Source organism: Chenopodium quinoa, unplaced genomic scaffold (genome assembly GCF_001683475.1).
Source record: "Chenopodium quinoa cultivar QQ74 unplaced genomic scaffold, ASM168347v1, whole genome shotgun sequence".
Classification (NCBI taxonomy): domain Eukaryota; kingdom Viridiplantae; phylum Streptophyta; class Magnoliopsida; order Caryophyllales; family Amaranthaceae; genus Chenopodium; species Chenopodium quinoa.
In genome coordinates, this window is record NW_018742410.1 from 551,499 (window position 1) to 612,500 (window position 61,002).

Sequence of the window (61,002 nt, forward strand, 5' to 3'; positions counted from 1 at the left end):
AAAATCAGAACATCTTTTACCCCTTTTCCTTTCTTCCTCTTCTTTCATACCTTCTTCTTTCTAGCACCTTCCCTCTCTAAAATACCCAATCCCTAACCCTAACTCCAGAAATTTCTGCCCAAATTCATCGGATTTTACTGCCGGAATTTAGCCGGTTTTTTGCCTGCAAAGTCACCGGGATCTGGGTGCGAATTCAACGGACTTTGAGCAGCAAAACTCGTCGAATTCCAGCCTAAAATTGCCGAATCTTCATCTACAAAAATAGCCAGATCTTTACCCTCGAATTGCGTGTTTCTTGGCCTTCGAATTGCTAGTTCCAGGCCTTCGAATTGCTAGTTTTTCGCTGTTTAATTCGCCGGGCATTGCTGAAAACTGACTGAGAGAGAAAGAGATTAGAGAGAATGAAGGAGAAAGAGAGGAGAGAGAAAGAGATCAGAGAGAATGTCGTGTGAAAGTTGGAGGAAAAACAAAATCGTGGGACCCACCTCACTTTTCCGTCACACTTTCCGTTAAATGGTGGTAATTTCAAAGTTTTAATTTTTTATCTGGTAAATAAAACTTTTCTTTTTGGGGGTGTTAAAAACCATTTTCATGCTTTTGTCTGGTGTTAAAAACCTTAAAAATATCCTTATTATTATTGTTACTGTTAAAATTGTTAATGTGTTAATTTTGGTATTACCAAACATAAACAACCCATCATCCTCTAGGAAAGCCCAATTTGTCTGTGGCAATAGTTCTAGGGAATCACCTAATCCAATGACCCCCCCAATTTTGAGTTTGACCAATGACCCCGGAACCGCCCCCCTAGGTTTTGAGCAATTTAGGCATGATTGTACTTCCGGTTTTCAACCCTATAACATGAATATGCCCGGATTTCCACAAACCCAATTTCCACAAAACCAATTTCCACCACAAAACCAATTTCCACAATTCGGTCAATTCCCACCTAATTTCTTTGACCCACAAAATTTTTATACTAGCCAAGGTAACGAACAAGATAGCCCTTTTGCCTCCGATTCTACTACTAACCAACCAACCCCCGAATCTACAAACACCTAAATTCTAAACACACAAGAGCAATGGTTAACCAAACAAGACATGGTAAATATTAAAGCCGCAAAAGTGATGTATGGAATTATTTTTTGCTAAATAAAGAACAAACAAGAGCAAAATGTAAAACATGTGGTAAAATATACTCGACCACATCCAAGGCCGGGACGGGACACTTAAGTAGACACTTTAAAAATTGTGCACAACCATCTAGTGATCCAACCCAGCCAAAAATTTCCTAATTCCATCCACACAGCTTTACCTACAATTATGAGAGGGATAGGGATGAACTAGGGAAAATAATAGTACACGCCGAACAATCTTTTCTTTACTCCAAAAGTGACCCATTTAACACTTACATTAATAAAGCATTACAACTCCAACATAAAAGAATCTCTAGGAAAACCGTTCGTTCCGCCGCCATGAAAAAACTTCCTAGAGTACAAAATGCAGTTACAAGACGAATTGAGTAAACTTAATTGTAGAGTGTCGCCGATTCTTGGGATAGTGGTTATAAATATCACTATTTATGTGTGACTTTCCATTGGGTAGATGATCAATGGTTGTTACAAAAACGAATAATCCATTTCAAAATGCTAGAATACCCCCACACCGGTATTATTGTATTAACATTTCTCACCATTTAACGGAAGCTATAAATGAATACAACCTTAGAGAAAAAATCATGTCAATGACATTTGACAATGCAACCTCAATGACATATACTGCTAATTTAGTGAAACAAAAATTAACCGATGTAATATTATATGGTGGCGCACTTCATACTAGATGTGTTTGCCATGTTCTTAACTTATGTGTACAAGATGGAATTAAAGCAATTGGTCCATACTATAACAAAAATTAGAGAAGCTATAATGTCTATTAATAGCTCAAACATGAGATACCAAGAATGGAAAGGTTTTCTAAGACAACAAAAGATAAGAGCAATAAAAATCAAAACCGATTGTCCAACTAGGTGGAATTCCACCTATGACATGTTAACCAAGACAATTGAATATAAAAACCCTTTAACAATTTTTTACAACGGAAAATTTCCAAACAATGCTTTATATGAGGATGATTGGGATGAATGTGAAAGATGTATACAACTTTTACAATTATTATATAACATGAAATTTTGTTTTTCTTCTGTTTATAATCCTTGTGCTCAAAACTTTCTTTCAAATGCATGTTTACTCGCCTAGCTTTTCTCTGATTATCACAACCAAAGTGATTATGATCAATATCTTCCAGCAATGTAAACAAAGTGGCGTAAATATTATACTGAAATTCCTTTATATTTTTGCTTCCATATTAGATCCTAGGCAAAAGTATGAAAATACATTTATGTTAGTTGACATTTATTTTCAATGCATGCTTATTGACAATAATGTAGAAACCTATAAGAGTAATGTGAAGGATCAATTTTTTGCTTTATATAGAGTTTATGAAACCAAATATGGCAGCGTTCCTCGCTCTAGCCCTTCCCAACCATCCAAAAACGTAAGTAAAAAGGCCAATCATTTATTTTCACAACCTACTAACTTGATTTCAAGGTTTTCAGGTGATTCATCAATAAGGAGAACCCAAAGCGATGTCTCGGAGTTGCAAATGTACCTGAGTTACGACTTCACCAAGGGCATGGACGACGATGAGATAAACAGCCTCGACCTCCTTGCATGGTGGAAACAACACTCGAAGCATCCAACTTTGGTGGCAATGGCACGAGACATTCTTGGTATCTAAGTCTCCTCCGTTGCCTCCGAACGAGCTTTCAGCGCATCCGGGAGGGTTTTAGACGATAGAAGAACAAGTCTAAAACCCGAAACACTTGAAATGTGCGTGTGTTTCAAAGATTGGTTGGATGCTGAAAATCGCTCACAAGACCGTACTTACGCTGACAACGACAACGATGAAGGACGGAACCTCCGCTTCCGACCGTTCGGGTTCGGCTAGTTCCCAATCTATTCAACTAGCCGATAACCTTGAACGCGAAGACGAAGAAGAAGAAGAATATGAAGAAGAATAGATGAAGAACTATAAATAGATTACATACTTCTAATTATAGACAATTTTTGTATAATATCCTTGTACAAAATCATTATCATTGTACGATTTTTATCATTATTACTTATTAGAATTAGTGTCCTTTCGGATCATGCCAGCTTCTGCAGTTGTGCCTTGTTCATCAGTTGAGACAGCTGGAAAAATAAAATAGCAAATTAAATCATCAACTGCGGAGTATTAACTGAGACCGCAGATGTGTAACATATTCTCTAATCAAACAGATTTTGAGCTTTAAGGCTGTAATTTCGACGATATATACTTTACCATAGATGGAGAATAAGACTGTAGATTCTTTTAGACCAAACATGACATTCTTAGCTTGTAGTAATATTCGATAACGATGTTCAGTCCATCACTCTAGCTAAACTGAAGTTCTAAGTAAAATCTGGCATATAAAGTACAATCTAGTATGCAAAAAGATTTGCTAGTAAAAGAAAATGTGAAGATAGTTGAAAAGGATTACAGTACATACATGAGTAGACAAGCTTCTGTAGAGGTCCTAATTTAGTTCCACTTCTGAAGGCTGTTGGACTGCACGCAAGCATTTGAAGAGCAGTCATTTGATGACTATCTTTTTCATCATATAGTTCTGGATATCTCTTTTCTATATCAAGCGCAACATCTGCAAATTACAATTTACAAGTTTAAAACCTCGGAAATTGTTAATATTATTTGAACAAAACATAAAGACAAGGAAGCATAAAAAGGATGAAACTCACCAAATTTTCTTGTGAGGATAGCCATGTGAAGAATGGTCATGTTATCTTCGCGTTTTAAGAATAGAAGGCGTTCATTCGTTGTTAAACCTTTTGATTCACAATACTTCTCGACTTCATTGACAAGAAAATTGTACATATGTTTCCTGCCATAGCGGATAGCCTCAAGGAGAGGAGACTCGCCCCAATGATTAAGTACCATTAGCAGATCAGGTACTCTGTTCAACAGCTTCGTAACAAATGGAATTCCTTTGTTGGAGGTGGCTGCATCGTGGAGTATGGTGGATCCCCAATCATTTTTTGGTGTAGATAAGTTTTTAAAGAGCTCAAAATCGTTATCAAAAACTATATCCAAGAGTTTATCTGCTAACTCAAATTTTTTAAGGAAACAGGCCAGATGAAGCACAGTTGATTTGTGTAAGGTCAAATTTTTTAAGGAAACAGGCCAGATGAAGCACAGTTGATTTGTGTAAGCATAGATGAAACAGGCCAGATGGACCATTTTCAATCTCATTGCAAAGCTTTATATATCCATTTGTTATGAAGGGCCTTCTTACCTATGGGTAACTCAGTTAGTTCCCATGTCTGGTTTGAAATCAGGGATTGCATTTCATCTTTCATTGCAAGCCCCCACTTGCTAGCATCTCTGGTCTGGGATGCTTCATAATAATCTTCTGGTTCCCCATCATCAGTTAATAACAAATAATTCATATATTTTCTATTAGGCACATGTGGTCGAGTACTCCTTCTTAGTGTAGGAGTTGGACAAGAAGGTTGTTGTATGTCATTTGATTGCGATGTACTGCCCTGTACAGTCTGTTCTTCTTGTTGCGGAGTACTTATGATAGTGTACTCTTGCATTGTACTGTCTGGGACATAATCTTCATCAATGAATGTAGATTCTTTTTTTATTTGTTTCATAACTCTCAATTTTATGCCTATCTTTGTACATGACTCTCTCATTGAAAATTACATCTCTTGAACGAATAATCTTTTTGCTTTCATCATCCCAAATGCGGTATCCGAACTCATCTTCGCCATAACCGATAAAAGTGCAAACTTTTGATTTAGGATCAAGCTTATTTCTGCCTTGATCACTAATGTGCACATAAGCTACACAACCAAATACCTTTAGGTGCGACAATTTGATCTCTTTGCCGCTCCATACCTCCTCTGGTAATTTGTACTCCAATGGGGTTGATGGTCCTCGATTGATCAAGTAAGCTGATGTATTGACTGCTTCTGCCCAGAATTGTTTTGGTAGACCTGACTGTATACGAATGCTTCTGGCTCTTTATGTCAATGTTCGGTTCATCCGCTCAGCTATGCCATTATGCTGAGGCGTACCTGGCACAATTCTTTCCATCTTAATACCATGCTCGTAGCAAAACTTCTTGAGTTTGGTGTCCTCATATTCTCCGCCATTGTCGGACCTGAATCTTTTGATCTTCAGACCTGTTTCATTTTCAACCCTAGCTTTCCATATCCTGAAAACTTCAAACACTTCGGACTTGTATTTTAGAAAGTACACCAATACTTTCCTAGAGTGATCATCAATAAAAGTCACAAAGTACTGTTTTCCACCTATAGACTGGGTGGTTGTTGGTCCCCACACATCAGAATGAACAGGCTCCAATTTTTCTTTCATTGGAGTTCTTGCATATGTCTGAAAGCTTACCCTCTTCTGTTTTCCAAGTATGCATTCTTCACACATGTCTAAATTCACAGATTTTAGACTAGGGAGTTTTCCAATTGAATGCATGATCTTCATTCCTTTCTCACTCATGTGACCAAGTCTTTGGTGCCATAACTTGGAATTTTCATTCTCTGTTGCAACTGCAATCGAATAACACGCTCCAGCTGTCAAATAGAGAGTACCATTCTTTTTACCATGAGAAACTATCATTGCTCCCTTTGAAATCTTCCAATTATCACCTTGAAAGATTATAGTGTAACCTTCACGAGCCAACTGCCCAACTGAGATCAAGTTCTTTCTTAGGTCGGGAACATGTTTGACATCCTTCAGCTCCCAACTGACCCATTTAACTTAATTTTGACATTACCTTGACCAATAATATCACAAGGTTGGTCATCACCAAGGTATACCTGTCCAAGGTTTCTATGGACATACTTCTCAAAAAAGTTTTTATTAGAAGTAGCATGGAACGATGCTCCAGAGTCTAATACCCAAGACTCTTCTTTGCTCTCCAATGAGCATATCAACGCATCATCACCTTCTCCGGTAGAAGTGACATTTGCCTCTGCCTTCACTTCTTTGCCTTTTGGTGTTCCCTTGCACTGATTTTTATAGTGCCCAATCTTTCCACAATTCCAACACTCCACAGTCTTTGAGTTTTGGAAATTATTTGGATTCCTGGATTTTGACCTCCTATCTCTGGATTGTCCTCGATAGTTTGATCTTCTGCGTTCATTCCTTCTGATTAAATTTCTTCCTCTTGACTCTGTATGCAATACTAAAGAGGATGAAGATTCACCTGATTCTCTTCTTCGAATCTCCTCACTAAGAACCAAATCACGAACGTCATCAAACTTCAACTTGTTATTTCCCGATGAGCTACTCACAGCTGTGATTGTAGCATTCCAACTATCTGGCAGGGAAGATAAAAGTATTAACGCTAATACTTCATCATCAAATTTGATTTCAACATAACTCAATTGGGTTGTGACAGAATTGAGTTCATTAAGGTGTTGAGCTACCGATCCACCTTCCGACATCCTCAAACTAAACAACCGCCTCATCAAATGAACTTTATTGGAGGCTGATGGCTTCTCATACATATTAGAGAGAGCTTTCATGAGACCTGCCGTTGTGGTTTCCTTTGCAATGTTAAACGCCACATTGCGTGATAACGTCAATCGAATAACTCCGAGTGCTTGTCTATCTAAAAGCTTCCATTCTGCTTCTTGTATGCCATTTGGCTTTTTCTCTTCCAGAGGCTGATAGAGTTTTTTCTGGTATAAATAATCTTCAATCTGCATTTTCCAAAATCCGAAATCTTTACCATCGAATTTTTCAAGTTTAACTTCTCCTTTGTCTGCAGCCATTTCTCCCACTCAAATTTGACTTTTTCTTTTAGGATCGTTTTTATTTTTATCGTAATGTGGACTAATTGTCAACCAAGCTCTTGATACCAATTGTTAAGAAAATAATGCAAATTTTCTATTTAATCAAATTTGAGGGAGAAATAAATTACATAAACAAAATGTCTATTTATACCAAAGTGCAAAAAACACAACCCCTCTTTTCTCTGAGTTATTTTTCTTCTCTCAGATTTTCTCTTGAAATTATTACATACAAATGAAGGAAATGCTATAGTTTTCCTAAAACAACCTAAGCCATTTAAAATTTAGCCTGCAATATTTATTACCATTAGTTATTTTTCCCTATATTTGGAAACACCTTTAATTTTCAATGGTAATGCATGGTTATTTAATAACCATTTTTTTTTTTTTTTTATGTTTCTTAATTATCTGCCAACACCAAGGAGATTGAAATTTGGGAGAGAGAAGGAAGGTAATGGGGCAACTGATGATCAAACCTCAAGCTATGGAATTTATTTATAGGCAACCAACTGTCCAACTTCACACTGAATAACACGTAGTAGCATTTTTTGTATGGCCAAAATAAAATCTTTACAAGTGCTAAGAATTATGGAAGGAATTTTACTTTTTTAAAAATATGTTTACATTTCCTTTTCCCTCTCTCAAAGTCTCGGTAAAAAATAGTCGTGTTCTTAAAGCTTTATTATATCCAAAACTTAACATCATATTCTATCCAAAGATAAGACTTCGTACAGTTATTATTGGTTTCATTTTAGTTTGTGTATTCATGAAAATGGATGCGAAGAGCAACGTAATTTCTCATTTTTTAAGAATAGTTTACAATCTTGGAATTTATTGGTTTCTTTTTAGTTTGCGTATTCATGAGAATGGATGCCAACAGCAATGTAATTTCTCATTTCTTAAGAGTAGTTTACAATCTTGGAATTTATTGGTTTCTTTTTAGTTTGCATATTCATGAAAATGGATGCCAAGAGCAATGTAATTTCTCTTTTCTTAAGAGTAAGTTTACAATCTTGGAATTTATTGGTTTCTTTTTAGTTTGCGTATTCATGAAAATGGATGCCAAGAGCAATGTAATATCTCATTTACATGTTATGCTTCATTTATTTAACGATCTTGGAACTACATAAGGTTGTCTTAAGAGTAGCAAATCATGTAAGCTAAATCTCGTTAATTATTATCGATCCTCTTTAATTACAGGTTTATAGAATAGATGTTTATCTTACTAGCTAATTTAAGGAAGACTATTTAATTGATGTCATCATCCACATGAATTTGTGAAAGATATTAATCATAGTCTTGGTATATATTCCTCATGTCTTATTAACTTCTCAATAATAATAATAATAATAATAATAATAATAATAATAATAATAATAAAAGATATGGAAAATATGTGAATCACAAATATATATTTTTTTATTAGGAAAGTGAATCACAATCAAATAATTGATGAATATATATATATATATACAGTATATTTACAATAAAAAAATTAAAAAAAAAAGGAGAAAACACTTTTGGAGGAAAATACAGCACCAAGAAGTGACACGTGTCGTTCCTGGTGTCTGTTTTAGCATTATGTTATTGATTTAATTGGTTTTTAATTAAAGTTATTAATGATATAAGTTATATAGTAATAAATATAAAAATAGAAACGTATCAACTAAAAGTAATAAACGGAAGAAGTATAAAAGTGTACCATTCACTTGTCATAATTGATCAAAAGCTAGCGAATTCCCATATTGTAATTATTTGGCCTAAAAGAGATATTCCTACAAGTTGGAAGTTTTATTATTAGACGTTATCACTTATTTGTTTATTATCTTATGCTTCAAGATTTATTATTGCCTAGAAAAAAAGTACAAGTATATTATATATGCTCTATTAAGATCTTAATAGGGCAGTATAGAGCACCAAATTTGAGAATAAAATTGAAATAACAACATATGGTTGATCTAGGAATTGATTCCTCTAACCTCATCTATTGAGAAAGGGAAAAAATTCTCGTTGTGACCTCCTTCAACATAAGCCATAACAATCATAGGCCAGACAGCTAAGTAAGATACTATACAAATTACAAACATATAGCTATATAAAGGGGTAAATGTGTTACACGGTTTTTGTAAAACTTCATTTTCTACATTAACATAGACGGAATCATTAATGACTCACTTTTTTTTTTTTTTTTTGATGCATATGAGGGTCAAGCTCGGAACAAACTAACTAAAGACTCACATGAGGGATAATTCAAGTGGTTAGAGCTCCCATCCGATTTCAAGAGACCCTGGGATCGATTCTCACCCCCGCTCTTTGTGGCTCTCTAAACAACAACAACATATAAAGAGTTTAATTAGCTAAACTACTTTTTTTTTTTCAAGAATTAGCTAAACTACTTAACATCTATATCTTACACATTAAATTACAATAAAGAGTTTTCTCATAAAGCTAAGAAACTTAGATACTCTCTCAGTTTTGTTTTTTTTTTTTTAAAAAAAAATCTTATAACTTTTTGTTTAATGTAATATTAGTATTCATACACTTGTGCTTTATTTTTCTACGGATCGGAGTAAGGGAAAATATATATATATATATATATATATATATATATATATATATATATATATATATATATATATATATATATTTTACTCTCCCTTATCATCATCACATTCATGCATTACTCTATAAGCAATCATGCAACTCCAATACCATTAACTTTATTAGCGATTTGTGGATGATCAACTAGCTTAGTTGGTTAAAGTGTTGAAGGGGGTGATACAGTATGAAATCAAATTATGTCTCCTCGTATATCATTTGCCCTTTCAGCTCTCTCTACAAATTTTTTTTTTTTTTAAAAAAAAAAAAAAAAAAAAAAAAAAAAAAAAACTAATATCGGTGATTTATATGGGTATTAGACAATTTTTTTTTATTTTTTTTTATTTTTTTAGATCTTCAATTCCATTGACTAAACCCACTTTTGGTTGGTCTCTTAATTATATATATAAAAAAAGAAAAAATCAGTCCAAGAGTTAGGCCGTCAATTGGAAGCAAACTGATTTAGACCACCAAAAATTGATTTTTGTGCATCCATTATTAACACAGTTTACAATGTTTTATAACATACTATTGGGCATGGATTATCACCCTAATTATTCTTTGCATTGATCATAGGTTATTCTTTAAGGTTATGTAAGCAAAATAACAAATGATTATGTATCAGAAATTCAGAGTAGTTATAGGACCAGAAGTAAAAGACAAATGTTTCCAAAAGAAAAAGAAAAAAAAAAATTAAAAAAAAAAAAAGAAGAAAATGACATATCAAAAATACCATTGACTTTTGCAAGAAATTGAACTCTCTATTATTGGACCCTGAATAAGCATTCTATTATTGGACTCTCTTTTTGGTTCCATAAGACTCCACTGGAAGACTTTGTGTGTATTACTCTCAAAATAAAGTTGAACTTAATAGCTGGATGATTGAGATGACACTAAGTTCCTTACTTCCTTTGTTTTGGCCACGAAAATTACATATTCCCTTTGTTTCAAAAAAAAAAAAAAAAAATCATATTCCCTATGTTTCTTTAATTTGGTTGGAATTATTCCTTCAATTTGTTGCAATTATTGCAATTATTGTGACAACATAAATTATAATAACAGTAGAGTAGAACGCATAACAAGTGAGACATGTATTGGTAAAAAAAAAAAAAAAAATAGAGAGAAAATTAATTTTGCTAGAAAATAAAAATGTACCATTGATCAATATAAATCGTAAACCTAGTACGTAATCTACGACAAATATTATCATGACTATAATATCTATCATTTACTTTTTGAAAAAAAAATAAATATTCCCTTTTCATTTTCTTTATAAATAATAGTCGTGTTTATAAAGCCATATTATAATAAAGTTTACGACATAAAGTTATTTTTTAAAAGACCTTTTATATCGGTATTTTTTCATTAGAAACTAACAAACCACAACTGTACTATTTTTTTTTTGGAAACGTGATAGCTTATTCCGAACATATATCCTATAGATAGACAGATGCTGAGATATGAGTGTGAAGGATCTATAGTTTGCTTCAATCATTGATTTCTTTAATTTCTAGTTGCCTTTTTTAGATTTCTTTGCACTAATAAAGTAATATTGTGCCTTTCACCTGGTTAAAATTACTAATTAAGGGAGTACAAAGTACAATATGTTTTCTTCAAAAAAAAATTTAAAATCAAACTGTCTTTGCCTCTTTGGATGGATAACAGAGGATGCATGCTAATGCTATACTTATCCAACAATCTTAGCTTGACACTACATATATAGGATTTTTGAGTAAAAAATCACGTAGGTCAATTCGTGTTAATTACTCTTGATCCTATTTACTAACTGGTTTATAGAATTGATATGATGTTTATCTCACTAATTGGCTACTTCCAATGTCATCCACATAAATTTTGAAGGTGTTTTTTTTTCATAGTCTTGGTATACATTCCTCTTGTCTTAACTTCTCAACAAAACTAAAGGCCCAGGTAAAAGTTCATGTTCACAATCTCTAATACGACTATAGGAGTACTAGTGTAACTTTATCATATCATATAGATAAGTGTGTTTGTTACTAAAATACTTTGTATCGCGCACTTAAAATGGACTTCATTTCACTTTAATGATACGGTCAATTTAAATTCATGGAATAACATGACTATAAAATTGTCACATGTGAACTGCATCGTAGATTCGTAGCATACATTGATGTAAAATTGAGTCAGGAGACCAAAAATTTCAGTAATAAGATTAAGTATATACTTCATTTATATGTAGCTGCAACGTTTCAACATATATACTCTTCACACACATCATGCTTTGATTATCTTTTTTATATTTAAATTAAACTGATTTGTTTCAGGAAATACTTGAGTTTAAATTTTATCATGTGAAGTCTTGTAAAATTCGTCTCAATATACATTTTCAAAATATCAATTTTTTTACAAATAATTTGAACTTATTAGTAGTTTAAGTTATCTATAGTATAAATCATGTATTGACAAGCGTGAAAATAACTATAAAAAAATAAATGAAAGAAGTATAAAAGTGTACCCGAGTCACTTATTCATTGATCAAAAGCAAAATTCCATTTTTTTTTATTAAGTTGGCCTAAAAGAGATACTCCGTCCTACAAGATAGTAGAAATAGAATCACAACTTGGCAGCTTTATTAGACATTATTAGTTTATTACCTTATGCTTCAAGATTAATTGCCAAGAAAATAGCTAGTACAAGTATATTATATATGCTCTATTAAGATCTTAGGGCATTATATATATTATTGGACGATGAATAAAGTCACTTAACACCAAATTTGTGAATGAAATTGAAATAACATAAGTATATATGATTGGTCTTGGAATAGATTCCTCTAAGGCCTGATCTTGTGAGAAAGGGAAGAAATTCTCGTTGTGACATCTTCCAACATAAGCCATAACAATCATAGGCCAGATATCTTGAGAAGAGTATAATTAAAGAGTAATTGTGTTACACGATTTTTTCCTTTTACTTTATTTCCTACATTAACAAGGAGGGAATCACAAAAGACCCACATATAGATTAGAATGGACTTTGGTCCTCGAGTATCATCCCTGATATATTAATCAACTAAACTACTTATCATATACTTGTATATCTTACACATTAAATTACAATAAGCCTTTTTTCATAAAACTAAGTTAAGATTTTTTTTTTTTTTTTACGGGAACTAATTTAAGAAACTTAATTAGATACTCCCTCGGTTCGTTTAGGTGTGATATTAGTATTCATGCGCGTGCTTTATTTTTCTACGGATCGCCGGATTGGAGTATGGAAAAAAAAAAAAAAAAGAAAAGAAATAAAGAAAGAAAGAAAATCTCTACTCTCCCATATTCATCAAATTGCAGTACTCTATAAGCGATCAAGCAATTTGGGTACTTGGCCAATACTAATAATACACATGAATAGTGAAACCGTTGACTCTATTAGACTTAAACAGATGCCCTGACAAAGAATTTCTATTATTGGACTCTCTATTTGGTTCCACAAGACTCTCCTGGAAAACTTTATGTGTTTAGTCAAAATAAAGTTGATGGAACTATTTGTTAAATGATTGAGAATTTGAGATGACACTAAGTTCCTTTGTTTTGGCCACGAAAATTACATATTCCCTTTATTTCTTCAATTTGGTTGCAATTATTGTGACATCGTAAACCAATAATAACAGTAGAACAGAGCGGGTAGCTAGTGAGACATGCATTGGTAAAAATAAAAAAGAAAAATAAATAAATATAAATAGGAGAAAATTGATGTTGCAAAAGACTTATATAGAGTGAAGTAGGAAATATGTTTGGGGTGAAATTGCGGATTCATTAGCATCTATGGGTGTAAGAAAATATAAGATATATGAGTAAAAGACAAATTGAAATTAGCAAGTGTTTCGAGTATTCATTTGTGGTTGGGAACCCTGTAAAGAGAGAAAATGTGAACCGCCCTCAGTGGTGGATTGAGGAACCCTTCAGATGGATTAAGCAGAGTCCTTTTTATAAATAGAATTTGGATTTAGAGAGATTGAATTTTAATTAAAAATCCAAGAAAAATCAGGTCAAAAAAACTATATGTTGATCACTTGATCTTGATCATAGGAATGCTAGTAGATCTTAAACTTGAAAAATAATTAGTACGTATTGTCACGACAACACATTTTTACACATTGCAACTCTTTATTACACATTTAATACAATATGATATACAATTTTAGTAAGAACCCAAGAGCCTTACATACAATAACTCTCTATAGATTGCTTACAGATCGATGATGAAAATCACGCCCTCCTGAAAGAAGTACGCCGAGCAGGCCTCGAAACGCAGGCGAACCTAGGAAGAGACTTACCAATCTTCTTAACCCAGTAATTCAGAGTTTTAACAAGTTTTATGTAAAGAGGAATATAAGATAACATAAAGATACATATAGGAAAAAAGGCAACAATATAAAGTGCAGTTTTAGTCCATCGTTCTTTTGTATTTACCATCAGAAGAATTGTTGCTGCGAATGCTACCATCATCATTGTCACAGATAGAAACAGTAGAGTAAAACCCAGCAGCAATTTCTGCGGGAGTGATCGTCGAAAGTCTTTTAACTGATAAGACGACGTCAGTATAGCCAGAAATACGATGACTGCTGTCAAGGCGAAACCAAGGGAGAGTACATCAGTTACGGTGAAGACTAAGAAGAATGGCAGTCCAATGAGTAGAGGGTAGCCTGTAGTTTGATTTGGACCGCCGGGTATTGCGTAAGCAGCAGCAAAGGCAACTGTCGCGATTAGAATGATAACCACGGTGTTGTGTTCTGCTGTACGCTTTAGCCAGTCCTTGGCCTCGATACGAAGTTTTTCATTGTTTAATGCGAATAATTCATCTGCGGTCATCATTTGATCGTTGCGGTGATTCACTAGGTAGCTTGGACAAGTATTTTCTAAGTACTGCATGTAATGTCACAGTAAAACAATAATAGTGAGACACGTAACAAGTCAGTTCAGTTAACTTATCAGTTTCAGCTTCTTTTCATAGTTAACTTCAATTACTTTAGTCAATAACGTTTATAGGACTAGTCGTTGCACTTGTATTAAATTGTTTAGGACATTAAATTGTTGCAACGACTAGTAGTCCTACAAACGTTATTGATTGAAATAATTGAAGTATCTTAGTATGATAAAAAAAAAAAAAAAATGAAGTATATATGAAAGGGTAGCTGATGTTGCATATGTACCTCTAGCAAGAGCAAGTCATCGGACAATTGTAGCACTGGACTTTTCATCTTCGTACCCGGAAGAACATCGCGGGGACATCCAACCATATGTAAGATGGAGTTGTTTTTGTTATCAACAGCTCCTAGTAAGCCTCTATGAGGTGAAACTTGTTGTTCAACTAGCTTAAAAATTGACATGTTTCGACTTTTAACAGCTACATGTAACACATTTTCTTGATTATGATTTATATAGTTCACTGCCTGTGGATACATGTCTAGTATCTCTTCGACGATCTCAATACAGCCTTTCCTAGCTGCCAAAAGCAATGGAGCTTCATCACTGTCCGAAACACCGCCTCTATAAATTGTTTCCCCTCTCTCTATGTCAAAGTACTGGTCATGTTGTTGGTCGTCTTCTCTAGACTCATCATCAATGATAGGAATAACACCCATGATAACGGGAGTAACCTCAGCTCGTGGCTCGTGCGTGTCCTTCCAAGATGTGTCGTGTTGAATTAAAATCTTGGCAAGATCTAGCGCATCCTTGTGCCCTCTTTTCACCTCTTTGATTTCTTCTATCATAGGTAATATCCAGCATGATTTACCTACATATATAGTCAAATAGTACAAGTTAGTATTAACAAGTAACAAATGACTCGATCAATATAACAAACTACTACCTTTGTTAATTTTTAGTTGCAACAAAAGAATTTTTTATGTCTCACAAATAATTAATAATACCCTTTTGTTACAACTAAAAATTAACAAATGTAGTAAATACTTTGTATTGTATTATCGATCATATCTTACTAACCGATGCTTAATGTGTATCCAAAGGCTTTTAGAATTATGTTCGCTTCTTCAATTGTGCTTTGTTCATCAATTGAGACACCTAAAAAAAAGGAAAAATTTTAAGTTTTAAAAAGCTATTAATGCTCCAAAAATCTCAAGTTGTAATATAAATCCAAATGTATAGGAAAAAGAGCTCAAAATACATACTAGAGTAAAGAAGTTCCTTTATGAGCCCAAATTCTGTTCCACTTTTGAATGCTGCTGGAGTACAAGCAAGAATTTGAAGAGCAGTCATATTTTGAGCTCGTATACCACAAAGATAGGGATATTTTCTTGCTATCATAAGCGCCATATCTGTTTGTTATATTAATAATTAGTCATATGACATCTACAATGCTAACATAGATATGTAAACCACGTATTTAGATATATTATTTATTGATAAAGCCAAAAAAAAAAAAAATATTTAACTCACCAAAGTTTCTTGTGAGGATAGCCATGTGAAGAATGGTAGTGCCGTCGTCTCTCTGGAAGAAGTATAGATGTGTAAATTCTTTGTTCAATTCACAGAACTTATCTACCTCCTCAGCAAGGTACTCAAAGATTTTCCTCCTTCCATAGCGAGTAGCTCGGAAGATACAAGACTCACCCCATTTGTTACGCGCTTGTATCAACTCAGGAACTTTGTGCAACATCTTCCTTACCAATTCAAGTCCTTGGTTAGATGTGGACGCGTCATGGAGTATGGTGTCTCCCCAAGCATTCGTTCGTTCAACAAGTACGTTGAGAGAATTCTTAGGCAAACCATCAAAAAGCTCATTAGCTAACTCAAACTTTTTGGAGTAACATGCTAAATGTAGCACCGTGGAATTGTTTATGGTGCAATAATGTAACGAATGATCAGGTGTCTTCTTGCAAAGCTCAATGACCTCATCTTTGTTGTGATTGTTGCAGAGGGCGCGGTATAATTTTGTTTGTAGCTCATCAACCGCCATGATCATAGACCGCGAAAATTCAAAAGAATGAAGGAAAAACGCAAACAAGCAAGAGTTGAGGCAATAAGAAGAAAAAAATGTTACAGTACCTTATTATATATGCTAAAATGAATCTACCTATTTAAAATGTATACCTTAGAAAGATGAACCCAATACTTTTCTTAAATTATGTCATTGTCCTTTGTTAAGAAAAGCATTTGAAAGGTACATTGGGCACAAAAACGCATACTTATGCTAGATGTAAATTAAAGATGCTACAATTGTCCAACAATCTTGGAATTATACTCAATTAAATTGTCTTGATTGGGAAAGTATATATGCCAAGTACAAATTATAAGCAACACGAAGTGCTCCGATCCATGCAAATCACCTTACGGAGTGGTTCTTGTTAAGATATATGTAAATATCTTTGTAGTTTGTTTAGTAAATATTCGTGTATAGTCTTTCCTATTTTATAGCCTTGGGTTATGCCTTGTATATTGTCATATATAATTGTTCAGCAGTCAATCGAAATCCCTTGAGGAAAATATAAGCTAAGTGTAAAATTAAAGCGATATGTTATTGTGTTTAGTTAATTAACTTAGGTCAACATGAGTTCACTAGTTGTGCCATTATGGCGCTCATACATCAAGGAGAACAAAGCCTTCCTTTGCCTTTTGTGTAGGACTTATATCCTGCAACAAAGTAAATATAGCACATGTACAAATTACAAAGTACATTAATGATAACCGGGTTTGGGTCGCACCTGCTACAAGTGTCCACTTTATACAACCAAGGAGATTCCACCTCAAAACCATATGGCAATGAGGGGAGTAGTCCCTTAGTCTTATAAAGTGGACACAACTTTCTTATTTCTTCAATGTGGGATACACTTCCCAACAATTTTATACTCTTTTAATGTGGGACAACACTTTCATTCACATGTGGGTTTGGTCATGGGCTCAACAATTAACGAGATTTCAAAAAAAAAACATAAAAATAAAATAAAAATAAAGAGTACATTAAAGATGCATCATACTATGTTTGGAAAATGATAAATTCATTCCTTAGAATTGCATAAAACATCAATTACACCGTTGAACAAATTTGAAAATTTAAATACTTTTTGTGATCTCATACTATTTTTTACCAACAAATTAATTATATCACAAAAGAAGATATTTTTTTTTATAACCCTAATAATTTCCTAAGACAAACGAATAACTACGTCAACGACTAACAACTCCGTCGTAGGGAGACTAATAAATCTACACTACTCGTGTAAATTGATTGAAATTAACAACGAAAATGTAAAACAAGACAAAGAGAATGGGTTGGAAATTAGACTATTTCGTTCCGGTGTGATGGCCAAAAAACATTAAACACTAGAGGAGAAGAAAAGAGAGAAAGAACGACTAGGGTTTAGTAAAATATTTTAGGGAAATTATCAATGATACACTCCAGGTTTTGACTTTTATCAATGATACACCCCATTAAACTTTCATTATCACCGGTACACCTAAACTTTTCCCTAATTAACTACAGTAACCTTAACGTTAACTAAACGTTAATTATGTTTGATCGTCACCATTCACACCAACGAAACCAACAAAACTCACCTCCCCTGCTAATCCCCTGTTCCACCATTCACACTCATATACCTCCCCTGCTCCTCTCAATTACCCACGCAGCACCACTTCACGCCCCCACAGCGCCACCACCATTTCAACCACCATCCACCAAACACAACCAACAGCTCGCCACCTCACCGTATCACCAGCTCCAACTCCCACACATTCCCACACTCAGACCACCTCCAATCACCACCGCAACAACTACAACAGCAGCAGCCACGCATCCCCTGCATCAACCTCAATTAATTACAGCACCGTCACTGCCTAGAACAGCACCTCTAGCTTCGCAATTCCTTACTGCAACCGCTACCACCATCTCCAACCACCCCCAACCAGCAACCCAACCCAAAACCAATACCGGATTAGACTCTACATATATATTTCGGATTTGAGCTAGCTAGGTTCGCTTTCAAATGAGGAGAAAGTTCGCTCAACCAATTTTTTCTATTTCATGGGTCAGTTTGTGATTTATGGTTAAGTTGAAACAAATTGCTTACCAACTAGTTCAAAATGTGGTGATGATTAATCAATATGATTAAAATTCATATTAGTTAAAGTAATATGATCAAAACGGATAATGTAAATTGTGCCAAAAGTCGGTATGGTAGAAGTAACAATATAGAAGATGATGATGTTTTTTTTTTTTTTTTTTTTTTGAAGAAATAAATTTCAGTTCTTTTCTTGTCTATTGTTGTTTCAGGTGGGGGAAGGAAGGAGAAGGTTGTCAAGGGGGTGGTTTCGCGTCGGGGTTAGTTTTTAGCAGCGGGGGTAAGGGGAAAGGAAAGGGGTCATCCGATGGTGGGTCTTGGTCGCTACGGGTGGGCGGTTCTAGGCGGTGGGTTAGATGGGGGAGAGGGTTACCGGCAGGGGAGGGGGATGGGGTGGCTGGCTGGTGGTGGGGTGGTTTTTGTTTTTTTATGTTGTTGGTTGGGCATGGAGGGAGTGTTAATGAGGGTGGGGGGCATTTTAGTCAAGCCAAGTCAGACCAAAAATGTTGTCAACTATACATAATAAACGTTTAACTGTAGTTAATTAGGGAAAAGTTTAGGTGTACCGGTGATAATGAAAATTTAATGAGGTGTATCATTGATAAAAGTCGAAACCTGGAGTATATCATTGATAATTTCCCAATATTTTATCATATGCTTATATCATTTACATATGAATGTACGATCAATATAATATATGAACTTAAGAAGTAATGAGATCTAAATTAGTGCTGGTTAATTTGTCAAAATCAAAAGAAACGTGCATCAAAGTTGACATGGTATATTGGGCTTTGTGGGTTGGGCTGCTTATGATGTGAAGAATATGTCACAAATTCTGGCCTTGCATGTTTTATAAAAACCCTAAAAAACATAAATCCTTTTTGTTGAGAGTGGGATTTGAACCCACGCCCTTTCGGACCAGAACCTTAATCTGGCGCCTTAGACCAACTCGGCCATCTCAACGTTGTGCTATGTGTTTGAGAAAAAAAATATTATAAATTATTCATATAATTGAGTAAAAATTTAGTTCTACTTCCAGAATATTATGTTTTATATTTTTAATTTTTAACGACTAAAAATCTTTAATCGACCAATTAAGACCTTGTTCTCTTCACCTTATTCTTGCTAAATTGAATTTTTTTTTACTAAAATGTCTTTATTGTAACTGGTTAAAATTTATTTTTATTAAAATGAGAATATATTTACTGAATACGAAGTATTTTTTTTAAGGTAAAGAGAATAGAGCCTAAAAAGATTGCTTTAAACATAGTTTAATGTAATTTAGTAGTCTTACTTCTAACCTATAATACGAAGTAATGTTTTTTATAGGAAAATTTGTGGACAAATAGTTGCATTTTATACTCTTTTTTTTTGGTAGGTAATTAAGATAAAGGGTACCAATATGTCAAAACTCTGGACACTTTGTGAGAGTGGAGAGAAAAGAAAGGGAATTTCCTCTCTCAAACTGTCTCACTTTAGTGGAGGTTGAACCTTTAATCGCATAGGTAGATGATAATCTCCTTCCACTAAGCTAAGCTTAGCTTAATATAATAGTTGCACATATCGAATATATGATTTCTCTCTTCATTGTTGAAAAAAATAAAATAAAAGGTTCATTTATGTTGTATGTGTGTAGTGGTGGTCGGATCTGGATTTTGAAATTTGATATCTTAAGTGTTTTAGTATTCAATACACTTTGACGAACACATGATACACTAATTATAGGTTAGTAGTATATACCATCTATAGTTTTGATATCAACTTTATTGTTAATTTATGTCGATATCAACATTAATGTTAGTTAATTTATTTTAATAGGAGTATAAGTTAATAAACTATAAAAATAATTCTATCAACTTTAGATCTTTTCCAATGTTGCATTTACATTTTCCAATTATTAACCTTACATCACTAGCATTAAGAAAACATAGCATTGTGTATCATGCCCAAATCTAGTTTGATTTATTTGAATGAGTTTTGTATAAATTCAATCAAAGTAAATGAAGCATAACTGAGTTAGTGCATCGTGTATAAACAAAGTTGGAAGTGTTTTCAATATTCAATTCATATCAAAGCACTCGTTGCCAATGAAATCTTGTTTTGGTAAGTTGGTTTGATGATATTATGTTGATGTTGTCATGCATAAATTGTTTTGCTTCGTGTTTAGCTCTATGAAACGACTTCGCTTTAGGAAAAACATGTTCGTTGTTTAGACACTTTAAATCTAAAATTCTATATTGATCCGAAATTGACTCGATCGACACAACATACTTGAATTAAACTCGAAAACCCAAAAGTGAAATGTACCCTTTTAATTTCAACCTAATTGTATTGACCCAACTCATACCAGACCCACATAAACCATTTCTTATTAAAAGTCTGCCGAGTAGATACTCATTTGCTACAACCAAAGTGGGAGCAACTAGCATGCAAGTACCTAATGACCTATAGGCCAATGAGCATGATTATAATTTATCTCAAAATTCACCCTTTAAACCATATAATAATAATAATAATTATAATAATAATAATAATTATTATTATTATAAAAAATCATATGCCCATTAGATTATCATGCACCCCACCCCTCTCTCACATGAGCTTTACTCCCCAATAAAAATATCCCTCAAATTTAATAAACACTCACACCCAGAAACAAAAATTAAAAAAAAAAAAAAATCTACAAAAAAAAATAGAAGAAAGAACATAAAAAAAGGTAACAAATTAAAACCTAAACCTAATAAAGGAAACAAGAACACCCAAAATTTATTTAATTTTAAAAAGGAAAGAAATAAAAATTCCATAGCAATGAAGCAGCTGCAAAACCTCCAACAACAACAAACCTCATCTTCTTCATCGATGTCGTCATCATCGGAAGCTGTTTCTCTCTCCTCTCTTCCTCCGACCACCGCCGATCCTCCGTCGGCGATGTCGTCGTCGGAAGATTTATCGGCGCCGTCAACCGCCACCGGCGGCCAAGAATCGATCGTCGTTGAACGTCGTGGTGATTTCTCCGCTATTTGTCGTTGGACCGTCGCTAATTTCCCTAAAATCAAAGCTAGGGCACTTTGGAGCAAGTATTTTGAGGTCGGAGGTTTTGATTGTCGTCTTCTCGTTTATCCTAAAGGTGATTCTCAAGCTTTGCCTGGTTATATTTCGATTTACCTGCAAATTGTGGACCCTACTAAATCCCCTTCAAATTCTTCGAGATGGGAATGTTTTACTAGTTATAGATTATCGCTTGTTAATTTGTTGGATGATTCGAAAACAATACATAGGGATTCTTGGCATAGGTTTAGTAGTAAGAAGAAATCGCATGGTTGGTGTGATTTTACGCCTTCGAATTGTATACTTGATTCTAAAGGGGGGTTTGTGTTTAATGGGGATTCTATTTTGATAATGGCGGATATTTTGATACTTAATGAGAGTGTTAGTTTTAATAGGGATAATAATAATCATAATAATAGTAGTAGTAGTAGTAATAATAATGAGGTGCAATGTGGGGTTGGCGGTGGAGGCGGGGGGATTTCCGGGGTGGGGGGTGTTGGGCCGTCTTCGTCTGATGTGTTGAGTGGAAAGTTTACTTGGAAAGTTCATAATTTTAGTTTATTTAAGGAGATGATTAAGACGCAGAAGATTATGAGCCCGGTGTTTCCTGCTGGGGAGTGTAATTTGAGGATTAGTGTGTACCAGAGCTCGGTGAATGGGGTGGAGCATTTGTCCATGTGTTTGGAGAGTAAGGATACGGAGAAGAGTAGTGGCACCACGGTGTTGTTGTCGGAGAGGAGTTGTTGGTGTTTGTTTAGGATGTCGGTGTTGAATCAGAAGCAGGGGTTGAATCATATGCAGAGGGACTCGTACGGGAGGTTTGCAGCAGATAATAAGAGTGGGGATAATACAAGCTTGGGATGGAATGATTATATGAAGATGTTGGATTTCGTTGGCCCGGATGCAGGGTATTTGGTAGATGATACTGCGGTTTTCAGCACTTCGTTCCACGTTATTAAGGAGTTTAGTAGTTTTTCTAAGAATGGGGCCGCTCTAGGAGTCAGGGCAGGAGGTGGCGGCTCGAGGAAGTCAGATAGCCATAGTGGGAAGTTCACTTGGAGGATTGACAATTTTACCAGATTGAAGGACCTTCTGAAGAAAAGAAAGATAACTGGGCTCTGCATTAAGAGCAGGAGGTTTCAGATTGGCAATCGAGACTGTCGCCTTATCGTATATCCTCGAGGTATGTGAAATCTTTAATCTTCACAGCTGATTTTTTCTCGAGCTACCCATATCTTCTGTTTTTTATGCTCATGATGCATATGAAGACGCTGTTTGTCTTGTTGGAAACCTTATGCCTTAAAGTTGTATTTGAATTTAGTAGACGGATTATGATTTTCAACCTTTCCTGTATTCTAATTCCAGTTCATGTCAAATATTCTTCAAAGATTGTTTATGTTCCTTACTCTTAAGCTTTATGCCAAAAAGATGCAAGCTTTAATTATTTCCCCAATCAGTAATATTAACTATTGTAAGGAGAAAATGGTTATATAATGACTCATTTTACATTCGAAACTTTTAGTGGAAAGTGTCATGGACCCAACCATATGAACCTGTGATTTGAAGTGTCATTCCTCCCAATTTATGTCCTTTTGCATTATTTGGAGGGGGCTGGGGTGCAAGTGTATATCGCTGGCCTTGTAGGTATTTCAAGTTTCATTCCTCAAATAATTAAGTGCTGAATTTTTGTGATGGTATTTTCTTCCCAATTCCTGCAAAATCTTACACTCTTGTGCTATCAGGGCAGTCTCAGCCTCCGTGTCATCTTTCTGTATTTCTTGAGGTTACGGATTCACGAAATACCTCCAGTGATTGGAGTTGCTTTGTTAGTCATAGACTATCAGTTGTGAACCAGAAGATTGAGGAAAAATCTGTGACAAAAGAATCTCAAAATCGCTACTCCAAAGCTGCTAAGGATTGGGGCTGGCGTGAATTTGTTACACTTACTAGCCTGTTTGATCAAGACTCAGGGTTCCTTGTGCAGGATAGCGTTATTTTCTCAGCAGAGGTTCTTATTTTGAAGGAAACCTCCATCACGGAGGACCTCTCTGAGAACGGTTCTGAGAATGATAGCACTGGGAAGAAAAGTTCGTTTACCTGGAAAGTTGAAAACTTCATGTCCTTCAAGGAGATAATGGAAACCCGTAAAATCTTCAGCAAATTCTTTCAGGCTGGTGGATGTGAGCTGCGCATTGGTAAGTCTATAATCTTAAGAAAATCTTTCCTGCTCCATGCTCTTTGTTGTATGGTTGATGATCATTAGTTGATGGCTTAAATTTTATGGCGCAGGTGTTTACGAGTCCTTCGACACCATATGCATATATCTGGAGAGTGATCAATCATCTGGAAGTGATCCTGATAAGAATTTTTGGGTTAGATACAGGATGGCCGTGGTGAATCAGAAGAATTCTGCCAGGACTGTTTGGAAGGAGTCCTCTATCTGTACAAAGACTTGGAACAATTCTGTTCTCCAGTTCATGAAGGTTTCTGACATGCTAGAACCAGATACTGGGTTTCTTTTGCGAGATAGTGTGGTTTTTGTCTGTGAAATCTTGGATTGCTGTCCTTGGTTTGAGTTCTCTGACTTGGAGGTAAATGGACAATCTGATTTCTTCCCATTGTGTTAATTAATGGTTTTCCGTTGTGTTAATGCTGTTGTATGGACTGTATTTGGTGGATGCTTACGATAAATGGTTTCCTATCTGTGGAATTAATAAAAAGAAGACAGCAATGTAGAGGAATTAAAGACAATACAGATTGTTTAAGTATTCAGTTCCATCTGGCGATGTGTTATGCTGTTTGTGGTAACTATGGTTCATAGTTGTCAACTTCTATGCAGCATAGGAAACTTCTTACCATTGCCTTAACAAAAGGAAAATAGAATTCTTAATTTAATCTGACATTGGTTAGAATATTGTGGTTAATTTCTCAAATGGGCTCGATTATAGTTTTCAAGATTTTGTTAAGGCTGATTCAAGTCTGCTTGAGTTAAATCAACAAGAATTTAGTGAAATTCATTGATTTGTACTACGTATAAAACACTAATTTGTTAAAGGAATAATTCAATAAAACCCATTTAAACGTCACTTCTACATAAAACACTAATTTGTTATTGAATCCTCAATCTAGTTTTATTCACCACTGGTGGAACATTACACAGACGGATAACTTGGAGATAAGCAAGACAGAACTTGATTCCTTGGCATTATACTTCCAGAACCTGTGTAGATCATGCTACTGGTAGTGGGGGTAGTGTTTTGTATGTCAAATGGTGCTCATGCGTGGCTAATAGTTTTTTAATTTTTTTTGCGAAATAAGATACAAGAAACAATACTATAAGATCTATAGATAGTTGCTGGGGTTCCCTAACAAAACACCACCTCCATTTCCTAATAGTTATTCTATTTTGACTTTTACGTTTGCCTGTGCATGATTTTGATCATTAATATCTCTAGTTATTTTATTTTATATTTTTTTAGTAAATGTTAAGAAGTTTTTAATAGAATACATGTGAGGCTAATCCTATATAACCACTCCTAGTTTTATGTATTAAAAAAACATGTTGTGAAAGTTATTACATGAATAGTGTCAAAAGTCAAAATGGTTCAACTATTTTGAAAATGAGTTAGTAATACATAAGGTGTGTTCTATTCACTTGTTTTCATTGATATGAGCTTATCTATTGAACTTGCCTGAACTTATCTATCTGAACTTGCCTGAACCTATTGACCTTATTAAAACTTATTTTAGTTGTAATTTGAACTTGAGTAACCCTTATCAGAACTTTTTTTTTCCTAAACTTATATGAACTTATGAAGTTATGAGTCCTGAAATAAGTGAAAATAATGTGAATAGAGCAAAGCCTTAGCACAATTTAATAAAAACTATAATACTGTGTTTCTGTTATAGATGAAGTATTCTGATGGTGTACATGATACAAGTCATATAACGGCAATATTACTCATTTTGGCATGTAACTCTTTGTAAATGTCTTTAGCTCCTATCTTTTCCCGTTTTAGTATGGCTTAGTAATTTAATCTTCTAGGTTTCTAGAATTCCTAGGTGTATATGCTACAAGGAAACTGCTATTTCTTATCTTTTACCTGTTCCTTTTTTTTTTTACCTGTTCTTATTTTTGTTACGACACCAAGGAGGATGCCTTAACCAAAGCTAGTATTTAAAGTGAATAAGGATAAATACGAGCTGTTTGAATTGACCAAGCATCTTAAAATTCTGCATGTCTTGTGATGTCATGTGTTACAACTTTTATCCAAATTTTTTGAACATATTGAACCTTATCGAAACCTTTATAACCAGAAAGTCTGAAACAAATCTTTGAGATGAAAAGAACAAGGCCTTTATCTGAAGATTGTTAATGCCCGTGTCTGTTATACTTCAACCAACATAATAACTGCAAAAGAAGGGAGATCTTTTTTGGTCTCTGATAATGTGATACGTGGAGCACCCAGAATTTAGTCATATGAGATGTTGTTTCCCATCTTTCATAGCTCAGTTCAAGTATTTTTATGGCTTTTTAAAATAAAGGTTGACATTACTGAAGAATATATCTTGAGCAGAATTAGGTTTTGAAAGCATGAGCTAGATATTTCGAGCATTGTGGAAGGGAATATTTTTGGTAACTGCCCAATGATTCCCCAAAACTTTGTAATTTTATAAAATTGATAGCCTTTTTATGTATTATGAAGTATTATTACTATCATTTGACTACTTTGAAGTTGCAATGGGTATGGAGTTTGAGAATCAAAGGGACATAGGCTTGAAACTTCAAAGGTGCAAGTAACCTATCTAACATCTTCGAACTAAAGCTTTCAAAACTTAGGGTGGCAGAGTGATAAGAGACCATTTTATGTATTCTAAAAGGTTCTCTGATGGTCTGTAAATTACTGAGTTTTTTTTGTGTGTTTGTGGCTGGATAGCTATGTTTTGAAGGGTATTTGGGTGCAGTTTTACTATTCTCTGGAAAAAAGGGGATGATCGCATGTGTCCTTTTGACATTATTAGTTGTGTTTGTTCTTCCATTCCTTTAAACTCTCATGTCATGTTGTGTCTCTCTTGTCATACTCTTGCTTCCATTTATCCTATCTTATGGGTATATCAATCTGGAGAAAAAGAGTGATTTAGATGCATGCTTTAAAATTGTAGCAATTGTAGGTTTTCTCTTGAGGAATTTATTTTTTGCTGGGGCAGGGGGAGATTGCTGAGGATCAAAACTTTCTTGGTTTTCCTTTTACTTGCTATGAATTATTCCTTGCATGCTTCTCAGAGTTATCCATGGTTAACTTGTTGCATATATCTGCTCTCATATTGATCAGATTCTTGCCTCTGAGGATGACCAGGATGCTCTGACAACTGACCCTGATGAACTGATAGACTCTGAAGATAGTGAAGGAATAAGCGGTGATGAAGAGGACATATTTAGAAAGCTTCTATCTAGAGCTGGGTTTCATCTTACATATGGGGACAATCCTTCACAACCGCAAGTCACTTTAAGAGAGAAACTTTTGATGGATGCTGGTGCTATAGCTGGTTTTTTAACTGGACTTCGTGTCTATCTTGATGATCCTGTCAAAGTGAAGCGCTTACTTCTCCCTACCAAGTTTTCTGGTTCTAATGATGGAAAGAAGGTCTCCAAGTCTGAGGAATCATCCCCGAGTTTAATGAATTTGTTGATGGGAGTAAAAGTATTGCAGCAGGCTATTATTGATTTACTCCTGGATATAATGGTTGAATGTTGCCAGCCTTCAGAAGAAGGCTCTAATGATGATGTATGTGATGCAAACTCAAAGGCTTCTCCAGGCGATAATGGGGCCATATCCCCTCTACATTTTGAAAGGGACAATGGAGCAACAGAGCAAATGGAGCACCCTTTGTTTGAGAGATTGGATTCAGTAGCCAGTGGAAGTGTAAATTCTGCTGCTGTTCAAAGTACAAGGACGAGTACAGGTATGGGCACAACTGAAATTGATGTGCATGAGAAGTTTATTCCTGGACAGCCTACATGTCCACCCGAAACTTCTGCTCAGGGACCGTCTGAAACAGCTTCTCTCCGCTCGAAGGTAATTTTTCTTGCTCTTAAAAAATATTATACTGATTTGCTGAGAGTTGGATGAGTATGTTTTTGATTTCTTGTTTCTTCTTTTTCAGACTAAGTGGCCTGAGCAATCTGAGGAGCTGTTAGGACTCATTGTAAATTCCTTGAGAGCACTGGATGGAGCTGTTCCTCAAGGCTGTCCCGAGCCAAGACGAAGACCTCAATCTGCTCAAAAGATTGCTCTTGTTTTGGATAAAGCTCCTAAGCATTTGCAACCGGACCTTGTCGCTTTAGTGCCCAAATTGGTTGAGCCTTCCGAGCACCCTCTTGCAGCTTCTGCGCTTCTTGAAAGACTTCAGAAGCCGGATGTGGAACCGGAGTTGAGGTTACCTGTAAGATAATCTTCTTAAGTGCTCTATCTCATTCTTGTATGGTTAAATTTTGTCCTAATCCTGTTAAAGTTCTCTATAGTAACCATCAGGTTCCTTAGGTTTTTCGTTTCTCCCGTTTGCCTGAAAGAATTTCTGTTCCATAATTTGTGACTTTCATTGATGTTTTTGAAATTATCATTAGGTCTTTGGTGCTTTAAGTCAATTGGAGTGCAGCAGTGAGGTCTGGGAACAAATTTTGTTTCAGTCTTTTGCACTTCTGGCAGAGTCAAATGATGAACCTCTGGCAGCTACAATAAATTTCATATTGAAGGCTGCAACTCATTGCCAGCATCTTCCAGAAGCCGTGAGTAACTTTTTTATATAACTTTGGGGTAATTTCCTTGTGGCAATGTACTTGATTTAATTTATGTATTTAATGCTGTCTATTATTCCTCACTTTAGGTCAGGTCTCTCCGTGTAAGGTTAAAACAACTGGGACCAGATGTTTCTCCTTGTGTTCTCGACTTTCTGACTAGGACTGTACATAGTTGGGCTGATGTTTCAGAAGCTGTACTTAGAGATATTGATTCCGATGATGATTGTGGTGTAAATTGTTCTTCATTGCCTAACGGGGTGTTCTTTTTTGGTGAAAATGGCCCCCCTTCGGAAATCTTTACTGTGATGAATGAGCGTTCATTCTGTGGTAGTCATCATTTTTCTGATATCTACCTCCTTATTGAAATGTTATCCATACCTTGCCTTGCTGTTGATGCTTCTCAGACCTTTGAGAAAGCTGTATTTCGAGGGGCCATAATGGCTCCATCTGTAGCAATGGTCTTAGAAAGACGTCATTCTCAAAGATCTGGGTATAATGCAAGATATCTTGCTGAAGCATTGCAGCACACAGATGCAGTAGTAGAGGGAGAGGCCAATGAGCAGCTCATAGCCACCCAAGATGATTTTACCACACTTCTTGGTCTGGCAGAGACTTTGGCACTATCCGCTGATTCTCGTGTAAAAGGGTTTGTGAAGTTGCTTTATACTATTTTATTTAAATGGTATGCTGATGATTCCTATCGTGGGAGGATGCTGAAGAGATTGGTTGAACGTGCAACCTGTAGTGCGGATACTACTAGAGAATTAGATTTAGATATGGAAGTCCTGGTACTTCTTGTCTGTGAGGAGCAAGAAATCATAAGACCAGTTCTTAGCATGATGCGGGAGGTTGCTGAACTTGCTAATGTTGATCGTGCAGCACTTTGGCATCAACTATGCTCTAGTGAAGACGAAATTGTCAGACTTCAAGAAGAATGGAAATCAGAAAAGGCTAATTTGGTTAGTGAAAAAGCTGTGATATTACAGAAGCTGAATGATTCTGAAGCGGCAAACAGTCGTCTCAAGGTACTTGATGTGCTAATTTCAATCTACTTAATAATTCTTTGCATAATTTGATAGCTGACATTTTCATTGAATGCCAGTCTGAAATGAAGGCTGAATTGGACCGTTTTGCTCGGGAAAAGAAGGAACTTTCAGAACAAATGCAGGATGTTGAAAGTCAACTTGATTGGCATCGTGCTGAGCGAGATGAGGAGATCACAAAGCTAGCTGCTGAGAAGAGAACACTGCATGATCGTCTTCATGATGCAGAGGTGCAGTTAGCTCAATTGAAGTCCAGAAAGCGCGATGAGCTAAAGGTGACTATCTGTCCTTAGGCTGAAAGAACCTACCTTTTCCTATAGTTGCTATTTAATACGAAATAATTATTATGCTAAGATAGATATTGAATTGCCTAAATAATAGTGGTAGATTGGTAGTCATTCCTGGGAATACGTAATGCATGAAATCAAGTACTTTTACTATCTTTTTTCTACTTGATTGCAATAAAAGTGGTGGTAGTGGTGGAGGTGGGTGCTATGATGTGATCATGGCTTAAATTTTGGCCTACATGTAATGTATTGGTTCTTAAGAGTTATTTGTTTTAGCTTGCAGAACCAATATTTCTTAGTTTTGATGGACCATTATGCATCAGCTAATAGAGTTAATTCAGCTGATGAATTTGCTTATACAGGCCATTATGGCCTAGAAGTCATGAAACTTATTCTAAGGATTATTTTGCTTTGACATACGATAGTTTACTTAGACCTTTTTTGAGACCTTAAAAAAATTATAGTTCCATGATTGTGGCTGTAACTGCGATTCGAAACCAGTACTGATGGGAGATTACATAAAAAGTAGAAAGGAATATGTTTATTGGTTCTATATGTGGATAACAGGTGAATGATTTGTAATGTGTTGACATCACAATCCATGGCTGCTTAAGAGCTATCTCTCTGGCCTTTCTCAATTGGTGTGATTGCTCATTGGAGCTGCTGACTTGAGTTTTATGACATCTGTGGTGAATATTACAGAGAATAGTGAAGGAGAAAAATGCTCTTACCGAACGTTTGAAAAACGCCGAAGCTGCCAGGAAAAGATTTGATGAAGAGTTGAAACGATATGCGACGGAAAATGTGACTAGAGAGGAGATTAGGAAATCATTGGAGGATGAAGTGCGTAGACTAACACAAACAGTAGGGCAAACCGAAGGGGAGAAGCGAGAGAAGGAGGAGCAAGTTGCTCGTTGTGAAGCATACATTGATGGAATGGAGTCAAAATTGCAGGCTTGCCAGGTATTTGCCTTAACTTTTGTTAGATCTTACAGCAACTATGCTCAAATTTTATCATCCTAGTTCAGTGATTCCTATGGTGTAAATGCAATTTCCTTGTGCAATTTGTATGGCTTTATAATAAGATACTTCATATGTTTTATTTTTGCTCCTGCTGGAAATTTTTGTCCGTATAGTCGTATACTATTTTAGGGTGTGATGGTTTGTGATTTGCATTTCCAAAATTCTCTTACCAAAATTTTGGGGATAGATTATGTTAGTGAAACTGTCGTATCCTTGATTATGAGGGGTTGGTATGTAATAATTTCTTAACATGTCGTGTGATGAGTGGAGCAGTGTGCCACCAGCATCAGTGCTCAAAACTCTAGGGATCTTCTGTGATTTCTAGTTTAACCCCCTCGTTACTTCTGCTCCTGAACACATGAAACAATATTGACCAATAATATCTTTAAATCAATTTGTTAAAATTCTAAAATCTTAGTATGTTGTATATGTACATTGAAACTAACCCAATATCATTATTTCTACTAGTAATAAATTTGTAAAAAAGTAGAGAAAGCTAATACAAGTATATGAACAGTGGAAATATTAAAATGTTGCATGTATATATAGAAATTGGGAGTGTTTCAAAGTAATCAGTAAAGGTAGCCATTGCATTTAATTTCTATCTACTGTATATGTTTTACTGGCAGAAACAACTGTTTTGGTATTAATTCTATCATTTTTATGCAGCAATACATCCATACGCTTGAGGCTTCACTTCAGGAAGAAATGTCACGGCATGCTCCTCTTTATGGTGCTGGCTTGGAAGCTCTTTCAATGACGGAGCTTGAGACCTTGTCTGGAATTCACGAAGCAGGGTTACGGCAAATCCATGCCCTTCAACAACAGCGCAAGGGCTCTCCTGCTGGTAGTCCTCTTATTAGCCCACACGCACTTCCACATTCTCATGTATTATACTCCAATGTGTTGCCACATGCTGCACCACCTCCTTCATCCATGGCCGGTAATTTGCCCCCTAATCTCATCACAAACGGTGCTGGGATCCATGGCAATGGCCACGTAAATGGTGCAGTGGGACCTTGGTTCAAGCATTCTTAAAATAGCTGAGGAAGCGGTGATTGCCCAGTTTTCTCGCTGGCCACTCACTCTGAGCTTTTATTTGGTGGTTCTAGGGGAAAAAAGGGGGTTTTATTCATTTTTTTGGTGGTCGATAGTGATTATGCCTCATCTTTGGTGTAACTACTGGCAATTCGGAGAAATCTTAGGGATACATATATAAGGGTATATGAGGATGGCGACTTGTGGGTATAATTTTTTGTATTTGCTAGAGAGGGGGTGAGTCTTTGTGAAACTAGTAGTTGCAAATGCCTACATTATTTCGTTCATCCTTTTTGCCTCAAAAGGTTAATTAAAAAAGCTTCAAAAGTTTTGGTAGCTCCCTATTTCACCCTATTGCTTTGATCAGCCCCTGACTATGAGCTTAGTTGATACAAAGCTATTCATTCATCTTTTGTAGATGGGCAAGCAAAGCCATTTATACAACATTTTTTTTTTTTATTAAATTAATTAATTTATTTATCAATTGTTAGAATCATAACAAGCTTTATTTTAGGGGCATAAATAAAATAAAATAAATAAATATATAAATAAATAAAAGATGCAGAAGAAGATATATTTCCCTTTTATGGTTTGTTATATGCATGTAATGACTTTTTTTTTTTATGCAAATGTAATGATGATGTAGCTGGTAGTCTGGTAGATTAAGTCACGCCAGTCTAACCACCCGAGGGAAGGACCCTCGTTCTATGCAAACCAAAAGGGGTCTATTCGAACACTATTTTCCTCATTCAAACTAGTTTCAGGTCTTTTTAACTATGAGATCACCCAAGGATAACGAACTATCATTAGCGAAAAATTGGCTACAAGCCTACACGGGTCGAGAATGACATTTACAAAACTGAACTTTCAAAATAACAGGATAAAAGTTTTCATTTCAGAAGAACATTATATTGGTTATTTACAGACTGAGCAGAACAAATTTTTTTTCTTCAGTGTGATCTCTACAATAATGAATATGAAGTGCATTTACAAGACTGACAGGGAGTATCAAACAGCAACGCTTCACGCTTGTATGTATGTCCTGTTCTCTGTTGATTAGATCGATAAGAATTTAAAATTATAAAAATTATAAAAAAAAAATCCTATTATATGTTACAGTTATTGTTACCTAAGTTTCAAGTTTAATCTCCTGAGCCATACAGAGTGCAATATCATATGAAAAACATCAAACCTCTTTGCAGGGGTGTTAAGAACAAAATGCTGTCTAACAGCTCTGATCCCTTCAATTAGCCTTCTGTACTTCTCTTCTGGTATTGCTCTCAAAATCTCTTTCAACCTTGGAATGTCTTTGACATCCACCTCTATCGAAAACGCCTCCCATCTCAAAACATCACTGAAAGGAAAAACATAGTTCTTTGACAGTATAACTGGCACACATTCAGCGTATATGGCTTCAACTATTCTTGGGCTAGCAACTTCATGACCACTAGGACAAAGGCAGAACCTAGACTGAAGCATCATAGTGTAGTAATCTAATTCCTTTGGGAGGTATTCGTGGACTTGCAGGTCTGGGTCTTGTCCCTTCCATTGTCTGAGGAGAATAGGCCGTATTGGGCCATGGAGACCACCAGCGAAGAATGCAAGGTATGGCCGAGGAGCAGTTTTTCGAGGGATGGAGATGAGTTTCGGAGAAATGTTGCCATCATATAGGTGGATTTCTGGTAAGCTCACATCCTTTTGTGAGTTGAAGCCTTCAGAGGAGTTTGCATTGCACAATACCCTGATGGATCTGTTGTAGAGGTCTGAGTTTCCCCTTGAGGCATGAGGTCCCTGCAGCAAAGACACAAATTTGGTCAATTAGAGTATAATTCAAGCATAATATATAATCATGATTTGAATTAGCCAATTTCTCATATCAAAATAGTGCTAAGTTTTTAAGAGAACGGGAGGTACCCAATCATGACAAGCCAGCATGAAGTGATCGGCCCCTTGTGTCCGGTTCCAGAAGGGGTGCTTGGTGGAAATCACATTGACATAATCCGAGACAAATTGATTGAGAGGGGTGACATTGTAGGAATTTGGCTTGTAAAGGTACTTCACCATCCATGTAACACTAAAAGGCATGAAATGAATGTGGGCATGTTTGGGATTTCTTGTTCCGAACCGCGTAGTTCCATGCTCAATCTCATGAATAAACCTCCCTTCAATAGTGTAGATGTCCTTACATGGTCCATCATGTACGATAGGTAGATCACCCTCATCGTACACATACACTTTCAATCTCCTTTCCATTTCTAGATAACTCCTGAAATGGGTTGCAATTGCATATATGAAGTGTAAATTAGTTACTTTTCCACCAGGGATAGTTGGGTATGAGTGTACGGCAATCATATGCATTAATCGATGACCCGTCATCAAGATTACCAAACACTTAATTTCTTGTAATTAGTCATAGAGTTTATTCAGGCACACTCAACACAATGCACATCCATGTTGTCACACTTGAGCTTAATTTCAGGCACTTAAGTTATCAGTAATACCTGAGTGTAACCTAGCACTTACGATTGCCATTTATATTTCCTTGCCTAGTGATGTTGGTGATGATGTTAGAAATAACTTAGGGTCACATATCCAAATTATTAACATAAACTTAATCTACAGGCTGGACCAACTATTACTATTCTATTTGCAGATGTAACAAAAGACCTTGATAATGATTGTACGCCGTAAAAGCTAGCAAACTACATCAAAAGTGACCTTGATAATGATTGTACTATATAGCTGTAGCCTGTAGCAATTATATACCATATATAGTAGTCATGAGAAGTATTCATAATGTGGAGAGTCCATATATGCACAACTTTTAGGTAACAAAACCTTACATATTTGATGTTTTTAGCTCGAAATGGTTTATTAACAGGAAAGTCTGTCAATAACCCCCCTCCCCAGGGAAAAAAATGTGCATTAGGATGTTTCTTGCTGAAAAGACAGCAGGGCTTTTAATAGAGGATTCATGGAAGACAATATTAAACAAGACAAATAAGTTGAGATAAACCGCAACAAATTGTGTGTAATACTACTATGATGAACATTTGCAACTAATGAGTAAAAATAATCAATTTTTCATAGCATAATTCTACTACTTTTGCCATTTAATATTGTTAAAGAAGAGATCTAATGTACTCCATAATGGCTTCGTTTCACTGTGTTCTTCTAATCTTGGTTTACCAGACATACAACAGGAGAAGCTCTATTATTAGTTGGCTAAATAAACTCCGAATTTATGAACCAGTATTCTAGCTATAATTTCCCTTGTATGTTCATAAAGAGCCACAAAGGCGATGTATGTGCAAAAACGTGTTTGAGAAGGAGATAATATCAGTTTTCACTTTCGTAAAAAATCAATTGAGTGTAGGCATGAAATGGATGCACATTTGGAGGTATGAGTACCGTGCATAACCCCCATGCGTTAAACAGAAGACTCCTATGCAAAATCATTTTAAAAGGTAAAAAGATGATAACAAGCCTTTATTTGGTGACTTCTAAGCAAAGCACTACTTATAAAAGGCTTAGTTCAGTTAAGCTTTTCGTTCATTTTATTTCCAAAAGAAAAAAGGCACCCCTGAAAGCTAGCATATCATAAGTTTCTCCAAATTTAGAAATCGGTATGGTCTAATGTAGCACAAAGTCATAGAATTGACATGCACTATGCATAGTGTTAATAGTCATCGACATACATTTTCAAATTTCAACAAACATGTGATGTGCTCCATCAAAGATAAATTCAGGGTACATGTGACTGATAATGAGTACATTTGAAAAAAAGACGGCATTGGACAGTGCAGATGTGCCGGTGGCCATACCCTAGCACGAGACGGCATTGTTGGGTTGTTTGTGCAGGGCTAGTTCAAGCCAAATATCCGGCTAGGAATGGCATATGAAGCATACCTAGTTTGTGACATGGACAAAGTCATTTTCTAGGTAATTTTTATAAAAAAAAATAATTATGTAGGAGTATTACACATATTTTCTATTTTTATCAATTTTGCTAATAATTTAATTTAATTTAATTCCTAAAAATTTAATACGTAACGAAACTAATGAATTTACCAAAAATTTAAAAAAAAAAAAATTAAAAAAGTCACAATGTACCCACCATAACAAATAATGTGGAAGGGTTGATTTGGTTTCTCATAACATAATACGAAGTACAATTTTTATGATAAAGTAAGAATTAATCAAAATAAAAACTCCGATTAGGAGTCATAATTACCATCTCATTATAACGTGCGCTAGTAATAATGTGATTACGTGAACCGATCAATAATTTAAAATATCATAACTCCACCATAATTTCATGAACCATCAATTCTACTTTAATTTCTACTCAAATTTTTGTTATAATAACCTGTGCTTAGCAGTAACAGATAGAAAATAAATACAAATTAAAGAAGCAATTTAATAAGTGAAAGAGTAACAGAAAGAGCGTTACTGATGAAAAGCGCGGGGGTTACGGTAGATGAAAGTGGAAGGAGTATTCAAAGTAATTGATCGATTTCTTCTATTCCAAGCTGCCTTTTCTCTTCGAATCGCCGCTCGTGCTCTTGCTAATCCTTCCTCTACTCCTCCCTTCTTTTTTCTCTGAAATTTCACCATTTTCCGATATTATTAAGAAAAGGATACACATTTAATCACGACCTTACGATCAAATAAGGCTTCTTTGAAGAAGCTAAAAGTGAAAATATCAAGTTCAACACGTTATTTTGTTATAAATTCATAAACTAATGCCGATTATATTATATAAATATACTACGTATTTATACTAGCTCTTAGGACCGCATATACAAAAGTCGATTGCAACAAACTAGAGAGAGAAAATGTACTGTGGTTAGAGTTGGACAGCTTAATTCAACATTTTGTCAAAATTTGTGCGCGCCAAAATTTGGTATGCAGAGTTTTGTTTGAGATTTTTTTAACACATTGAGGTTTTTTCAAAGGTTATTACATCAAAATAATCATTATTTTCGTTAACTTTGAAGCTAATTTCAATATTATACATCCTCAGAATTTAGGAAAATATACAATCTCATCACAGCTGTAAATTAAAAGTTTAAAACCGTTCTAACATTAAATTACGTAATAAAATTCAAGATTCTCAATGAAATAGAGTTAAAATTAAAGATCCTTAATTAAAATTAACATAAAAATTTTCGTAATTATACCAGAGTTAGTATTCAAAATATAATTTCAGGTCAAAAAACAGAGCGATTTCGAAATTCTTAAAACAGAGCATCAAATTCTACCAAACAATCAACTTCCTCAAATTCATACAAAAATCAAAATCAATAGCAGAGAGAGATACCGGAGCGTTGCGGAGATGAACGGAGGAGTTGAAGGAGAGAAGAGGCGGAGAATCGGAAGAAGTAGCGACGCTTTGAAGTTGAACGGCGGAGAAAGAGAGCTGACGAAGCTTCGGAGCGCCGCCATTAGAAGCATCGTCGAAGCTCGTCGAAGAATAATTTCTTCCATGGCTTCCAAAGACGATGAAAGTGATGACAAATAAGGAGATGATCAATGTAATAGAGTTAGTTGAAGTGAGAGAAAACCACAATTTCTGCCATTTCTCCATTGATGAGTTTTACTAAGCTTTCTCTCTCTATAATTTTAGTGAGAGAAATGGGTTTGAATGAGGAAAGAGAGAAGGAGACGAAATTTTACATTTATAAAGAGTAAAGAAAAGAATCGGAGTATTTCTTACTCCAATTAAGAACTTGAGAGAGAACAGGTATATTTGCTTTTATTTATTTTCCTTTTTTCTTTATTTTTCTTTTTTCATGTTAGGTGATTTAATTAAAGTGTATTTGTAAAATTGTAACCTCTCTAGTACTCATATTATATTTTGCTTTTGAGATTTAGATAATTACAAAGTAATAAATAAATTTGGAGTACAATAATTTTTTTTTTTATAATGAATTATGGATACTTGATTGATGAGAATATATAGATAAATCCGGTGTTCAATTTAATGTACGTAATTCGAGTAGGTTACGTTTGAAAATGAAGCAGTTAAATTAATTACAATTTGATTTAATATCAAAGGCGAATGTAATAATCTAGATAAGAGCGAGACAACCTCTAATGCTACATACAGAATTTCATAATAAAAATTTGACGAATTGTACGTGCTCCACGGCGATAAAATAGTGTGGGTGTTAGCAGACAGTAGAGGTCTATTAGTCATTTAGTTTTGCATGTACTCTTATAAAGCCTAATAGAAAACCCTAAATGCTTATGCTATGTTTGGATAGAGAGAAATGGAGGGAAAGGAAGAGAAGAGAAATGGAGGGATGCATCCTCTCTTGTTTGGATATTTAATGCAAGGAGGGAAAGGGAGGGAATTGGAAGGATCCAATTTCCTTCCACTTTTAATAAATCAAATCCCTCCATTGTTGGAGAGATTTGGAAGGAAAATGGAAGGTCTCCTTCTCCCTCTCCTTACCTCTCTTTCTCTTCCCTCTTTTTCCTTCTCCTCCCTTTCCCTACACTATTGTTATCCAAACATAATGTTAGTCTGTATTATGGTATTTGAGAATTTAGAACTTATTGTTCCAGCCATTTATGTCACCATAGAAGATACCAATCCAATAATCATGCATTTTATGAAGATTTTATTTCCAAGATTGCATTATATAATATCTAGCTAATAAGCTAATTGAGATATTTAACAATTATAAATAATGATTTTAAGGGAATTTATATATTTTTTAGAAAATACCATTTATAATTTTGATAGACTTGTATTGGCTTTTAGGACCAGTGCGCGTAAATATTAGGTAATTAATACACTCAACATCCTCAAAGAGCCACGACCTAATCCATCGGATTCATTTCTTTGTACATACTCATCACCTAGAGTTTAATAAGTCCGACCTTGATTGGCCTAGTGTAATTGCATACATGCAAGAAGAATGATGATTATAATATAACTCATGCATTTTCAGTATCTTATTTAATTAAATAACACTCTATACTATGCTTTGCTTTTGCTTCAAACAATGGCTATCTTGAGTTATTTCCTTTACTATGCATTAGATTATTAATTTATTATACAATGATATCTTTTCTAGAATATAATACTTGTACGTATAGAAGCTGCATTAGGGGGCGGGAATTATAATATTTATTTGATGTATTTATTAAAGTAAGGTCCATGAAGTTTTAACTAATCATTGTACTTACAGTTGCGCCAGTTTTAGATCGTCGTTAAATATTATTTGCATCTGTTATGTATAAAAATTTTATTTTAAATAATTTTTGACAGAAAGTTTAGTTTTATATAAGAAAATCGGGTGAAAGACAGGGTTATATAGTATAATTTCCTTAAATAATATTTCGTATATAAAAAATTGATATGAATCTTAATACTTTGTATTAATAACTTTAAATTGTTTTTTATAAGTTATGTGTCAATTTTTTTAGGAATGGAGAGAATATGAAAAAAAGGTGGGTTTAAGTGGACTGTTGGGCTTTTTTATGTGGGCTTTTAGGGTGATTGTTAATTCTAGTCCTTATAGGACTATAGTATAGGTTTGTTCTTATCTTTACATTTATATTTATAATATAAAAACAAATAGATAAATATTGTAATAATCACATTAATTTGATTTTGGTTTTCTTAATTTTTTTCATCTGTTCGAAGTAATTGGTTTCTTATAGTTTTGTTGGAATAATAGTTGCTGTTCTGGATACCGATTGCTCTATTTTATTATTCAGGAATAGCAATTGGAGTTTCGATTTTGTTATATACAGATTATTATTAGAATTAAACAAAATCAAATTAATTTGTTTTTTTAGTCTAAGTTTGATTTTGAGGCTCTTAATTCATTCATTCTGTGGATGGCTGATTGGTCTGAGTTGCCCTCTGATATTCTCGGTGTAATTGCATTGAAGATTTTATCTATTTCTCTTCGGTTTGTCATTCGTGGAACCATGTATTCTCCATGGTTAAACCCGAGTGGAGTCGTCACGCACGTAAACCAACACCACCTTGGTTGCTGCTAGCCGAGCCCTAGCCGGGTAATAACGACACTACTAAGTTGTAGGAAAATATTCAGTATCAATAAAAATAGGTGCTATGAAATTATGCTTCCTCAGAAACGGTGTTGGGGTTCGTCATACGGTTGGATTGTCATGTTTGGTTCTGATGAAGAAATTGAATTATTTAATCCTATTACTTAAAAACCCTGCCAGATCACCCACTAACTGAAGATCATGATAATGATGCTGGTTTTGATCGGGATAGTTGGGTTCTGAAATACTTGGTGTCTAACATCTTTGTATTCAACATGTCTCGAAACGACAACAATGTTGATGACTTTGTTGTAATGGTGATTCATCAGCCACTTAATCACTTATCGTTTGCGAGCATGGACACCAGTACTAACAAGAGGAACAACACCCAACCAGGTTCATCAAGTAATGTATTGGAAGGGATTAGTGCTGATTTTGTATAAAGACGGAACGTTTGCATACTTTGATATAAATTCGACTCTAATTGGTAGTGCTACTCCTGTCGAGGCTAAGAATTATTATAGCTTGGTTCCGGTCAGATTTGTTGGTATAAGTCAAGCCGGATTGGGTGATGGGACTTTGTATACGATGGAGTTAAATGGTGATTTACTTGCAGTCGTCCGTCATAGAGAGCAAGCTTCACGATATGTGGACGAGGATGGTGTTCATCACGACAGGCTTTTGGATTGCGGAAATTGGTATCGTACCAATTTTTTTGTGGGAGAGAGTTAAGGATTTGGCTGAATTTGTGTTATTTGTAGGTTATAACTATGCTTCTGTTGTTCATATATCAAAGGCTCCTAATTGCCAACGGAATGCTATCTCCTTTTTTTACGATGAATATTATTACTATTGCATTCAAGGATGTCAAGAATCTCGTGGCCATGAGTTTAAAACGGGTCTAAAAGGCTTGCACAAACACACTATTTTTTATTACTATTAATTAATGGGTTCCTCAGGTACCCCTGAGTTTAAGCCTAATTCCTACCTATTTGTTATTTTTTTTACCTGAGGTACCCCTGAAGTTTGATATTTTTGCCTGAGTACCCCTCCCAATGAGGGGCATTTGAATAAATCACCATTTTTCAGGCCTATACAACATTATTTTATTTTTTTGCGTGTACCCACTTTGCTTACCTTCAACCCTATCCCCCATAAAAGAAATAACAGAAAATTTTCTAATGATTACTATTGAATTGACCACCTTATATTTTGATGATTGACCTACATAAAACAAACTTTGACTAACGACGTTTATGAGTCTTGGTTAAAACAGAAGATTCAGGTTTGAAGTTAAATGTTCTGGAGTAGGAACAACAGAGTTTGGAAGACTTGATGATGAATGCAAACTTTCAAGATGTCCTCACAACTCTATATTCTTAGTTACTCAGTGTACGAACTTAAGAAACAAAAGTGTTGGAAGGAATTAAGAAGAAACTCGAAGTTCCTGAAGAATGACTCAGAAAGTTTTAAACGAAAGTTTTAAAACGGTTTTCAAAAACCCTTAATTTAAGGAAGTGATAAAAATCAATTTTGAAAAAGATTTAAAAAGATTTTATAAATAAATAAATAGTTCATTAATTTAAAAAGATAAGTTTTAAATTAATTAATTATTTATGTTTTAATTAATAAATAAATAATTATTTTTTTAAATAAATAATAATTATCTTTTGAATAAGTCTTTAACTGATTTTTAACTTGGTAAATATTGGCTGCTTAAATTAAGGAGCACGTTGAATTTAGGAGTCAAGCTAGGGAAATCATGTTCCTAAATTTCCTCTGCCTACATCCCAACTTCTCAGTCAAAGAGAAAGTGGGATTAAGGGGGAAGTGGGAACGTGATGGAAGCTTGGTTTAACTCCTTATAAAAACAGATCAACGTTAAGTTTTGAAAGCGTAGAAAAACAATTTTAAGTATTCTGAGCATAGAGTTTCAAAGTGTTTAAAAGAGAAGTTCCTTCCATCCTTAGTCTCTTAAGTTCTTTAGGAAATACTTGTAATCATTGTGTAATTGGGTTTGGGTTGTGAGAGTTGTAAAGTGTGAGACTTGAGAGAGTTGTTTACACTGTACAAGTGATTCGGAGTAGAATCACAAAGTGTGAGAAACTGTGATTGAGGGATCACAGTTGGGTAACGTATTAGTGATTGTAAATCATTTTTACAGAGTGAATTTATTCATTGCCTATATCAGTGTCTTTTCTCTTAGTAGTAGATTTAATTCCGCAAAATTTACCATAATCTACATACACTACAATTCACCCCCCCTTGTAGTATACATTATTCTATCAATTACTTATATTTAAAGAAAATCACTTAAAACATTTAAAATCCTATAAAGATGAATTCAAATTTACATTATTTCTTTCCTGGAGATAGGATTGAAGGTAAGCAAAGTAAAGTACAAGCGAAAAAAGTAAAAAAAGATGCAAAGACCCAAGAAATGGTAATTTCCTCATATACCCAATAGTTTAGGAGTACCTGAGGTAAAAAAAATAAAAAAAAAATAACAGAGAGACTCCTCATGAATTAAGCCTAACCTCAGGAAAAACCCATTAATTAGTTAATTTATATATTTATTTTATTTATAAATGGGTTGGACCGGGCTGAGTTAGATTGGTTTAACTTTGATAAGGTTTCTCAAATTTAGAATTTGAATTTCGGAATTTTTTTTTCTTTTTTCTTTCCCCGCTGTTCTTAGATGTTTTTTTTTTTTTTTTTTTTTTTTTTTTGTGTGTAAAATGTTATTTGGGGCATGATACAAGTTGAATATGTATGAATCATGGAAGTATGTTTTACTTTCAAGTATTAAAAAGGCATGTATTTAATAAGCAAGGTTTTGAGAAATCCAATTCGTAATCGTAGCACTTGCTCATTCCTAACCCTAATTAAAGTTTTCTTTCTTTTGCATTTCCGATCGATTCTGATTGTTTCTTCATCTTTCTCTACCAAATTTAACCCTAAACGGTTCTGCAGGAATCAACTCTCACCATGGTGCAAACAAGATCATCATCTAAGAAGAATACAACTAATACCAAGTAAGTTTCCTTCTATTTAATACTTAGAATTCATCTCAATTTTGTTCCTGAACTGAGAATTTTTTGTTTTAGTTTTAGTTATTTTTATTTTTTATTCTTACCTTTTGTGATTAAGTGTTGAGGTGAATCGGGATGTTGCTGAGGCATCAAACAAGAACACCATGAATCAGAAGAAAAGGAAGACGACTGCTGAGGTTAGTTTTGTTTTTCATTTTTTTTTTTTTATAATTTTGTTAAATCTTATTTTATATGTATGTTATGGTATGATATGATATGATTATCAGTCTAGTGGTATTGAAATATAATTCTCTTGTCACTTAATTAAGATTGTGTTTCGGATTGAATTTCAGCATTTGAATTATCTATCGGAGTTAGTTTCAATTACTAATTCCATGTTTTGAAATCATAAAAATGGAATTTCACATGTTCTTCTTTTCTTTTTTTTAGTTGGTTTGAAAATGTATGTTTCAGTTTATTAATTAGTTGTAACTTGGAAAATTTTCAATTGATAGCTTCACAAAAAAGATAGTGGTGATAGAAAATTTCCTGCATCTTTTACTCAGTTCCATTTGTCATTACTACTAATTTTCAGAATTCCATCTTGAAGCCAATTGAAGCAAGCAAGAAAACAACTAAGAAAGTAGTAAATGCTCAGTAAGTTTTTTCCATTTTTTTTTCAAAAAAAAAAAAAAAAAATCGATTCGATGAAATTTAGTCTCTGTTTGTAATGTACGAGTGAATATTTAATTTAATGATTTAGGGATGCTGGGACATCCAAAAATTCCAAGTCGAAGTCTGTTGTGGATCCATATGAAGGCAAAGTAATTTTGAGAAAAACAACAAAGGCGGATATTGCTCTAGATGTGTACATGTAACATTCTTGTTTTTCATTTCTTTGTTTGTTTTATTTCTCGATCTGTGTACGTTCGTTTTGATCTTATTTATTTATTTATGCTTAATAACAGGAAGGAGTATTATAACGAGTACATTAAGAATCATCCTGGTGAAACAAAGGTAATTTGTCTTTATTTTTTTATTATTATAACAAGTGTTCTTTGCTCCAATTGTTTTTTTCCTCCTTTCTGATAAACTTTGATTCTTGTTTGATTGCTGTTGGATGTCATTAAAGCTACCTAGAGAGGAAATTTCGGCGGGACAAAAAAAGTTTCGTGAACTGGTGAAGACGGTATGCTATTATGCTGTAAAACCCCACACATACAACAGATATCAAATATGTTGCTTCTTTTCTCTTCATCAAGTTGATGGATCATAAATATTCAGATTTGAAATTCCTACTACTTGGTAATTAATTTATTATTATTGTGTTTCAGACAAATTATTACATTGTTAAGAAGTGTCTTAAGAAGCTCAAGGATGATGAAGCTGCAAGGATGCTAGAAATCAGCGATCTGTAATTGCACACTTTTTGGTCTCTTTTGCTGCTGCTACAATGGGCTTGTAGTTTGGGTTTGTAATGACTTTCTGCGTGCGCGGATTATAATGATGTGACAATCTCTTTAATTTTAAAATAGCCCAGCTCTGAATTGAAGGCTTTTGAACTTTGAATACTGTATGGTGCTAATATGACTTATTGTTCTTTGTTTTTGGCTGGTGGATTTATGTATTTGGAAGTAAAATATGGGTATTTGAGAGGTCTTCTATATATGAAATGGGAGTTTCTTGGAGACCAGTTTCGAATATCCTTGTGTGGAAACTCACTCAAAATTTAATTTTCCAAATAATTTTCTCAATTTCGCTTTAGGTTTGACATTAACTTATTGGCTTTTTTATATTTCTTGTGTATGTGCCTTAGGTTTGGCTGTATGATGCGTCATTACTGGCCATCACTGAATGAGTTTCCACACAATGATATTCGAAACTGATGGCTATGTTTAACATGACATCCGGATTAATTACACCATCTGTTTGGGTCCAATTTAGCCAAAATTGGGCCTGAGCACTAAATGATCCAATTAAAAGCCCAAGGTCAAGGTTCAACTCTCCAATTGCTCAAAAGTCAAAGGTCAGCCCACAAAGTAAGCCAATTGGGCCAAAGCCCAACCTCTCCATGTATGATGAGGTATAAAAGCCATCATATTGACACATTCACGAGGACATTGACGTTCAGATTCATATGCTCATTCTTGCATTCAGAAATATTCCACAAAAGCCTCAAGCTACAAACTCTCTTGCATAGTGTCTTCCTTTTACACATTGTACTGACTTTAGCATCGGAGGGGCCTTCCTCGGAAACACCCCCGAGGCTAGTTTACGTGTGTTCACTGTGCAGGAAACCTTCGGCCCAACACAACTTGGATCGAATCCAGTCTTCTCCATTTCAGCGGACCTTCGGCAAGGTCCCATTGTTTTCAACCGAAACAATTTGGCGCCGTCTGTGGGGAAGACTTTCAAATATCTTTAAGCCAAATTCCTAACCAAGATCATCTTGCAATTATCTTAGCAGCCATGGCTAAGAACCGCAAGAGCAAAAGCCTCCGTCAAGGAGCGGGCGAAAAGCCTGAAACCCCTACACCATCGCCCTCGCCGGACCGGAACTCTCCCAAGGGTGCCGGCTCGGGGGGAGGATCATACAAGGAGGATTCCCTATCTCCTACAATGCATGACTCTCAATATAGGCCGGACCACTCTCGGTCTAGCAGGGGTCAGTCTGATCATAGGACATATTCAGTGTCCCAAAGCCAACCATCGGCTGCACGGCCTCATTCCCACACTCGGCCGGGGACCCCTTTGACGGGGCCCAGTTCGGAAGAGGTGGCAAGAGCGCTGGCAGTACTCATGGAGGCAATGAGGGCACAGAATATGCCACCGCCTCGTGATCGAACTCCTCCGCATACCCGGCATCAGCGGAGGAAGTTAGACCATGACGGTGGGAAGCTTCCTTCCTTCCGGGAACTGGAAGAGTGGGAGGAGGATTCTTGGAAAAATGAAAAACAGAGGAAAAAGAACTCTCAATTATTTAAAGGATCCTCATCCTCAAGACCAGCAGCGCATAAGAGCAGCAGCTCAGCTTCTCGGCCAGAATCTACTCGCCGGGAACCAGAGACTGCTCGCAGAAGCGTCCTTGACCGACTCGGCGGCCAGGAACCGAGCGTGCGTAGTCGTCTCTCGTTCCCTGCAGCCGAGGCCCAGACTTCCCAGCCAGGGACGAAAACCACTCCTACCTCTCTAAGAGGGCGGAGCGCGGTCCCTTCGGCCAGGAACAAGGGCAAGGCCATTATGCTACCCGCTAGTTCACCATTCGAGCAATGGATACTGGAAGAGCGCGTACCCACAGTTAAAATACCGTCGCATATCACGTATGACGGGACCACGGATCCGAAGGACCACGTGGCCTCGTATGAGACTCATATGCATCTTTGCCCCAGATCCGAGGCGACTTGGTGCAAATATTTCCCAACCACTCTCAAGGGGTCGCGCAAGCGTGGATCTCCAAGGGAGTAAGGCAAGGCTCCATAACAGGTTGGGATGATCTGTCCTCCAAGTTCAGGAGCAAGTTTTCCACGGCAAACCGCCGAGAGAAGACTACCGCAGAGCTCATGAGTCTGCAACAGGGGGAAACCGAAAGCCTCCGAGACTACCTGACCCGTTTCAGTACCGAGTCATCAAGCGTCTCCCAGCTGGACCAGGGGCTAGCTGTTTTTGCAATGCAGAATGGCCTTCAGCCAGGAAAATTCCTAGACTTCATGGTCATGCATACCCCGCAGACCTTGGAGGAAGCTCTTAGTGCTTCGGATAAGTTCATCCGAGCCGAAGAATGGAATAAAGCAAAAACCCAACCTCAATCCGGGGGAGGGAAACAGAGGCAAATACCCTTGTCTGAAGGCCAAGGCCATAAGGCAAAGGGAAAATCAAAGGCTCCGGAGCCATCTCCGGCCAACGACCTAAAGAAGGACAGGTTTGCCTCATACACAGGCAGATACGAGTCCTACACTCCGCTCTCTCTTCCACGCGCCAAAATTTACAGTGTGACGAAGGAGGAGCAGAGTTACCGAAAGCCGAGACCACTCCCAGAGTGGTATCGGCGAAAAAATAAAAATCAGTGGTGTGAGTTCCACGAGTCTTCGGGCCACAACACTGAGGAGTGTATCCAGCTGAAGGACCAGATAGAGGACATGGTCCGGAAGGGATACTTGAAAAAATACATCGCGGATCACCGCGAGAAAAAAGAATCCGAGAGGCTAGCAAAGGACCCTCGGCAGGACCTTGATTTCCCCCGGAAAAACAGTAAAAAACCGGAGGGGAAATTCCCTCCGATCAATGTTATCTCGGGAGGAATATACTCTCGGAGGGAGCACAAGCGTCACTTTAGAGCTTTGACTCACCAGGTGAACAACGCTGACATTCAATCTCCCCAGTCGCCGGTGCCGAACATGACGTTCACAGCCGCCGACTGCAGGGGGATTACGTTCCCTCACGAGGATCCGTTGGTGATCATCGCCACGGTGGCCAACCACGACGTCAGTAAGGTCCTTGTTGACGGTGGCAGCGGAGCAAACATTCTGTTCCGAAAGGCCTACAACCAAATTAAGCTGAAGCCCAAGCACCTTACGCCGGTACCCTATCCGGTATCCGGGTTCAATGGGGCTTCAACTTATCCAGATGGGAAGGTGACACTTCCTGTCACCATCGGTTGCGATGAGGCAGCCCGGAACGTCATGATTGAGTTTTTGGTCATCGACGCTCCTTCAGTGTACAACGTGATTTTGGGGAGACCCATAATTCACGAGATCCAAGGGGTCGTCTCAACTTATCATCAGCTGATGATTTACGTCTCAGACGCCGGCTTCCCCGAAAGGATACAGGGCAACCAAAAGGACGCCCGAAGGTGCAACTACCTCAAGCCATCCAATAGTCGCCCAGATAACGACAAGGATGAGGAGGAGAAAGAAAAAGAAAGAGAGCCAAGCGCAAAAAAGCCGAAAGGCCTAAGTGCTTCGGCCCAAGGATCCGTGCCCAGAGAAAAAGGTCCCGAAAGGGAAAAGGTTGACTCTTCAGCTGAGCCGCAAGACTCAGAGAGCCAGCCGAAGAGCACAAAGACTGGGACACCTGCTGACATTGGCAGCAGACCAGATTCTGAAGAGTCCAGTCCATCGGCAATGGACATGGACCAACAGACTGAAACAGTTGAGTTGGCCGAAGGAGATGCTGAGAAATGTGTAACAATCGGGATGGACCTTGATCCTAACACCCGTTGTGAACTTATTCAGCTCCTTCGGGATAACAGAGATGTGTTTGCTTTCTCGGCAGCTGATATGCCCGGGATAAGTTCAGACCTCATCTCCCATAAGCTTAATGTTGACCCAGCGTGTCGACCAGTTAAGCAAAAGAAGCGGAATTACTCCGCCAATAAGAACCGAGACATCGCAGCCGAAGTCAAAAAATTATTGGAGGCAGGGTTCATTGAACCTTGCCAATATCCGGAATGGCTGGCAAATGTGGTGATGGTCCAGAAGCCCAATGGTACCTGGAGGATGTGCGTTGACTTCACGGACCTAAATAAGGCTTGTCCAAAGGATTTCTATCCCTTGCCAAGAATCGATCAGCTAGTCGATTCGACAAGTGGCCATGCCTTGCTTAGTTTCATGGACGCATTCTCGGGGTATCATCAGATCTTTATGCACCCCGACGATCGAGCCAAGACAGCATTCGTCACGAACGCTGGGGTGTATAATTACAAAATGATGCCTTCGGATTGAAAAATGCGGGGCAACCTATCAAAGGCTGGTGGATCAAGTTTTCGCCGATCAAAAGGGCCGAAACATGGAAGTCTATGTTGACGATTCGATCGTCAAAAGCAGAAAACTAGAGGACCATGTAAAGGACCTGGCTGAAACTTTCGCCACCTTGAGAAAGCATCAAATGAAGCTGAATCCGAAGAAGTGTGTCTTCGGCGTGAAGTCAGGGAAATTCCTGGGTTTCATGGTCAGCAAAAGGGGGATTGATGCCAATCCCTCTAAAGTCAAAGCGGCGCTCGACCTTCCTGAGCCGAAAACGAAGCGGGATGTTCAGCGGCTCACCGGAAGAATGGCAGCCCTCTCGAGGTTCATTTCCAGAGCTTCGGATAAGGGGTTACCCTTCTTCAAAGCCCTGAAACTCCCGAAAACAAAAGAGCTTGTTTGGAGGAAGAGCAAAAAGACGCCTTTCAACAGCTTCGGGAGCATCTGGCTCAACTCCCAACGCTGGCTAGCCCAGTTGAAGGAGAAACTCTATACCTATATGTGGCCGTTAGCCCAGCCACCATCAGCGCAGTATTGCTGAGGGAAGAGAGTAAGAGTCAGCAACCGATTTATTTCGTCAGTCATACACTGACGGATGCCGAGACCCGCTATCCTCTACTCGAGAAAGTTGCTTTCGCGGTAGTAGTAGCTGCTCGGAAGCTGAGGCCCTATTTTGATTGCCATCAGATAGTGGTCTTAACTGATCAGCCATTGGAAAAAGTTCTTGGCAAGGTTGAAAAATCCGGTAGGCTAGCCAAGTGGGCTTTTGAGCTCACCGAATTCAGCATCAGCTACCGTCCGAGGGCTGCCATTAAGGCTCAAGCCCTGGCGGATTTCTTGGCCGAATGCTCATACCAAGAAGTGCTGGACAATGAAAAGAAAGTCTGGACCGTGTTTACGGATGGGTCTTCCACCGAAAACGGTTCGGGGCAGGAGTAGTGATAACTTCTCCCGAAGGCAAATCCTTTGAGTATGCACTAAAATTTTCTTTTAAGGCCTCGAACAATGAAGCCGAATATGAGGCAGCAATCGCCGGCCTACAATTAAGCATCTCCTTGGAAGCCGATCATGTCTGCTTAAAAAACAGACTCTCAGCTAGTTGCATATCAGATCAGTGGCAGCTATGAGGCCAAAGAGCCCTCCATGATAGCTTATCTTGCCAAGATCAAATCAGTCATTGCAGAGCTGAAAACTTTTGAGGTTCAGCTGATCCCAAGGGTCAGAATACTCAGGCCGATGCACTCTCCAAACTTGCTAGTTCATCTTTTAATCTTTTACCGAGCTGAACAGGTCTGTATATGTAGAAGTGCGTCGAGTAAGAAGTGTCGACGAAGCACCTGAAGTGTGCTGCGCTGACCCAGAGCCTAGTTGGATGGAACCCATTTTAGCTTTTAAGCTTCGGGGAGAAACTCCTGAGGACAAAGCTTTGGCCTCCAAAATGAAGAGAACCAGCTCTAGGTTCATTGTCTTCAGGGGGAAACTTCTGAAAAAGTCCTTCTCAGCCCCATTGCTGAAATGCGTGGGACCAACAGATGCAGATTATATCCTGCGGGAGATTCACCTCGGCATCTGTGGGAACCACATTGGGGGAAGAACCTTAGCCCACAAGGCATTGAGGGCCGGATATTACTGGCCCACCATGATCGCAGATGCTAAGGAGCTGGTTCGGAAATGCGAAAAATGTCAAAAATATGCTCCAGTTATCCATCAGCCAGCAAGGGATCTTCAGCCGATCCTTAATCCACTCCCGTTTGCCCAATGGGGACTGGATATACTGGGACCATTTCCAGAGGCTGTGTACCAGAAAAAATGGCTGATAGTTGGTGTCGACTACTTCAGTAAATGGATCGAGGCCGAAGCAGCCTCGAACATTACAGAGCAAACTGTCAGAAAATTTATCTGGCAGAATATCATCACTCGCTTTGGCATCCCGAGAGTATTTGTCTTCGATCATGGGAGGCAATTTGATAACTTACCGCTGAAGCGATATACAGATCAGTTCGGCATCAAACTGGCATACTCAGCAGTATGCCACCCGCAAAGTAACGGACAAGCCGAAGCAGCAAATAAACAGATCTTAAATGCCCTCAAGAAGAGGGTGGAAGATCAAAAGTCCAAATGGCTAGAGGAGCTCCCTGGAACCCTTTGGTCCCTTCGGACAACTGAAAAAGAGGCAACGGGCCACTCACCTTTTGAACTGGTGTATGGTGCCGAAGCCGTCCTTCCAGTGGAAATTGGCTCTGAGAGCCTTCGAGTGCACCATTTCTCGGCTGAGAATGAGCGACTGATGAGGGAATCTCTCGATTTCCTCGACGAAGTAAGAGACTCAGCTCGAGATAAAATGGCCGCCTATAAGCAGAGAGTCAGCAAATTTTATAACCGAAGGGTCCATGCAAGGCCTCTCAAAATTGGAGATCTTGTCCTTCGGAATGCTGCTGCAGTTCAGAAAGGCCGAATCCATGGGAAACTCTCAGCTACATGGGAGGGACCTTATGAAATTTATGATGAGCTTCAGCCAGGGACATACCGACTTCGGCAGTTGGATGGAACTGAGTTGAAAAATCACTGGAACGCTGATGTACTGAAAAAATACCATGTGTAAACCCTTCGGGGCAGAACAATCTTTGTAAGTACACTTTGAACTAATGAAAGGCCTTGGAGCCGCCATTTATATAAATATTTACAACTTTTTATCCTTTCAAAATTTTCTTTGTTCTATCTACTCTTTAAGGGTTTTTTATTCAGCCTCGTCCGAAACCTTCGCCTTCGGGTAACTGGGTTTCAGATTGCTGACAAAACTCGTCTTTTTAAAGAACACTAGTCTTTCAGCTGAAGTCAAACTTCAGTAAGACTTGTTCTCCAAAGACATGAGTCCATGGACAAATCTGGGATATTGCCTTAACTGAGCCTTGTATCCCAGAGAGCCATTATCCGAAACATTGCCTTAAGTTGGCCCTGTGTTTCGGGTATCCATTTTTCAAAGATAGACAGAAAATCAAGGATAACAGCAACAGTTGAAAATTTTTAAATCAGCCTCGTCTGAAACCTTCGCCTTCGGGTAACTGGGTTTCAGATGGCTTACAAAACTCGTCTTTTTAAAGAACACTGGTCTTTCAGCTGAAATCAAACTTCAGTAAGACCTGTTCTCCAAAGACATTAGTCCATGGACAATTCTGGGATATTGCCTTAACTGAGCCTTGTATCCCAGAAAGCCATTATTCGAAACATTGCCTTCAGTTGGCCCTGTGTTTCGGATATGCGTCTTCTTTAAGAACGCTGGTCTTTCAGCTGAAGTCAAACTTCAGTAAGACTTGTTCTAAAGAGGTTAGTCCCAGAAAGCTAATATCCCAAGCATTGCCTTCAGTTGGCCCTGTGTTTCGGATATCCAACTTTCAGACAGTCAATCTTCAGTAAGACTTGTATCCCAGAAGCATTGCCTTCAGTTGGCCCTGTGTTTCGGATACCCATTTTGAAGAAGTTCAGAAATTGCTTATTCAACTGAAGTCATACTTCAATTTCTGTGGGGGCAAGAAGCACTCAGTGCAACTATGTTCGGCAGAGTTGAAGAAAAGAAACAGTAAAGCATTCAAAAATAAAGCAACTGAAGAAAAGAGCATTAGATTAATATTTCATGCTCAAAAATTGAGCTACAAGTTCAATAATTCAGTATCGGCAGCCGCCCACAAGCGGAAAATAACAGCTGCCGAAATACGTACATAAGCAAAAAAATAAAACTGTTGTACGACAAGGCAAGCTGAAGCAAAAAACAAGGCAAAAAACTCAGAAAGCGGCAAGTCTAAAGTTAAGCACATGATGAACCGCAAGATTCTGAAGACGACTGCCCGAGTTCCTATGCTTCAGCCGGAGGATCAGACTGATCAGCGTTGAGCCCCATGGTGGCCTCGGCCCCAGCAGCAGAAGAAGCGGGCTTTGCACTTTGCCGAGCCTCCCTTTCCCTCTGCTCAGCTTCCAACTCCAGTCTTTCAGCTTCCTCTTCGGCTTCCTCAGCCTTAAGAATTTCAGCTTCGACTGGAGTTGCATACTTCATGTGAGGGTCTTCGGGATTCTGGACCCACTCAGCACATTTAGACCAGTCCAGTTTCGGCTCAGCATGAAGGCAGACTCTTCGGCATACTCGGAATCCGTTTCTGAAACCCATCTCATATTCCTCTTGGGTATAAACACGGACTTTGAGTAAAGCCTCAGCATCAGCCAGCTTCTTCTGGGTCTCCTCCAAGTCTTCCTTGGATTTCTTCAGCTCATCAGCGACTTGGGAGGAGGAACCTTTCAGCTCATTCAGCTCTTGCTGAATTTGGAAAGCCTTTGTCTGAGCCTGGGCCACTTCAACTTTCTGGATCAGCAATTGATCCTCAGCCTCTTGGAATTTAGCTCTTTGAGCTTCAGCAGCAGCAGCAGCCTCTGAGAGTTGGACGTCTTTGGCCAGGAGCAACTCTTCAGCAGCCATTCGGCTGGCTTCAAGAGCCTCTAGACGCTGCTGCACTTCATCTTGTGCAGCAGTTCCTTCTTGAATTCGGCTCTCAACGGCAGCCTTGAATTTGGAGACGTCCACTCCCATATGCTCCTGGAGGAATTTTTCCCCTTCCATCAGTGGGGGAAAAACTTCCTTCTCCATAGCATCGCAGAAGGTTTTCAGGGCTTCGGCAGCTTTTTTCCCGTACTCCTCAACCTCCTGCTGCTTCTCTTCAGCTGCTGCTTGCTTCAGCTTAGCAAGCTTAACTTCCTCTTCAGCCACCTTCTTTTCGTGCACAGCAGCGTCTACCCTATCTTGTAGGGTATCTATCAGCTCTACAGTGAGAGTCTGATTGTGCACGAACTGAAAACAGGAAGACAAAAAAAAATAAAATAAAAAAAATATATATATAAAGAGCTGAATTTCGGAGGAAATGAAGGAAAATTACCTGCATCATCAGCAGTTGGTTAGACCTGGCTGGGTCAGGAACTGATCTGCTGGATTCGCCCATCCCAGCAGTGGCCTTCAGCGACCAGATCCTTGCCCTGTCTACTTCGGACATGCCAGCAAAATTGCCGAAGTAGGCTGCAGCTCCTTCTCGGTTTTGACCCCATATGAGGTCCCAGATGTGATCTGGGATTGGAATTCGGGGGGCCGAGAAACCCATTTCTCCAGAATGCAGAGTCTGGAAAGAAGGGAAGGATGACGATGGAGCTTGATTAGCTTTGGTTGTCTCAGCATCATCCTTCTCAGAGGAGTCAATTACTATGACCTCCTCTTCTTCAGGGGTGAGGACGAAAGCCTCAACCTCTCTTGCGATGTCTGCCGTGAAGCCCTCAGCGCTGGACATCACGGCATCCTTATTTTCGTGCTCATCAGCACTCTTCTTCATTTCTTCTTGGACCCCTCCCTTAGGTTCGGGAGTTCTCTGATCCACCTCCATCTCAGGAGGTGGCGGAGGGGTCTTTTGAGGAGATTGGGGTGTTGGCTGGGGAACCCTCGGCGATCCATTGCCTTCCTCAGGTTCCCTTATTGCGACGCCGATGGTCATCGGCCTCTGCTGAAAGTCATGAGGGCCGATGATGGCCATCCTTCGGCGCCTTTTCAGAAGGGGCTGCTCGTCCATATCTGAGTCTGAAGACTCTTGTATTTGGTCTTCGGGACGAACAGGAGCTTTGCCTTCTCTGTGTCTGTTACTCTCTTCAGACTGTAACAGACAGGGGGGAAGAAGAATGTGAGTAAAAAAAAAAAAAAAAAAAAAAAAAAAGAAAAGAAAAAAGTTGTCTGAAAGCTCACCGAGGTTTTCAGCAAAGCCTCGTCTTCTTCAGCTGCTCTAGCTGCAGCTTCGGCTTCAGCAGCTCTGGAGGACCCTTCTCCTCCTTCGCAAGCCTCAAGTACCCGTGCAACCTCTTCGGCTGTGCGGGCAGCTTCAGCTTCTTCGTTCAGCAGCTGAAACCAAGGGTCTCTCTTCTTCCACCAAGGCTTCTGCCTCTGATACAGAGCAACAGCCTCAATTTGGAAGTGGGAAGAATCCAGATGAACTTCCCTATGCCTCGGCTCAGTGATAGACGGGGCCCGTTCAGTTACAACTCGCTCTCGGTTAACACCAAGACGAGCGTAGTTAATACCAACGTTGGTCTCGTCCCGCTCTGAAAAAAGGAAAGGGAAAAAGTTTAGCTCAGATATGTCGGCACAGCATAAAAAAAGCAAAGCGAGAGAAGAAAAAGAGGTAGTTAAAAAGCCTCGGCCCCAGCCGAAGAAGCTTACCATCCTTAAACTTTCGGCTGAGGCCAACAGCTGCTAGCATGTTCTCTTGGAAAACGTAATGCGTATCGGGGAGCCAAGTCTCCGGGATATGCTGCATTCGACCACTTCCCCCCGGGTTCGGCAGCTTGCCGAAGATATGTTGCTGATCCAGGTTCGGATCCGCCCCGTTATCTGCTGGGGGACCTAGACTTCCCATTTCGGGATCAGGCTCAGCTAAGTACCGGGGAGCGCTGAAGACGCAAGGGTGGCCCGGATCTGTGGGTGCCCTAACCCTAATCCATTGACCTCTCCAGTCCTTGTCTGAAGAGTCATTTGGCCACATGGTCAAGTATTGGGGCCGGGACTCAATCCGATACCACCCAGAACCATGGCTTCCGTGCCCACTTTGAATATTTGGCACTAGCCGATGGAGCTTTCTGAAGCAGTGCAGGTTCGGCACGTACTTGAAGAACTTGCAGACCCATAAGTATGTCATCACCCTTCGGATGCTGGTGGGGGTTAGCTGACATAGGGAAATGTTGTAATGGATCAGCAAGTCTCGGACGAAAACGTCCAAAGGGAACCTCAGCCCATACTGAAGCTGTCTCGTGTACACCCCCACATACCCCGGGGGTGGACGATGGATTCTATCGGATGCTGAGGGCATTCGGCACCAATATCCATCAGCTTCAAAAATGCCGTAATGCAACTCAATTTGCTCGGCAAATCGATATTGATCGGCGTTCTCTACCCACCATGAGTAGGGGCGGTTCTTTATCATGGCCGAAACGACTTCGGCATTCTCCCACTCTGAAAACCCAGGGAGGATATCCCAAAGAACAACGGGAACTTCATCATCCCGTCCAGAAGCGCTCGGCTCATCCGTTCTTTGAGGAGGAGCCGAGGAAAGGGGAGTCGCCCTAATCCCTTCAGCAGGGTCAGACTCCGGCCTTTGACCATTCCAGGTCCCAATCCTGTTCCTAGGATCGGGAATCGGCCTTGCTCTTCTTGGAGCACGGGCCCTACCTCTAACTCCTCTTGCCATGGATTATTTCGAAGAGAAAAGTCGAAAGAAAAGGGGAAGGAGTTCGAATTCGAAGAAAAATAAACTGAAATCAAAGGAATTTACCTTAATCTGAAGCGAAAGTTGCCGATTTACGAGTTCGTAGTGGCAAGTCTCAGTTTCTAAGCTCAATGCTCGGGGAATTTGCGAAGTTTTGATGCGGGTTCTTGGTTTCTCTCTCGAAGAATTCTGGGTTTGTGTTGGTGAATAAGTGAGGAGAATGACGCGCCTCTGTTTATATCTCCAGGTACGGGATACGAAGAGTTTGTGCTTTAATTTCTCTTAAAATACCCACTAAGTAACCATTAAACACATGATCTTGTGATTAAACTGCCCATTATCCGTCCAACTTCCGCAATCATTAACCGTTGTTATCTCATTAATTACGGTTTAAACTCAAATTTTTGGATCAATTAAATCATTTACTTCCCTCCTTTCCTGAATTAAATCAAACCCGACCCGTCATCCTTCCAAATCGGGTCTGGGGGGCAAGTTGTTTGGGTCCAATTTAGCCAAAATTGGGCCTGAGCACTAAATGATCCAATTAAAAGCCCAAGGTCAAGGTTCAACTCTCCAATTGCTCAAAAGTCAAAGGTCAGCCCACAAAGTAAGCCAATTGGGCCAAAGCCCAACCTCTCCATGTATGATGAGGTATAAAAGCCATCATATTGACACATTCACGAGGACATTGACGTTCAGATTCATATGCTCATTCTTGCATTCAGAAATATTCCACAAAAGCCTCAAGCTACAAACTCTCTTGCATAGTGTCTTCCTTTTACACATTGTACTGACTTTAGCATCGGAGGGGCCTTCCTCGGAAACACCCCCGAGGCTAGTTTACGTGTGTTCACTGTGCAGGAAACCTTCGGCCCAACACAACTTGGATCGAATCCAGTCTTCTCCATTTCAGCGGACCTTCGGCAAGGTCCCATTGTTTTCAACCGAAACACCATCTTATAAAGGCGGTGATACAATTTCTAAGTGTTTTGCTCCCATATGGTTTTCCCCCAATTTTCAATTTTGTTTGTTCTTGATACTAAGCTTGTTTTATTTCTAGGCCAGGTAACTATTTGATCTTAAACATTAAAAACCCTTAATGTTTTGGATCAACTTTCGATTAATTTTGTAATTTTAGTATTAATTATTATTACAGTAAAAGCTTTAATCTGATGTTAGTATGTTAATTATTTCACTACTTATTCCAAATTTCGGTGTTTATCTTCAAAATTTAAAAACTATACTTCCTTCATTGTTTTCTTGACTCTAAGCATTGTCTTACAGATTGGTGTTAAGGTGGGATTATTATTTTCAATTTTGTTCACTTTATATTAATAACAATTTATAATCACATTTCATAATATATTATGGTCAAAATTAATATGTAGTATGTGTAAACTTGCAATTATTTTGAACAGTATTAAATTTATAGATAAAAATTCCTTAAATTGTTAGTACCAAAATGATGAAACTATATTTTCAAATTTCATAACTCAGGATCATATGTAATTACGTGTTAAGTGAATTACGTCTATCTATGTACAAAACATGGGTGGATCAACACATTGGATAGAATTTTACATCACAGCATGACCTAGCTTAACATTAAGCCTTCTAAGCCAAATTGAATGAAGAATCATATGAATAGCATCAAACGGCTTAGCTGGCCTATTAATTACAAAATGTGGCCTTACTTGTAACACTCTCTTTTGTAACATCAAGTACCTCTTCGTCGAAATCCCTTCTAGAATCTTCTTGATCTCTGGGATCTTTGCCACCGGAATATGAATCGAAAACTTACTCCAGTCCAACACATCACTAAATGGCAACGTATAGTTATCGGACACGATGACCGGTACACAACCTGTGTAGATTGACTCAACTAGCCTTGGGCTAGCCACCTCCCACCCACTAGGGCAAAGACAGTATTTACTTTGTCCCATTAAGACGGTGTAATTTTGACCCTTAGGAAGATACCCAAAGACTTGAATAGAATTGTCCTTGTCCTTCCAATGGTCAAAGAGGCTCTTACGAACGTTACCGTGAGGACCACCTGCAAAGAAGGCTAGTACTCTACGTTTAAGAGGCGTTAGGTTGATCATAGGAGGGCCAAGAGTACCCCAAGGAATGAGGATTTCAGGGAGTGTGACATCACGTGAAGGGCGGAAGCCTTCTGAGACGTTGGCGTTGCATAGGACTCGTGTGAAGTGCTTGAAGAGGTTTGGATGGGCTGCTGAAACATCTGGTGCCTGAAACAATAAAATTCAAACACAAAAATACATTATCACTAAGTTCCAAACAGATTATGTACACTTCTGCCTCAAAATGTTATTTCTAGTTTGACAGTGACATTTTTACAAGAATAGTCAATAGGAATAACATAAAGAGTCGAAAAAATTTAGCTGATTGAACTCATTTAAGACGTATATCATAATTGGTGATGGAAATACTTTCTAGGCACATTAGGTCTAATGATTCACTACTATTAATAGAAATAGAAAAAATTATGGACAAGCATACTATGCACCATTACCAATTTAAGGAAAAAAAATAAACCATACGGCCATACCCAATCATGACAAGAAATGAGGAAATGATCAGCACCATTGCTTCTATTCCAATAAGGATAACGCTCCGATATAACTCGAATGTAGTCTGCCACGACATTTTGCATTCGTTCCCTAGAGTAGCTCGTATATGGCCTGTACACGTATCGAATGATGGATGTGATGCTCACCGGAACAAAAAAAGCTAGGGCTTCATTAGGATTGTGAGTTATGAAACGGCTTTTATCATCAGCTGAATTTAGCTCTTCGATCATTTGTCCTTCAATGGAGTATATGTTATTCATAGGACCGCGGTGAAAGAGTGGTGGTTCACCTTCCTTGTACGTGAATATTTTAAATCTTTTCTCCATTTCTTTGTGGCTCCTGAATTTCATGTTCATGCAAATATTAGAATTTTTGTAACTTGAAATATGTCATGAATGTATGATCAATTGGTTTGTTCTGCGACGACATATATAATAAATTAGGCACATATAGAGGTGATAATGAGTCTAGCTTGCTAGCTAACTACAAGAGTTTTGTTCAAAATTGTCACGAGTCAAGTAGAGCATAGGTCCATTTGATAAGTCGTTCAAATAAAATATGGTTTTATTTGACTAAATTTTAACATAATTTAATATGCACATTACCCTAAAGCTGGGGATATATTTAATCAACAAATTTAAATAATATTAAGTGGGCTCATCATTTCCTCTCTATCGAAATGAATCACAGATCAGTTTAGATTAATCGTAAAAATAATTATAAAAAATTATTCCCGATTAGTTTAACTTTAACTCTATCCTACGGCTCGTATATTTAAAAGTCTTAATAAGAGTCAAGTCGACCAACCCCAAACTCGAATCATTAATCATTATCACTAATCATAGTAATCAACCCTGGCCTTACTTGTAATTGTTGCAAAGTCAAGTATTATGGCTTTAGTGGGGGGGATAGTGGTAGTTACTAAATTGGAAAATAAGTGAAAAAATTGAAATGGATGCCTATAAAAGCGCAAGTATGGTAATCAACACTACTTTGGCATCTACATTTACTGTATATAGCAACGAAAGTATAGAACTGTTGACCTAGCTTGTTTATTAGGGTACTCGACTGCCCATAATATGTGCCCCCATACTTCGTAGGCATCCTAGCTAGGATATTAATTACATCAAATTAAAATTATAGTATATAAATAGTGCTTTTCTATAAACTGTTTTACGTAATATGGAATCTTTTTGGAAGGGGGTTGAAAAAATGAAAATTAGATGATACACCCGGGTGCACCATGCTCATAGTGCACCCGGGTAAACAAAAAAAGCGGAAAGAACATATAGTGTTTGATAAAGAACATACCAATGTTTGGCAAAGAACATACCTTTAATATGTTCTTTGAGTGTGATCAGTGTGTTCTTTGAGTAAAATTATATGTTCTTTACATTATAACTTATGTTATTTAACATATGTTGATAAACATATATGTTTTTTTGGGTTTAATAATACAAAGTATGTTCTTTGAATTTGGCGTGTATGTTCTTTAAGGTCGTAGTGACGCCCAAATTCTATTTTTATTATCATATGTCATATTTAAATTACTTTTATTATCGTACATTCTTTGAGTTTGATTAGTGTGTTATTTAGGTATTAACTATATGTACTTTACAATATAAATTATGTTCTTTTAACATATGGTATTTTGAAATTTGATATTGAATCTTAAATTATTTTTAATTGAAAATAATATTAAAGTAAAAAAAAACTAAATTATTAAGGGAAGTTGAATTTTTATTGGAGAGATAGAAAACTATTTTTTGGAAAAATGATATCTTTGGTAAGGATTTTTTAAGAGGTGATCAACATTGGCATGACTCGCATCCCGACCCGATCCGGCCCGAAATAGGGTGGGTTTGGGCAAACCTAAAAATGCATTTTTAGTTAAAACTCAAATCGGGTTAGAAAAAAGCCCGAAAACCCGCTACTTTTCTACGGGTTTGGGCACGATAAATTATGATATGGTCCGGCCCTACTAGATTTTTTATCACCTCTAAATTTTTTCCATTAATAATGTGTAATTTTTCAGAAAATTTTAATTAAGTTTTTATCTCGTTCTTTTAATTATATCTTTATGTTCTTTGGTAATGCATGTTTTTGTCAAATACAAACATGTTCTTTATTAAATACATGTATGTTCTTTATGAAACACAGGATGTTCTTTCCGCCTTTTTTTATTTATCCGGGTGTATGATGAGCACTGTACACCCGTGTGTATAAACCACGGATTATGAAAAAAGGTATGGGGGACTTTTATGGAATTTTTGGAGGTGAGATCGATAGACACTCTCTGCATCATTATCAAGTTTTAACTAAGTAGAGTTTCTCTCGTAGTAGTATGAAGCTCATTTATAAGTATGAGAAATTAAAGTTCATAATATATAATTAATAGATTAAAATTTCTCTTTCTACTAGCCCCATATGACATCAATCTTTACTTAGTTATATTACAGATATTTTTGTTGATTCAAAAAGTGTTAGCTAACTAGCATGTTAATTAGGTGAGAAACACA

General features: G+C 37.3%; 5 protein-coding genes and 1 non-coding gene across 6 annotated transcripts; 2 read left to right on the top strand and 4 right to left on the bottom strand.

The window, feature by feature from the left end:
* Nucleotides 1-13,632: 13,632 nt before the first annotated feature.
* Nucleotides 13,633-16,630, bottom strand: LOC110704600 (ankyrin repeat-containing protein ITN1-like). Its single transcript, XM_021882412.1, has 5 exons — nt 15,950-16,630; nt 15,682-15,828; nt 15,497-15,574; nt 14,704-15,287; nt 13,633-14,416 (listed from the first exon to the last, which is right to left on the bottom strand). Exons 1-5 carry the CDS (start codon nt 16,473-16,475, stop codon nt 13,760-13,762), a joined length of 1,992 nt encoding a protein of 663 aa, XP_021738104.1. The 5' UTR covers nt 16,476-16,630; the 3' UTR covers nt 13,633-13,759.
* A 2,822-nt stretch (nt 16,631-19,452) lies between these two features.
* On the bottom strand, nt 19,453-19,533 carry TRNAL-AAG. The gene has a single exon. It is a non-coding gene; the product is annotated as a tRNA-Leu (tRNA).
* A 1,552-nt stretch (nt 19,534-21,085) lies between these two features.
* On the top strand, nt 21,086-32,095 carry LOC110705351. The gene is made up of 10 exons (XM_021883199.1): nt 21,086-22,801; nt 23,361-23,813; nt 23,908-24,209; nt 26,952-27,695; nt 27,784-28,062; nt 28,244-28,405; nt 28,504-29,442; nt 29,520-29,735; nt 30,450-30,710; nt 31,440-32,095. Exons 1-10 carry the CDS (start codon nt 21,145-21,147, stop codon nt 31,806-31,808), a joined length of 5,382 nt encoding a protein of 1,793 aa, XP_021738891.1. The 5' UTR covers nt 21,086-21,144; the 3' UTR covers nt 31,809-32,095.
* A 100-nt stretch (nt 32,096-32,195) lies between these two features.
* Nucleotides 32,196-37,897, bottom strand: LOC110705361 (probable glycosyltransferase At5g25310). The gene is made up of 4 exons (XM_021883211.1): nt 37,132-37,897; nt 36,262-36,410; nt 33,723-34,074; nt 32,196-33,599 (listed from the first exon to the last, which is right to left on the bottom strand). The coding sequence occupies exons 1-4, from the start codon at nt 37,396-37,398 to the stop codon at nt 32,934-32,936; spliced, it is 1,434 nt and encodes a 477-aa protein (XP_021738903.1). The 5' UTR covers nt 37,399-37,897; the 3' UTR covers nt 32,196-32,933.
* Nucleotides 37,898-42,577: 4,680 nt separating this feature from the next.
* On the top strand, nt 42,578-44,572 carry LOC110704610. Its single transcript, XM_021882422.1, has 7 exons — nt 42,578-42,874; nt 42,990-43,068; nt 43,467-43,528; nt 43,635-43,745; nt 43,840-43,888; nt 44,004-44,060; nt 44,206-44,572. Exons 1-7 carry the CDS (start codon nt 42,828-42,830, stop codon nt 44,287-44,289), a joined length of 489 nt encoding a protein of 162 aa, XP_021738114.1. The 5' UTR covers nt 42,578-42,827; the 3' UTR covers nt 44,290-44,572.
* Nucleotides 44,573-57,386: 12,814 nt separating this feature from the next.
* Nucleotides 57,387-58,822, bottom strand: LOC110704619 (probable glycosyltransferase At5g11130). Its single transcript, XM_021882432.1, has 2 exons — nt 58,462-58,822; nt 57,387-58,141 (listed from the first exon to the last, which is right to left on the bottom strand). Exons 1-2 carry the CDS (start codon nt 58,807-58,809, stop codon nt 57,470-57,472), a joined length of 1,020 nt encoding a protein of 339 aa, XP_021738124.1. The 5' UTR covers nt 58,810-58,822; the 3' UTR covers nt 57,387-57,469.
* Between the last annotated feature and the right edge of the window lie 2,180 nt (nt 58,823-61,002).

Bases quoted from the DNA above. Each gene is read 5' to 3' on its own strand.
- LOC110704600 (XM_021882412.1), bottom strand. From the start codon at position 16,475: ATGATCATGGCGGTTGATGAGCTACAAACAAAATTATACCGCGCCCTC. The intron at 15,288-15,496 runs GTTAGTAAGATA...CTATATATGTAG, and splicing joins TGGATACACATTAAGCATCG to GTAAATCATGCTGGATATTA. The intron at 14,417-14,703 runs GTACATATGCAA...CATTACATGCAG, and splicing joins ATGACTTGCTCTTGCTAGAG to TACTTAGAAAATACTTGTCC.
- LOC110705351 (XM_021883199.1), top strand. From the start codon at position 21,145: ATGCACCCCACCCCTCTCTCACATGAGCTTTACTCCCCAATAAAAATA. The intron at 28,063-28,243 runs GTAAGATAATCT...AATTATCATTAG, and splicing joins AACCGGAGTTGAGGTTACCT to GTCTTTGGTGCTTTAAGTCA. The intron at 29,443-29,519 runs GTACTTGATGTG...ATTGAATGCCAG, and splicing joins CGGCAAACAGTCGTCTCAAG to TCTGAAATGAAGGCTGAATT.
- LOC110705361 (XM_021883211.1), bottom strand. From the start codon at position 37,398: ATGGAGAAATGGCAGAAATTGTGGTTTTCTCTCACTTCAACTAACTCT. The intron at 36,411-37,131 runs GTATCTCTCTCT...GTGAAATTTCAG, and splicing joins TTCATCTCCGCAACGCTCCG to AGAAAAAAGAAGGGAGGAGT. The intron at 33,600-33,722 runs GTACCTCCCGTT...TCTTTGCTGCAG, and splicing joins TGCTGGCTTGTCATGATTGG to GGACCTCATGCCTCAAGGGG.
- LOC110704610 (XM_021882422.1), top strand. From the start codon at position 42,828: ATGGTGCAAACAAGATCATCATCTAAGAAGAATACAACTAATACCAA. The intron at 43,069-43,466 runs GTTAGTTTTGTT...ACTAATTTTCAG, and splicing joins AAAGGAAGACGACTGCTGAG to AATTCCATCTTGAAGCCAAT. The intron at 44,061-44,205 runs GTATGCTATTAT...ATTGTGTTTCAG, and splicing joins TTCGTGAACTGGTGAAGACG to ACAAATTATTACATTGTTAA.
- LOC110704619 (XM_021882432.1), bottom strand. From the start codon at position 58,809: ATGGAGAAAAGATTTAAAATATTCACGTACAAGGAAGGTGAACCACCA. The intron at 58,142-58,461 runs GTATGGCCGTAT...TTATTGTTTCAG, and splicing joins TCATTTCTTGTCATGATTGG to GCACCAGATGTTTCAGCAGC.